The sequence below is a fragment of the Coregonus lavaretus genome (genome assembly GCF_964263955.1).
Source record: "Coregonus lavaretus genome assembly, contig: HAP1_SCAFFOLD_1064, whole genome shotgun sequence".
Classification (NCBI taxonomy): Eukaryota; Metazoa; Chordata; class Actinopteri; order Salmoniformes; family Salmonidae; genus Coregonus; species Coregonus lavaretus.
This window is the reverse complement of record NW_028159305.1, coordinates 101817-171171: the sequence shown is the minus strand read 5'-3', so window position 1 is coordinate 171171 and position 69355 is coordinate 101817. Positions and strand designations below refer to the sequence as shown.

Here is a 69355-nt window from a genome sequence, read left to right as displayed (position 1 = left end):
TACAACCTGAGAGGGTATGTGGACAATATGTGTTTGTTTTCAGGTTGAAGTTGCCCTCCATCCAGCCGCCCTCAAGAGTAGGAGTGAGGAGAATTCTATCAACTCATGTGTTTACAGACATGTTACTTCAGTATGATCCTATGAACCAATCGGAAGTCAGATGTGTCTTCTACATAAAACATTACATTTCATTGATAGGACCATGGGAAAGGTGTGTCCCCATAAACCATGTTATAAACTGATTGTCCTCATAAACCATATTAACAAGTATCTGTGTGTGTGTGTGTGTGTGTGTGTGTGTGTGTGTGTGTGTGTGTGTGTGAGTGTCAGAACAGTTAATGTACTATATGAAAAAGTACCTGATTAAATAAAAACACATTTTATGAAACCCTTGACTAAGACTGTTGAATCCCTCCCTGATAGTCAAAATATCATGAGAGAAACATATTGTTCCTTCATAGACCGACTGCTTTGTGAGGTTCAACCAACCTTTTGTTGGTGTCTTCATATTCTCAGAAAGGGGGACATTGGTGAATCTGAATAGATAAGGCCTAAAAAAATACTAACTCTATATGCTGTGGTCTACATCCTGGGGTTTACCCAGGACATCCTCCAGTATTACTACCATCACCACAGCAGCTAGATAACTGTGGTCTACATCCTGGGGTTTACCCAGGACATCCTCCAGTATTACTACCATCACCACAGCAGCTAGATAACTGTGGTCTACATCCTGGGGTTTACCCAGGACATCCTCCAGTATTACTGCCATCACCACAGCAGCTAGATAACTGTGGTCTACATCCTGGGGTTAACCCAGGACATCCTCCAGTATTACTGCCATCACCACAGCAGCTAGATAACTGTGGTCTACATCCTGGGGTTAACCCAGGACATCCTCCAGTATTACTGCCATCACCACAGCAGCTAGATAACTGTGGTCTACATCCTGGGGTATACCCAGGACATCCTCCAGTATTACTACCATCACCACAGCAGCTAGATAACTGTGGTCTACATCCTGGGGTTTACCCAGGACATCCTCCAGTATTACTACCATCACCACAGCAGCTAGATAACTGTGGTCTACATCCTGGGGTTTACCCAGGACATCCTCCAGTATTACTACCATCACCACAGCAGCTAGATAACTGTGGTCTACATCCTGGGGTTTACCCAGGACATCCTCCAGTATTACTACCATCACCACAGCAGCTAGATAACTGTGGTCTACATCCTGGGGTTTACCCAGGACATCCTCCAGTATTACTACCATCACCACAGCAGCTAGATAACTGTGGTCTACATCCTGGGGTTTACCCAGGACATCCTCCAGTATTACTGCCATCACCACAGCAGCTAGATAACTGTGGTCTACATCCTGGGGTTAACCCAGGACATCCTCCAGTATTACTGCCATCACCACAGCAGCTAGATAACTGTGGTCTACATCCTGGGGTTAACCCAGGACATCCTCCAGTATTACTGCCATCACCACAGCAGCTAGATAACTGTGGTCTACATCCTGGGGTATACCCAGGACATCCTCCAGTATTACTACCATCACCACAGCAGCTAGATAACTGTGGTCTACATCCTGGGGTTTACCCAGGACATCCTCCAGTATTACTACCATCACCACAGCAGCTAGATAACTGTGGTCTACATCCTGGGGTTTACCCAGGACATCCTCCAGTATTACTACCATCACCACAGCAGCTAGATAACTGTGGTCTACATCCTGGGGTTTACCCAGGACATCCTCCAGTATTACTGCCATCACCACAGCAGCTAGATAACTGTGGTCTACATCCTGGGGTATACCCAGGACATCCTCCAGTATTACTACCATCACCACAGCAGCTAGATAACTGTGGTCTACATCCTGGGGTTTACCCAGGACATCCTCCAGTATTACTACCATCACCACAGCAGCTAGATAACTGTGGTCTACATCCTGGGGTTTACCCAGGACATCCTCCAGTATTACTACCATCACCACAGCAGCTAGATAACTGTGGTCTACATCCTGGGGTTTACCCAGGACATCCTCCAGTATTACTACCATCACCACAGCAGCTAGATAACTGTGGTCTACATCCTGGGGTTTACCCAGGACATCCTCCAGTATTACTACCATCACCACAGCAGCTAGATAACTGTGGTCTACATCCTGGGGTTTACCCAGGACATCCTCCAGTATTACTACCATCACCACAGCAGCTAGATAACTGTGGTCTACATCCTGGGGTTTACCCAGGACATCCTCCAGTATTACTACCATCACCACAGCAGCTAGATAACTGTGGTCTACATCCTGGGGTTTACCCAGGACATCCTCCAGTATTACTACCATCACCACAGCAGCTAGATAACTGTGGTCTACATCCTAGGGTTTACCCAGGACATCCTCCAGTATTACTACCATCACCACAGCAGCTAGATAACTGTGGTCTACATCCTAGGGTTTACCCAGGACATCCTCCAGTATTACTACCATCACCACAGCAGCTAGATAACTGTGGTCTACATCCTAGGGTTTACCCAGGACATCCTCCAGTATTACTACCATCACCACAGCAGCTAGATAACTGTGGTCTACATCCTGGGGTTTACCCAGGACATCCTCCAGTATTACTACCATCACCACAGCAGCTAGATAACTGTGGTCTACATCCTGGGGTTTACCCAGGACATCCTCCAGTATTACTACCATCACCACAGCAGCTAGATAACTGTGGTCTACATCCTGGGGTTTACCCAGGACATCCTCCAGTATTACTACCATCACCACAGCAGCTAGATAACTGTGGTCTACATCCTGGGGTTTACCCAGGACATCCTCCAGTATTACTACCATCACCACAGCAGCCAGATAACTGTGGTCTACATCCTGGGGTTTACCCAGGACATCCTCCAGTATTACTACCATCACCACAGCAGCCAGATAACTGCCTATGCAAGACTCTAAGCCAAACATACTGCAAGCCAAACATGTTGAATAGCAGGTTTATTCATAGGGTCACAGTCATCATGTGACTCCCTAATGGATTACAATGAAAACCTTGTAGTCTGATGTAGGACACTTTTATCCAAAGGTGAATGTCTTTAAACTGCATTTTTCTCATGATGTATAGCATGTGTCAAAGAAGTCAAGTTGGGAACCACTATGTCAAATTCTCCAAACATGTTTAATCCATCATGTGACACCTGCAGTGGCGATTTTAGCATGTAAGTCTTGGTGGGGCAAATAAATAAAAAAGTGGGATGCATGCCAGCAAAGCCACTACACAACACAACACTAAACAATACCTAACCTGGCTATCAGTGGAGCCTTGTCTGGCAGCGAAACAGTTCCTTCAGCCTAATTTGCTGCCTTTTAAAAAATATATAGCTGATATGGCTGACTTGCTTAAACAAATGTGGTTTCTACTGACAATTGAGATGTACAAACTACGGCATAAGGGGATGACGAGCGGATAAGAGGCAATCCGTAATTTCGATTAAGACATTAATGAGCGATCTAGGACGAAGGTAGTCAATATAACTATTTGTTCAGCACTTTTGAAATGTACAGCGACAGAATTCAGAACATGGGCCGTTCTTACAGTGTTCTCCCTGTACACCAAGTCAGAACCGTAGGATAAATAAAGGGGGCATATAAGCAGACAATGAAAGCTCTTACAATATTCGATGATTACATTTCTCTAAAACAGGTTATAGGCTACATGTGCACCACCAAGTCAGAACAGTAGGCGAAATTAAGAGGTGAAAATATACCAAATGATTAGGGTGAGGCACATGTAGCATGGGGGCGTGCGGGACGCACTCGCTAAGCGGACCGGCACATTGAACGCGGGTCGGCGACTCCCCGCTTGCCAGGAGCCCTCCGAAAATGTGGAGCCCTCCGAAAACGTGGACGGATCCTGCCGAGTAAGAAATGAGGCGGTGGTAAGAAATGATACTCGGGAGGTGTTTACCCAGCTGCCGAGTATACCAGGTGATGTAGGACAGGTTCACTCACACACACACTCACACAGACACACCTATTCACTTGGGCCTTCTCCCTCATGCCCTGCTGACATCCATGCAGGCCCACATTGACCTTGTGACCTCTGGAGCTCCATGCATCTTGTTCTACACTCCCTGCCTAGTAAAACCCTTTCTCCCATGGGCCTGAGAGTACAGCTCATTTGAGACCATTTTGGAAAAGATTTTCTGTCATTTTTAAATGCCCACAAAAAATTTCACATTATACTGCTGTTTTGAATGTATAGCAAAACCAGGTAGTTTTGAGGTTGAATAGCTACTTGAGTTGCTTGGTTCTACTGAAATTACCAACAGGCATTGGTCCAGGGTGATCAGGCCTATAATTTGAGACCATTTGGGTAAAGATTAGAGCTTTCTTTCCTTTTTAAATCACTCCAGGCAATATGTAATACAAATCTGATTTGGTTGCAATGCTGGGAAGAACTACACGTTGCCTTTCAACTTTTTTCAAATAGGTTAAAGCCTTCCAAAATGTCATATGAGGTGCAGCAGGCTAGGAGAAAGGGGGGAGAGAGTGGCCAGCCTCCACAGGGGATATAGAAATACATTGCCTGCTGCCCTAACTTCAACTTGATGCCTATGTGGGTTTATATTGCCATATCAAACTGTCTTCTTTGTCAACCCATCAGGCCACTATAAGGATTACCTGTGTTGAGTTTAAGCTTCCTGGAGCAACCGGAAGTGGGAAGATTGACCCTAAACATGGTTTAGATGTATCCACCAGCAGATAGTGAAAACGCTACATTCAACCCTCTGTAAAAAGTTTAGTTTTTCACGGATTGACCTGAAACTCAGGATTCTGTAAGAGCTTGTCCCAATGAGGATATGTGTTTAATTACAGCTTCCTGTGACAACCGGAAGTGCCTTACATTGTGGTCATAGGTGCTGTTTTGAAGGGTTAAAAAGGTCACATCCTTCCAAAATGTCACATGTGTGATTAGGCAACCCTCATGAACCCGTACATATTAGAAAACCAGGTTTTTATCCGTTTGTTTTTTTATAAAGCTAGAAAAAAATATATAAAAAATATAAAAAATATGAAGAAAATATGCATCACTAACTGGCATTGGTCCAGGGTGATCAGGCCTATAATTTGAGACCATTTGGGTAAAGATTAGAGCTTTCTTTCCTTTTTAAATCACTCCAGGCAATATGTAATACAAATCTGATTTGGTTGCAATGCTGGGAAGAACTACACCACAGTAGATCCACGTTGCCTTTCAACTTTTTTCAAATAGGAAAACCAGGTTTTTATCCGTTTGTTTTTTTATAAAGCTAGAAAAAAATATATTAAAAAAATAAAAAATATGAAGAAAATATGCATCACTAACTGTAAGTCGCTCTGGATAAGAGTGTCTGCTAAATGACTACCAAAAAAATATATATATATATTTTTTCATAAATATGAAAATGAAAAAAAAGATGACTACCAGGTGAACGCATAACTTACCACGTGCCCGTAGCCAAACACGTCTTTAAATGACCAGTGGGGTCGAATCCGGGTGGGGGTGTGTGATAACTGCCTGAATGGAGGTGAAGCTTCACTTAATCTACTTTGAAGCAGAGAAAAAACCGGAATGTTGGAGAAGCTGACTTAATCTACTTTGAAGCAGAAAAAAAAAAATGAAAAATTATTTTTTCAAAAATATGAAAATGAAAAAAAAGAAGACATGGGGGCGTGCGGGACGCACTCGCTAAGCGGACCGGCACATTGAACGCGGGTCGGCGACTCCCCGCTTGCCAGGAGCCCTCCGAAAACGTTTACCCAGGACATCCTCCAGTATTACTACCATCACCACAGCAGCTAGATAACTGTGGTCTACATCCTGGGGTTTACCCAGGACATCCTCCAGTATTACTACCATCACCACAGCAGCTAGATAACTGTGGTCTACATCCTGGGGTTTACCCAGGACATCCTCCAGTATTACTACCATCACCACAGCAGCCAGATAACTGTGGTCTACATCCTGGGGTTTACCCAGGACATCCTCCAGTATTACTACCATCACCACAGCAGCTAGATAACTGTGGTCTACATCCTGGGGTTTACCCAGGACATCCTCCAGTATTACTACCATCACCACAGCAGCTAGATAACTGTGGTCTACATCCTGGGGTTTACCCAGGACATCCTCCAGTATTGAGGTGCTTTTGGGTGAGAGCATTAGATCCGGTAAGGATAGAAAAACATTTCAACCACAGGAACGCTCCTAAGGTTCTCCCGATCTGTGCAAGCCTACCCATGACCATGTGGAATTAATCCTTAACAGTGAAAACAGGGTGCATTTATTCAAACAGTTGACCGTGAACTCTTTTCCATAGAAATACATTGCCTGCTGCCCTAACTTCAACTTGATGCCTATGTGGGTTTATATTGCCATATCAAACTGTCTTCTTTGTCAACCCATCAGGCCACTATAAGGATTACCTGTGTTGAGTTTAAGCTTCCTGGAGCAACTGGAAGTGGGAAGATTGACCCTAAACATGGTTTAGATGTATCCACCAGCAGATAGTGAAAACGCTACATTCAACCCTCTGTAAAAGGTTTAGTTTTTCACGGATTGACCTGAAACTCAGGATTCTGTAAGAGCTTGTCCCAATGAGGATATGTGTTTAATTACAGCTTCCTGTGACAACCGGAAGTGCCTTACATTGTGGTCATAGGTGCTGTTTCGAAGGCTTAAAAAGGTCACATCCTTCCAAAATGTCACATGTGTGATTAGGCAACCCTCATGAACCCGTACATATTAGAAAACCAGGTTTTTATCCGTTTGTTTTTTTATAAAGCTAGAAAAATATATATAAAAAATATAAAAAATATGAAGAAAATATGCATCACTAACTGTAAGTCGCTCTGGATAAGAGTGTCTGCTAAATGACTACCAAAACATTTTATATATATATTTTTTCATAAATATGAAAATGAAAAAAAAGACGACTACCAGGTGAACGCATAACTTACCACGTGACCGTAGCCAAACACGTCTTTAAATGACCAGTGGGGTCGAATCCAGGTGGGGGGGTGTGATAACTGCCTGAATGGAGGTGAAGCTTCACTTAATCTACTTTGAAGCAGAAAAAAAAAATGAAAATGAAAAAAAAGAAGACATGGGGGCGTGCGGGACGCACTCGCTAAGCGGACCGGCACATTGAACGCGGGTCGGCGACTCCCCGCTTGCCAGGAGCCCTCCGAAAACATGGACGGATCCTGCCGAGTAAGAAATGATACTCGGGAGGTGTTTACCCAGCTGCCGAGTATATTCCTTTTCTGTCCTTAGATTACTCTATTTTCACTGCATCAGGGCTAAAGAGCAAGGACCCGCATGATCAACAGTCAGCAAAATGCAAAGGTAAAACATGAAGGGGGATAGAGAGGGACAGACTTTTCACAAAGTATTTGATGACACAGTGCAAAGCTAAAAAGGACGAGAGATATAGAGAGAGGGAGACAAAAAAGGACGAGAGAGAGAAAGAGAGAGAGACAGAGAGAAAGAGAGAGAGAGAGAGAGAGAGAGACAGAGAGAGACAGAGACAGAGAGAAACAGAGATAGAGAGAGAGAGAGAAACAGAGAGAGAGACAGAGAAAGAGAGAGAGAGAGAAACAGAGAGAGACACAGAGAGACATAGAGAGAGAGAGAGAGAGAGAGAGAGAGAGAGAGAGACAGATAGAGAAAGAGCGAGACAGAGAGAGAGAGACAGAGAGAAATTCATTATTAGAGAGCGGACCCCATACTTCGCTGCCATATAGAGCACTTGGTTCTATAACTGATTGAGCCAGATTCTAATTGGAATTTCGATTTTAATATTCCTTTTAATGGCTCTTCTTGCTTTGTCTCTCAGCTCATTCACAGCCATGTGAAAGCTACCTGTGTTGCTGATATTTAGTCCTAGATACGTGTAATTTTGTAATTTACGTAGAATTTATATTTGTCATCCTGATTTCCTGACCTTTTTTGGAATATCATTATATTCGTTTTTTTTAGATTAACGGTCAGAGCCCAGGTCTGACAGAACCTGTGCAGATGATCTAGATGCTGCTGTAACCCCTCCTAAGTGGGAGACAGTTGCACCAGGTCATCTGCGTACAGCAGACACTTGATTTCAGTGTTGTGTAGGGTGAGACCAGGTGCTGCCGATTCTTCTAATGTTTTTGCCAATTCATAGAGGTTAAATAATGTTGCACTTATTGGGCAGCCCTGTTTCACTCCACGTCCCTGAGAGAAGAAGTCTCGGCTTGTTGCCGATTTTAAGTTGTTTTTAGTGTACATTGATTTAATAACATCATATGTTTTCCCTCCAATACCACCTACTATTCGTTTGTAATAAAATACCTTAGTGCAAAATTGAATCAAATGCTTTCTTGAAGTCTACAAAACACGAGTAGATTTTGCCTTTGTTTTGGTTGACTTGTTTGTCAATTAGAGTGTGGAGGGTGTAAATGTGGTCTCTCTCTCTCTCTCTCTCTCAATTCAATTTCAATTTAAGGGCTTTATTGGCGTGGGAAACGTATGTTAACATTGTCAAAGCAAGTGAAGTAGGTAGTAAACAAAAGAGAAATAAACAATAAATATTAACAGTAAACATTACACTCAGAAGTTCCAAAAGAATAAAGACATTTCAAATGTCATATTACGTCTATATACAGTTTTGTAACGATGGGCAAATAGTTCAAAATTCTTTGTGGGTCTGTGTAATCTGAGGGATTCCACCTCATTTTGTGGGCAGTGCCTACGGCGGCCTCTATCAATAGCAAGGCTATGCTCACTGAGTCTGTATATAGTCAAAGCTTCTCTCTCTCTCTCTCTCTCTCTCTCTCTCTCTCTCTCTCTCTCTCTCTCTCTCTCTCTCTCTCTCTCTCTCTCTCTCTCTCTCTCTCTCTCAGATTTCTCTGTGTTTTCCACGAGCAGTCAAGGCGTGGCCAAGGTCCCCCAAGTCAAAGTGAGTAATAAAAGTGAGAGTGTCCAAAAGAAAGATGGGAATGACAAAGTAACAGCGCCAAAGACAGAGGCAGAGCTCCTTATGGACAAATTTGAGAGGATGGCAGAAGAGGGGAGAAGGGGGCCTTGTCAGAAGGATAGGAGAGATAAAGACCAGGCCAAAGAGATAGAGGGAAAGAGAAAGGAGGAGGAGGTGCTGTCTAAAGAAGAGCAGCGCAGGCTGAGGAATGAGAAGGCCTTACAGGAACACCTGGACAGGGTAAAGAATCCGGAATTGACAGGCAAACAGACCAGACAACCACAATGTAAAGGTAGGACCAGGCAAAGTGACAAGGGACTCAAACACAAAACATTTCATTCTCTGTGGTTTAAAAGCAAAGAGCACCATCGCGCTCTCCCTAAAGTTAGGTTGGTGCGTAAAACCCTTAAATTCAAATAAGCAATAAAGTGTGATGGTCCGCACTCAAAAAGATGTCGCATAAAGCTGACGTCATTTTTTTTGTTTTTGTTTTTGTCTTTTTCACTGCATGAGGGATAGCATACACAGATGTTTCTGCTTTGCATCCTTCAGGGTGGTTTAGCATCACGTTGTACTCAGACGATGCCATCTTAATCCCCATGGGGAGGCTAATAAAACTGTATTACATTTAAGTAACAGCAGTGTATCTCACTAAGGTACTGAGTTATGTGTGACTACTCCTCTGGTGCATTGAAACAGCCTATAGGACTTAACTCTACTTTTACTGCTGTGTGTTATTGTCCTATCAAATCTCCATTCATATATATTCCTTTTCTGTCCTTAGATTACTCTATTTTCACTGCATCAGGGCTAAAGAGCAAGGACCCGCATGATCAACAGTCAGCAAAATGCAAAGGTAAAACATGAAGGGGGATAGAGAGGGACAGACTTTTCACAAAGTATTTGATGACACAGTGCAAAGCTAAAAAGGACGAGCGATATAGAGAGAGGGAGACAAAAAATGATGAGAGAGAGAAAGAGAGAGAGACAGAGAGAAAGAGAGAGAGAGAGAGAGAGAGACAGAGAGAGACAGAGAGACAGAGAGAGAGACACAGAGAGAGAGAGACAGAGACAGAGAGAAACAGAGAGAGACAGAGAGAGAAACAGAGAGAGAGACATAGAAAGAGAGAGACAGAGAGAGAGAGAAACAGAGAGAGACACAGAGAGACATAGAAAGAGAGACAGAGACAGAGAGAAACAGAGAGAGACAGAGAGAGAAACAGAGAGAGAGACAGAGAAAGAGAGAGAGAGAGAGAAACAGAGAGACACAGAGAGACAGAGAGAGAGAGACAGAGACAGAGACAGAGAGAGAAAGAGAGACACAGAGAGAGAAAGAGCGAGACAGAGAGAGAGAGACAGAGAGAAATTCATTATTAGAGAGTGGACCCCATACTTCGCTGCCATATAGAGCACTTGGTTCTATAACTGATTGAGCCAGATTCTAATTGGAATTTCGATTTTAATATTCCTTTTAATGGCTCTTCTTGCTTTGTCTCTCAGCTCATTCACAGCCATGTGAAAGCTACCTGTGTTGCTGATATTTAGTCCTAGATACGTGTAATTTTTGGTGTGTTCTAATAGAACTGTGTCCAAATAGAATTTATATTGTTCTGCCTGCGGTTATGGAACCCCTACCTGTCCCAGACCTGCTGTTTTCAACTCTTAATGATCGGCTATGAAAAGCCAACTGAGATTTATTCCTGATTATTATTTGACCATGCTTGTCACTTATGAACATTTTTGAACATCTTGGCATGGTTCTGTTATAATCTCCACCCGGCACAGCCAGAAGAGGACTGGCCACCCCTCATAGCCTGGTTCCTCTCTAGGTTTCTTCCTAGGTTTTGGCCTTTCTAGGGAGTTTTTCCTAGCCACCGTGCTTCTACACCTGCATTACTAGCTGTTTGGGGTTTTAGGCTGGGTTTCTGTACAGCACTTCGAGATATTAGCTGATGTACGAAGGGCTATATAAAATAAAATTGATTGATTGATTGATATTTGTCATCCTGATTTCCTGACCTTTTTTTGGAATATCATTATATTCGTTTTTTTTTAGATTTACGGTCAGAGCCCAGGTCTGACAGAACCTGTGCAGATGATCTAGATGCTGCTGTAACCCCTCCTAAGTGGGAGACAGTAGCACCAGGTCATCTGCGTACAGCAGACACTTGATTTCAGTGTTGTGTAGGGTGAGACCAGGTGCTGCCGATTCTTCTAATGTTTTTGCCAATTCATAGAGGTTAAATAGTGTTGCACTTATTGGGCAGCCCTGTTTCACTCCACGTCCCTGAGAGAAGAAGTCTCGGCTTGTTGCCGATTTTAAGTTGTTTTTAGTGTACATTGATTTAATAACATCATATGTTTTCCCTCCAATACCACTTACTATTCGTTTGTAATAAAATACCTTAGTGCAAAATTGAATCAAATGCTTTCTTGAAGTCTACAAAGCACGAGTAGATTTTGCCTTTGTTTTGGTTGACTTGTTTGTCAATTAGAGTGTGGAGGGTGTAAATGTGGTCTCTCTCTCTCTCTCTCTCTCTCTCTCTCTCAATTCAATTTCAATTTAAGGGCTTTATTGGCGTGGGAAACGTATGTTAACATTGTCAAAGCAAGTGAAGTAGGTAGTAAACAAAAGAGAAATAAACAATAAATATTAACAGTAAACATTACACTCAGAAGTTCCAAAAGAATAAAGACATTTTAAATGTCATATTACGTCTATATACAGTGTTGTAACGATGGGCAAATAGTTCAAAATTCTTTGTGGGTCTGTGTAATCTGAGGGATTCCACCTCATTTTGTGGGCAGTGCCTACGGCGGCCTCTCTCAATAGCAAGGCTATGCTCACTGAGTCTGTATATAGTCAAAGCTTCTCTCTCTCTCTCTCTCTCTTTCTCTCTCTCTCTCTCTCTCTCTCTCTCTCTCTCTCTCTCTCTCTCTCTCTCTCTCTCTCTCTCTCTCTCTCTCTCTCTCTCTCTCAGATTTCTCTGTGTTTTCCACGAGCAGTCAAGGCGTGGCCAAGGTCCCCCAGGTCAAAGTGAGTAATAAAAGTGAGAGTGTCCAAAAGAAAGATGGGAATGACAAAGTAACAGCGCCAAAGACAGAGGCAGAGCTCCTTATGGACAAATTTGAGAGGATGGCAGAAGAGGGGAGAAGGGGGCCTTGTCAGAAGGATAGGAGAGATAAAGACCAGGCCAAAGAGATAGAGGGAAAGAGAAAGGAGGAGGAGGTGCTGTCTAAAGAAGAGCAGCGCAGGCTGAGGAATGAGAAGGCCTTACAGGAACACCTGGACAGGGTAAAGAATCCGGAATTGACAGGCAAACAGACCAGACAACCACAATGTAAAGGTAGGACCAGGCAAAGTGATAAGGGACTCAAACACAAAACATTTCATTCTCTGTGGTTTAAAAGCAAAGAGCACCCTCGCGCTCTCCCTAAAGTTAGGTTGGTGCGTAAAACCCTTAAATTCAAATAAGCAATAAAGTGTGATGGTCCGCAGTCAAAAAGATGTCGCATAAAGATGACGTCATTTTTTTGTTTTTTGTTTTTGTCTTTTTCACTGCATGAGGGATAGCGTACACAGATGTTTCTGCTTTGCATCCTTCAGGGTGGTTTAGCATCACGTTGTACTCAGACGATGCCATCTTAATCCCCATGGGGAGGCTAATAAAACTCTATTACATTTAAGTAACAGCAGTGTATCTCACTAAGGTACTGAGTTATGTGTGACTACTCCTCTGGTGCATTGAAACAGCCTATAGGACTTAACTCTACTTTTACTGCTGTGTGTTATTGTCCTATCAAATCTCCATTCATATATATTCCTTTTCTGTCCTTAGATTACTCTATTTTCACTGCATCAGGGCTAAAGAGCAAGGACCCGCATGATCAACAGTCAGCAAAATGCAAAGGTAAAACATGAAGGGGGATAGAGAGGGACAGACTTTTCACAAAGTGTATTATAAGGCATTATGAAGCTTATTATAATAATTATAATATGTACTTCATAGGATCTGTTACCCTTTATATATTCTAACAACTCATATTTGTTAGATTTATTCCAAATGAAGGGCCCTAACCTAGAAACTAAAATATTTGTCTCCCTCTCCACGTTGAACGCAGTTACATTTACATTTTTACATTTTAGTCATTTAGCAGACGCTCTTATCCAGAGCGACTTACAGGAGCAATTAGGGTTAAGTGCCTTGCTCAAGGGCACATTAACGTCATTTAGCAGACGCTCTTAGCCAGAGCGACTCACAAATTGGTGCGTTCACCCTATAGCCAGTGGGATAACCACTTTACAATTGGGGGGGGGGGGGGGGGGGGGGTAGAAGGATTCCTTTATCCTATCCCAGGTATTCCTTAAAGAGGTGGGGTTTCAAATGTCTCCGGAAGGTGGTGAGTGACTCCGCTGTCCTGGCGTCGTGAGGGAGCTTGTTCCACCATTGGGGTGCCAGAGCAGCGAACAGTTTTGACTGGGCTGAGCGGGAACTATGCTTCCGCAGAGGAAGGGGAGCCAGCAGGCCAGAGGTGGATGAGCGCAATGCCCTCGTTTGGGTGTAGGGACTGATCAGAGCCTGAAGGTACAGAGGTGCCGTTCCCCTCACTGCTCCATAGGCAAGCACCATGGTCTTGTAGCGGATGCGAGCTTCAACTGGAAGCCATCTATCCCTCCCTCCCTCCCTCCCTCTAACCTCACCTATCTGGCAGATCCAGAAAGTCCACGCCCTCCCAAAAACTAACTTCTGTGGAAACGAAACTGATCTGAGTCTCTGTGTCGTCTGTCTGTGTGAGAGTGAACAACCATCCAAATGGCTCAGCAGGGAGTTCTGCTGGACCAGGACCAGTTCTGTTGTTCTGTCTGTCTGGATCTACTGAAGGAGCCGGTCACCATCCCCTGTGGACACAGTTACTGTAGGCGCTGTATTGAGGACTGCTGGGATCAGGATGTTCTGAAAGGGGTCTATAGCTGTCCTCAGTGCAGAGAGACCTTCACTCCAAGGCCTAATCTGAGGAAAAATAACATGTTGGCTGAGTTGGTGGAGAAACTGAAGAAGACAGGACTCCAGGCTGCTCCCCCTCCTGCTCTGTGCTATGCTGGACCTGGAGATGTGGCGTGTGATTTCTGCACTGGGACCAGAAAGCAGATAGCCCTCATGTCCTGTCTGGTGTGTCTGGCCTCTTACTGTGAGACTCACCTCCAACCTCACTATACATTTCCTGGTTTCAAGAAGCACAAGCTGGTCAAAGCCACCGCACAACTACAGGAGAAGATCTGCTCTCATCATGACAAACTGCTGGAGGTTTTCTGTCGTACCGATCAGCAGTGTATCTGTTATCAGTGTGTGATGGATGAACATAAAGGCCATGATACAGTGTCAGCTGCAGCAGAGAGGACCTGAGAAACAGGTAAGACCAGAACTACTTGTTGGTGACTGTCTGATAAACAAAGAATTAAAGATACAGTAGGAGCTAAGGCTGTTTGAATATGAGATCATTCAAATGATATCGATCCACGGCAGAACAAATATGAACACAAACCTTGATTATATAGATATGCTAACCCAGATTCTCCAAATGTATCACCATTTTCTAAAGTCAAACACCATTATCATTCGTTATCAAACACCCAATCAGCTCCCCTGTTTTGTGCACTGTTAAAACTATAATAATTCACATAACAACTTAATAATATAATTTCACACAGACACTTCCACAACATATTAATCCCTATCTTCTATGGGCCCTATGTCCCATTACTATACTATTGATCTACTGGACAAATAAAGCTTGATAGCTCATTGAAGAGTGATTCTCCACAGAGGAAGCTGGGGATGAGTCAGCAGAACGTCCAGCAGAGATTCCAGGAGAGAGAGAAGGACCTGAAGGAGCTCCAACAGGCTGTGGAGTGTCTCAAGGTGAGTATTGTTGACCAGAGGAGACACACCATTTCACTTCTCTCCTCCAGTCAGAGAGAGAGAGATGCCCCTATCCAATCCCACTGGCTCCACTGTTGGGAACAGGCTGTCTGGACCCCTGTCAGAGAATAGACTGCTTATTGTAACCGGCGGGATATGAACCCGGGTCTACTGAGGGAGAAACCAACATCTTGACCGTTACACCAAGAGGACATTCCCTATTGGGCTGAGGGCCGACACTGATTTTGAAGTCGAAGGCGGGGCTACCTCATCACATAACCATGAGTAACCATGACCGACTCATGTCCCCTATACATTAACATGGAGCTCTTTCTCTCTCTCTCTCTCTCTCTCTCTCTCTCTCTCTCTCTCTCTCTCTCTCTCTCTCTCTCTCTCTCTCTCTCTCTCTCTCTCTCTCAATTCAAATCAATTCAAATGGCTTTATTGGCATGGGAAACATATGTTTACATTGCCAAAGCAAGTGAAATAGATAATAAACAAAAGTGAAATAAACATTCAGAAATGAACAGTAAACATTACACTCACATAAGTTCCAAAGGAATAGAGACATTTCAAATGTCATAATTCAAGTGCAAACAGAGTGAGCCATTCGCCAGACTGAGTTCTGGAGGTGAAATGGAAATGAATGAGGGAGAGTTAAGTGAGGTAGAAGGTGTGGTGAAGAGCTCAGAACCAGAGCCTGGCATCAATGGACATGATAAAGAAGAATCTGGTGCAGTAGGAGTTACATTGTAGGAGAAAGTGGATCCATACCTTTTGGCAGATCCATTTGTGGTTTCAGGGTGGGTGGGAAAGGAGTTGGGTGCAGTTGAATCAGTGAAGGTAACCTGTAGTGGACTTGTGATATTTGTTTGTGTTTCTTCTGACCAGAGGGAGTGGGCGCTCCGTGTCACGCAACTTGGGTCAAGATCTGTTTCTTGCTTTGCTCTTAGGAACAGGGCACCATTGAAAGGAGTGATTTCTGGGGTAGCGTTAAGTGTGGAGGTGGAGCAATTCAAGTTTAAGCTTCCTGGTGTTTGTGATGCCCGCCGTTTGGTGCAACACAGACCCGGTGGTGAGCGTGGTGAAACAGAGGAGTCACTGTCAGTCCTTTTGAGTTTTGAGTCTTTACCCGACAAAGTCATGGTAGGATATATCAGTTATCATGTTAGAACTTTGTGCCGAATCCACTGTGCTGATTCAGGTGCAACGTTTATGGTCATGTTGCAGCAGTTTGTAGGAGGGAGATCCAAGATGTGGGAAGTGTGCAGGAGGGCATGGGATAGAGGATTGTGTAGTTTCGGTGGATAAAGTTGTGTGTGTCAACTGTAGGGATGCCCATGTTGCTGGGGATTGGAAGTGTCCGGTGCGAGAGAGGCAGGTTGAGGTGGCTAGAGTCAGAGTAGTGCAGAAGGTGTCGTATGCTGAGGCAGTGAAGAAAGTAGAGGAGGATGGGTCAAGGGTGAGAGATCCTGAGAGGATCCCTGTGAGTAGTAGATCTGTGCCAGCACAGAGGGATAGGCCAACGAGTGATATATGCTTCAGTAAAGTTAGCTTCTTAGCGTTCATAGCAATGGTTATCAACTGTACCGCAGAAATGGAACGTAAATCACAGAAAATAGATATTGTGGTGGCAGCTGCAGAGAAATATTTGGGCATACAGGATTAGACTTCAGAAGAGTTACAGGGTGTGTTGAGTGGTGGTGTCCCGTCCTCCCAGGCCGTTGGCATGGTGCAGGAGCCGATAGGGTCAAAGTAGTGGAATGGGGTAGTGGGTATTTAATGAGTGTAGGGTTAGTTGGAAGGGTGTTTTTTTTTATTATTATAATTTCCCCTTTTCCCATTTTGTGTCACAAAGTATAATGGATTTATATTATAGTCCAGTTGGGGGCGGTAATGCAACATATTGGATGCCAACCGCCGTTAAACTCCAAAGAAGAAGAACCGTTATATTATGTCTATGTACAGTATTGTAACGATGTTCATGTCTCTCTCATTCATTAACTTTTGCGGTAGTTGGTTGTGTGGGTCTCTGGTTATGAATAGGGTGCTGACAGACAATTGTTGATGGATATTTATAGAGCTCTGATCAGGACGACAATTGATTACTGGTGTACAGTTTATGGAACAGAGGTAAAGACTTGTCTTCAGAAGCTGGACAGAATCCAGTATATAGCTTTAAGGATATGTATTGGTGCATTTAAATCAACATCTGTATGTGCCTTACTGGTGGAGGCAGGAGAGATGCCTTTGTATGTACGGCGTAAAAAATGGTCATTATCTTATTGGGTTGAAAGGCTGTGAGGTTGAGCATCCCACTGCTACTGTTCTAGATGACTGTTGGGAATATACTAGTAGACAAGGCAGTGGTTTTGGTTGGACAGTTGGAAAGCTTGCTGATGAGAGTGGTTTGAGGGAGTTGGAGGATGGCCCTTCTGTGGTGATAGGGGATGTTCCTCCATGGTTACTCCCAGACCCTGTTGTTGATCTAACCTTGGTAGAGAAAAGGAAAGATTGGTCAGAAGTCAGTGATATAGTGAAACTGGTTGACAATTACATTGGTAGAAGTTTTTATGCTTTTCTACCGCTTTTCACAGATGGATCCAAGGAACAGATAGTGGGCTCACAGGAGCAGGCGTTTACGTTCCTGAATTTGATGTGCAGATATGTAGAAGACTAACAGATGAACTGTCAGTATACTCAGTTGAACTGTTGGTGATAATAGTTGCCCTCCAGTGGGTGGAGGACGTACAACCTGTTAGAATTATAGTATGGTCAGATTCTCTGTCTGTATTGAATAGTTTATCATCTGGTAAATCTAATAGGAGTGACCTTCTATTGGAGGTATTAATGTTATTTTGGAGAATTGAGAGAATGGGTTTAGTAGTGAGATTCTGCTGGGTCCCAGCACATTCGGGTGTGGAAGGGAATGAAATTGTAGACCAGTTAGCTAAAAGATCTTTGAAACGAGATATAATTGATATTAATGTTCCACTGGGTAGAGGTGAGGCCAAATGTAAGATCAGAGCCATTTTGATAGATGTGTGGCAGAAGAGATGGTACTCTGAGCACAAGGGCCGGCATTTATATGAATAGTTTACAGTTTTACAGAAAGGTCGATGGACCAAGATTCAAAGGTCAGATTAGGAAGGAAGAGGTGGTGTTTACTCAATTGCGCTTAGGACATTGTACATTGAACTCGTCATTACATCTGGTTGCAAGCAGGGGAATGGTTTGTGTCTGGAAGGTACGGTCGATGAAACGGTGGAGCATGTGTTGTTATATTGTTGTAAGTATGTTGAAGAGAGGGAAAGATTGAAGTGTAGGGTCATTGAGGTTGGACGGGGTTGGGGGGGTTTGGAAGGGATTTTGGGGATGTGGGAGGGTCTATTAGAAGTTAGTAGGGCTCTTCTTTATTTTCTCAGAAGTACTGAGTTAGGTAGGAGGATGTAGAAATGTTGGAAACCGTGATTGACCACACACTCCAGCACAGTAGGTGGCGGCATGCACCTTTAACGTTGGTTTGTGGACCGCCATTATATCATAGAAGAAGAAGTTGGTTGTGTGAGAGATTTGTGGTTCGTGAGGAGGGCTACTATTCTTTTTTCTTTTGGTTCTTGCGTATTTTCTGGATTTATTTTCTCATGGTGGAGGGTTTGTTTATTGGTTTCCACTGTTTATCGTTTAGAGTTGAGGGGGGAGTAGGGGTAGTTTGTTAGGGCGGCGTGATGGCCTCAACCGAGTGGAGAAGAAACGCTGTCGCTTCGGGTGTGTTCCGGAGAAAGGTGTGGAGGAAGTTTTGCTCATGGTCGGCGAACAGGTTGGAGCGGAACATCTGCACTCTGCATCCAGAATGAACAAGGCGGTGGTTGTGTTAATGAAAAAGGTTTGTCTTGTTGCGAGTGGGATTTTTGTGAGGGGTGTGTTGGTGCAGATGTCGCCTCTTTCGATAAGAGTTGTGGTGGCTAATCTGCCTCCGTTTATTACGTACGAACAGACCGCAAGTAGTTGGTTAGTTTTGGTAAATTTGCAAGTGGTTTTCGTGTGCTCTCGGCTGGGTGCCAAGCGGAATCCGTTAAACATGTCTCTTTTCGTTGACAAGTGTTTGTTTCTCAACAAACTTCAAGGTTACACAGGGGAGGGGTGGAACACAGGGTTTGCTAGCACAGATAGTTTTCGGTGTTTCTAGTGTGGGGATCATCAGTTATAGGCTACAAGCAGCAATATGATTGATAGGTAGGACAGGTATTGAACCCAAATAATCCCTACTCAGATGCGCTAACCTCAACCCTAGTAAACATGCATTATAAATACCTTCTATATAAAATTATCTCATATTGGGAGTAAATAGCCTCTGAATAGAAAAGAAAAAACACTGCATCTTCCAGCCCACCAATAAATTACATAATGCAACCGTCGCGGTTAGCATATTTACCTCAACATGCCCCTCGCTTCCGTGAGAAGGCAGAGTGCTCGATGCTGGTTGATGAATTTGACAATTAATGTACTAGGAAAATACGTTTTTGTCGACCAGAGGTGACTGAATTAATGTTCAGGCGTATTGATAATCATTATAGTAATGAAGTATAATTTCAAAACATGACCATAAAAACAGGTAATAATAAACATGACTCATCATTATATTACTTCACAGTAATGTGTTTTCAGTCCTTCCTCTTGCGTTAGCAGTGTGGAAAGGGACAGTAAAAAGCTCAGGCAGGAGGAGTTTTCCTGTGAGGTGGAGTGGTGGTTTATCCAGGGAGAGAACTAAACTAATCTTCTGAAATGTCATTCATGGTCTTATGCTGCCATCTATTGGAATTATTAAGCAACTGCAGTAGTACTGAATAAAGTGTTTTTCCTTACTAATCCTTACTAAAGTAGTGATTACTCAGAATTGCAAAATAAATGGCAGGGGTACCAGGAGGGAGGAGAGTACATTTTTTACATTTTAGTCATTTAGCAGATGCTCTTATCCAGAGCGACTTACAGTTAGTGAGTGCATACATTTTCATACTTTCCCCCAATGGGAAACGAACCCACAACCCTGGTGTTGCAAGCGCCATGCTCTACCAACTGAGCTACACGGTAGTAGTGCATGGCCAAGTGGTGGTGCGCAGGCCGTGGAGAAAGCGGTGGTGGGGAGGGTTGCAGCTGGGCTACATGAGCTGAGGCAGGTTTCTGTAGCAACAGAGACTCCGGTGGGCGAAGGCTTGGTGGGCTCATCCCAGGAAATATTGCCTGTCATTGGGGAAGAGGCACTGATCAGGGGGGAAGTGCAGGGGGGCAGAGACTGGGGAGGAGGAGGACGGTACCGTGCCAATGGAGGAAGAGGAAGAGGGGGGAGGTGAGTCTGCGGGAGCGGAGGACAAGGCGTCTCGTTTTCAGACGGCTCATTGGATCCAGAGCTGACAGACAGTCAGGCTGAGGGCCCAGTATATACGCTGAGAGAACTTTCTAGGTTACTGATGGAGACTAAAGGGGAAAAAGAAGGTTCTGCTGGAATCTTATTTGATTGATCCTGGAAGGTTTGTAAGGTCAGTACAACACGTGATGAAGAATGAGGGGTTTAGTGTCCTCTCACCCAGGAAGCGGTATAGGCTGAGAAAATGGGTCATGGGTTCTTAAGGCCATGTCTTCAGAATCTGCTTAAATTTATGTTTTTTTCTGGCATGGCGGCTTTATGGGCTTCTCTACTGGATTTTGATTGTGGTGATTTCCCTCCCACCTCTTATGGAGATTTCACGGTTAGACTTCCTTAACATTAGACTTCCTTAACATGAACGGCAGCAGAGACTGGGGGAATATGTCAAACCAAAACATTTAAACGTGATTTTTTTAGCAAGAGACACACAGTGATGTGATTAATTAAGCGTATTGGGGGTCTGGTGTAAGGGGGCTCAGGTGCTGAGCCATGGCACAAATCTTAGTGCAGGGGTAGCAAAAGAGGTGTGTAAGGGTAGGTTGTTAGTGGTTAGAGCCTAAATCAGTGACCTTGTCTTTGCTTTCCAAAATGTGTCTGCACCTAGTACAGGGCTCAGTTCTCTGTTTCACCAGGGCCCAGGCAGGTGTCCTATTGGAAATTCCCTGTAAAGCTCTTACAAGATGTCACTTTTTGCTCAAGCTTCCAAGGCTTTTGGGAGAGGTGGGGACAGCAGAAGGGGGAGTAACTTCTGTTGTGGGGGAGAGGAGGGAGCCTGATGGGTGGGTAACTTCTGTTGTGGGGAGATGAGGCTGCGGCTGTGGAGTTGTACTCTGATTTATAGAGGGCAGAACTCTGTGATCCTGGGTGTTCTCAGGTTCTGCTCACAGACCTTTCCAAACTCTCTCTGTCACAGAGAAATCAAATTGACATTTCCCTGGCCTTTCACAAACTCTCAGCTGCCGTCTCTCAGACGGTCTGCCTCTGATTTTTTTTTAAAAGGTCTGGGAAATTATTGGACAGGACGTGTGTTGCTACTGTACCCTACGGAGGTGGGCCGGAGGGAACCAGCATGTGCTCTGTTGAGGAGGGCTGGTGGTTTGGGTCTGGATCAGCAGCTCTTCATGAACATTTAACATTTAAGTCATTTAGCAGACGCTCTTATCCAGAGCGACTTACAAATTGGTGCATTCAACTTAGGATAGCCAGTGGGACAACTACATCTCGATCACAATAAGTACATTTCTTTAAACAAGTCAGTGCTAGCAGGTGAAATAAGTCAGGTGTTAGTTTAGACAAAAGACAGTGGTAGTAAAGGGGGGGTAGAAGGATAACTATTATACTATTGCAGGTATTCCTTAAAGAGGTGGGGTTTCAAGTGTCTCCGGAAGGTGGTCAGTGACTCCGCTGTCCTGGCGTCGTGGGGGAGCTTGTTCCACCATTGGGGTGCCAGAGCAGCGAATAGCTTTGACTGGGCTGAGCGGGAACTGTGCTTCCGTAGAGGTAGGGGGGCTAGCAGGCCAGAGGTGGATGAACATAGTGCCCTCGTTTGGGTGTAGGGTCTGATCAGAGCCTGAAGGTAAGGAGGTGCCGTTCCCCTCACAGCTCCGTAGGCAAGCACCATGGTTTTGTAGTAGATGCGAGCTTCAACTGGAAGCCTGTGGAGTGTGCGGAGGAGCGGGGTGACATGAGAGAACTTGGGAAGGTTGAACACCAGACGGGCTGCAGCGTTCTGGATAAGTTGCAGGGGTTTAATGGCACAGGCAGGGAGACCAGCCAACAGTGAGTTGCAGTAATCCATACGGGAGATGACAAGTGCCTGGATTAGGACCTGTGCCGCTTTCTGTGTAAGGTAGGGTCGTACTCTGACTAGCAGACCTGCGGCTGCCGGGGGGTGGAAAAACCCCCAAGAGTCGGCACAGCAGGCGGGACAAACGTCTCTTAGGCTGCTGGAGAGAGTCATGCGGGAGGTCCAGGAGGCTCTGCCTGACCCAGTGAGGAGGGGGCTGGAGCAGCCTGAGGAGGGGCCACCACCGTTTCCACCACTGCAAGTGACAGCAGAGACTGGGGACTGGCAGGAGAGTCCGGAGGACTTACTGACTTTTAACACTCTGAGCTTAGTGGGAGTGAAGGGGCATCAGTGGCAGGGGGTTGTGGGGGCTGAGAGCATGGCAGGGTATAGGTGGAGGGTGCTCTATAAGCTCCCAGTGCTGGAAAGGTCAGGGGTCCTCCAGTGGAGGGTATTACATGGAGCCCTGGACACCAATAGCTGGTTGGCTCGGGTTGACCTTGGAGTTGGGGAGGGGTGTCCGTTTTCTGCAATGACAGACTGTTCATCATGTTTTTTCTGTGTTGCCAGGGTAATGCCATTACTGTTGACGCCTTAGGGTTGAGTTTGAGTTGTACAAAATGATCAACAGTGTGGAGATGTTTCAGGAGGTATGGGGGCTCAGGGGGGCTGTCTGTACGTCTGGAGAGGAGGGGTTGGATGGACGGTTGGAATGTGGTGCTGGATGGTGTATTGTACTGTGGTGTTGGGTACTGGATAATGTGATTGTGTGGAGGTTGTGGTGGCACGCAATGTGTTTTTAGGAGGGGGGGGTGTTAGTGTAATGAGGATGGCTCATTAAAGTAAGACAAGTCTCTCTCTCTCTCTCTCTTAACAGCGCTCTGCACAGGCAGCAGTGGAGGACAGTGATAAGATCTTTACTGAGCTGATCCGCTCCATTGAGAGAAGGCGCTCTGAGGTGAAGGAGCTGATCAGAGCCCAAGAGAAGGCTCAAGTGAGTCAAGCTGAAGGACTCCTGGAGCAACTGGAGCAGGAGATAGCTGAGCTGAGGAAGAGAAGCACTGAGCTGGAGCAGCTCTCACACACAGAGGATCACATCCATTTCCTCCAGGTAACTAAACTGCCTTGATACATGTGATATGAAATTAAAACTCAATGTGAAACTCTCAATCATTTGGTTCTGTTCTCTCTCTCTCGCCAGAGTTATCAGTTGTCCGTCCTCTTCAGTCCTTTGGAGATGTGAGTAAGACTGTGTCTGAACTGAGAGAGAAACTAGAAGACGTCCTTAAAGGAGAATGGACCAAGATCTCCACTACAGGTGTGTTGGAAATAATAAGAACATCAACTTTAGACCATTGAAAGTTCCCTACTAGTCATATACATGTGGAATATGGTATGATGATAACATTCCCTCTCTCTGTGAATGTGTTTGTGTGTCTGTAGTGAATATAGTGGATGTTGTACTGCCTCCAGAGCCCAAGACCAGAGAACAGTTCTTACAATGTGAGTCTCTTTATTCTGAAGTAACTAACAGTCTCTTTTTACTGACACTCCTAACAATCCCTCTAGAAATATATAGCAATAGTAGATCTAATCAAAGACTGGGTATCTGTCTGACTCCTCATATTTCTCTGATTTGATCTCTGCTGTGCTCTAATCAAAGACAGGGTAGATACAGTATCTGACTTCACTTATTGTTCTAACTCCCCTCATTGGTCTCTGCTCTGCTCTTCTCCCAGATTCCTGTCAGCTCACACTGGACCCAAACACAGCATGCACACTCCTCTCTCTGTCTGAAGGGAACAGAAAGGTGACCTATACAGGCCAAGTCCAACCATATCCTGATCATCCAGACAGATTCACAAACAACTTGATGGTTCTGTGTAGAGAGGGTCTGTCTGGACGCTGTTACTGGGAGGTGGAGTGGAGTGGGGGGCGTGTTGATACATCAGTCTCATATAAAGACATCAGCAGAACAGGGACAGATGGTGGATTTGGACACAATAACAAGTCCTGGAGTTTACAGTGTCGTAGAGGAAGTTATTGGTTCAGACACAATAATGTTGAGACTAAAGTATCAGGCCCTCAGTCCTCCAGAGTAGGAGTGGACCTGGATCACAAGGCAGGTACTCTGTCCTTCTACAGTGTCTCTGACACAATGACCCTCCTCCACAGAGTCCAGACCACATTCACTCAGCCCCTCTATCCTGGGATTAATCTCTATGGTACTGCTGAGCTGGTTAAACTGTAGTAGGGTCCACATAGATACTAGTCATGCTGGTGTAGTCTATAGCTGAGCTGGTTAAACTGTAGTAGGGTCTACATAGATACTAGTCATGCTGGTGTAGTCTATAGCTGAGCTGGTTAAACTGTAGTAGGGTCCACATAGATACTAGTCATGCTGGTGTAGTCTATAGCTGAGCTGGTTAAACTGTAGTAGGATCCACATAGATACTAGTCATGCTGGTGTAGTCTATAGCTGAGCTGGTTAAACTGTAGTAGGGTCCACATAGATACTAGTCATGCTGGTGTAGTCTATAGCTGGGCTGGTTAAACTGTAGTAGGGTCCACATAGATACTAGTCATGCTGGTGTAGTCTATAGCTGAGCTGGTTAAACTGTAGTAGGGTCCACATAGATACTAGTCATGCTGGTGGTGATGGTCCCCAGATATAATGCTCTGTTTTCCTGTACAATTATTTTTGTCTGACTGATTTAATCTTCAGAGTTTAATTAAAACTTAACATATTTTTTTATCAAATGCAATGTATTTTAATTGTCTACATTTACATTAATCATGATGTTTGCTGTTAATGTATGTTGGTTGTCATTCAGATCCATTGAAATGTTTTCTCAATTGGTTCTCTGTCTCAATGTAATTTTCCTCAGTATCATGGAACAGGTAGTGTTACTTACTTGCTAATTGAACTATATGGGCCGGTTTCCCGGACACAGATGAAGCCTAGTCCTAGACTAAAAAGCATGTTCAATGGAGATGTCCGGGAAACCGGCCCTAAGTTTGGCATCTTTTATTCTCCCATACTGCTCAGTCAAGCAACATTAAAGCTGTCCAGCAGGTGGTGGTATTAACCAAACAATAAAAACCCAGCAGATATCTTGACTTGTCACTCAGTATATCAGTAATGTTCAGAATTGTACTTTAATATCATTGGAGATTGATGGTCTTTTTAATCCACTATCCAGAGTCAGGAACAGATGAAGTTAGGTCTGCTACTGTTCAGTTATTAAATATGATTCATGGTGATGGGAAATAAAAAATCCATCTAGTAGTAGTTTTCCTTTGCTATTTATTCCAAGGTGTGTCTTTAACTTGTAAATGGATTGTGTTGAAGCTGGCATTTGGTGTGGATGATAGAATAGAGTGAATAGAGGAGAGAAGAGAGGAGGAGAGGAGAACATCATATAGAAGACAGATAAGATAGAGAGACAATTCATACCCAGGGGAGTTACTGACTCTGGCCCAAATGACACCCTGTTCCCTACGTAGTGCACTAGGCTACTTCTGACCAGATCAAAAGTAGTGCACTACATAGGGAATAGGGTGGAGATTTGCTCACTGTCATTAGAATGAAGATTTCCATACAGGAGTTACTGTCTCTGTCCCAAATCTCTCCCTGTTCCCTACGTAGTGCACTAGGCTTCTTCTGACCAGATCTAAAGTAGTCTTCTAGATTTTACATGTTTTCTCCCTGTCGTTAGAAAATGACAATATGGTAATGACTTTAGTGGTTTCCTCCCCCTTTGTTTTTATTGGTTGTGTGTTATGTGTGTTGTTGTGTTAGGTTTTCCCCCTGTGTTCCTAATGGAAAATCCATTAACAATGAATCACAAACAAATTATATTCCAGTTGTGTTTAGACAACTTCATGGCTGACATCCCCCAGTTCTGTTAAGACCCATTGAACTGGGTCACATTCTAAATGGTCACTTGTATTGATAGTCCATACTGGGCCTAACTGGGGTTAACCATACTGGAGGGTTTCTTTCTGCACACATATTCCCTCATCTCCAGAACTTTACCTGATGTCCTCTCTCTCTCTCTCTCTCTCTCTCTCTCTCTCTCTCTCTCTCTCTCTCTCTCTCTCTCTCTCTCTCTCTCTCTGTCTCTGTCTCTCTGTCTCTGTCTCTGTCTCTGTCTCTCTCGCTCTCTCTCTCTCTCTCTCTCTCTCTCTCTCTCTCTCTCTCTCTCTCTCTCTCTCTCTCTCTCTCTCTCTCTCTCTCTCTCTCTCTCTCTCTCTCTCTCTCTCTCTCTCTCTCTCTCTCTCTCTGCCTCTCTCTCTCTCGCTCTCTCTCTCTCTCTCTCTCTCTCTGTCTCTGTCTCTGTCTCTGTCTCTCTCTCTCTCTCCCATCAAACCGTATAGAAAGCAGCCAACCTCAATATGGTTCCATTCCTGTAGTTATCAGGACACATGAGGTGTGGAACTATTATCTCCTTTCTAAGTGTGAACTTGTCCACTTCCCTTCATGGATTTAAAAGGAAATGACTGGTATATGTAAACTCCCTCTACCCCATGCCAACACCAATCCAATGCTGTACAATTAATTCCATAGCTTAACAACATACATCACTCACACACACACTCACACAGACACACCTATTCACTTGGGCCTTCTCCCTCATGCCCTGCTGACATCCATGCAGGCCCACATTGACCTTGTGACCTCTGGAGCTCCATGCATCTTGTTCTACACTCCCTGCCTAGTAAAACCCTTTCTCCCATGGGCCTGAGAGTACAGCTCATTTGAGACCATTTTGGAAAAGATTTTCTGTCATTTTTAAATGCCCACAAAAAATTTCACATTATACTGCTGTTTTGAATGTATAGCAAAACCAGGTAGTTTTGAGGTTGAATAGCTACTTGAGTTGCTTGGTTCTACTGAAATTACCAACAGGCATTGGTCCAGGGTGATCAGGCCTATAATTTGAGACCATTTGGGCAAAGATTAGAGCTTTCTTTCCTTTTTAAATCACTCCAGGCAATATGTAATACAAATCTGATTTGGTTGCAATGCTGGGAAGAACTACACCACAGTAGATCCACGTTGCCTTGTAACTTTTTTCAAATAGGTTAAATCCTTCCAAAATGTCATATGAGGTGCAGCAGGCTAGGAGAAAGGGGGGACAGAGTGGCCAGCCTCCACAGGGGATGCCTGCTCTGCCCCCATGTAGGACAGGTTCACTCACACACACACTCACACAGACACACCTATTCACTTGGGCCTTCTCCCTCATGCCCTGCTGACATCCATGCAGGCCCACATTGACCTTGTGACCTCTGGAGCTCCATGCATCTTGTTCTACACTCCCTGCCTAGTAAAACCCTTTCTCCCATGGGCCTGAGAGTACAGCTCATTTAAGACCATTTGGGAAAATATGTTTTTTTTCCCTCGGGCCTTCGCGATGCTTTGTTTTAATTAAACAGTCGGATTCCCCTGGTCCACACCAGTTCTAAGTCAGCTGCTAGGCGCCGGCCGAGGCGACCCGCCGGAGACCCTGCGCGAACGGGGCCGACGAGCGCCGTAGCTGGGGAGATCCGCGAGAAGGGCCCGGCGCGCGTCCAGAGTCGCCGCCGCCAACCGCCAACCGCCGTACCCAACCTCCCACCGGTCCGTCTTAGGAACGCCGAAGGACACCGCCCCAACGAACCCCAGCACGCAGCCCCTTGCGAGACCACGCACGAGAGCCCGCGAGACCAGTCACGCGGCGAACATCCAACGGTGGCGTGAGGAGGGCGGCGGAGCGACTGCTCCCCCAGCCACGGCTCGAGCCCAGCCCCGCTTCGCAACCCAGCCCGACCGACCCAGCCCTTAGAGCCAATCCTTATCCCGAAGTTACGGATCTGACTTGCCGACTTCCCTTACCTACATTGTTCTAACATGCCAGAGGCTGTTCACCTTGGAGACCTGCTGCGGATATGGGTACGGCCCGGCGCGAGATTTACACCGGAACCGCGACGCTTTCCAGGGCTTGGGCCCCTCTCTCGGGGCGAACCCATTCCAGGGCGCCCTGCCCTTCACAAAGAAAAGAGAACTCTCCCTGGGGCTCCCGCCAGCTTCTCCGGGATCGGTCGCGTTACCGCACTGGACGCCTCGCGGCGCCCGTCTCCGCCACTCCGGATTCGGGGATCTGAACCCGACACAGATATGGACCTTAATGTGGTTCTTCTTGAGCCACTCCTTTGTTTCCTTGGCCGTGTGTTTTGGGTCATTGTCATGCTGGAATACCCATCTACGACCCATTTTCAATGCCCTGGTTGAGGGAAGGAGGTTCTCACCCAAGATTTGACGGTACATGGCCCCGTCCATCGTCCCTTTGATGCGTTGAAGTTGTCCTGTCCCCTTAGCAGAAAAACACCCCCAAAGCATAATGTTTCCACCTCCATGTTTGACGGTGGGGATGGTGTTCTTGGGGTCATAGGCAGCATTCCTCCTCCAAACACGGCGAGTTGAGTTGATGCCAAAGAGCTCCATTTTGGTCTCATATGACCACAACACTTTCACCCAGTTCTCCTCTGAATCATTCAGATGTTCATTGGCAAACTTCAGACGGGCATGTATATGTGCTTTCTTGAGCAGGGGGACCTTGCAGGCGCTGCAGGATTTCAATCCTTCACGGCGTAGTGTGTTACCAATAGTTTTCTTGGTGACTATGGTCCCAGCTGCCTTGAGATCATTGACAAGATCCTCCCGTGTAGTTCTGGGCTGATTCCTCACCGTTCTCATGATCATTGCAACTCCAAGAGGTGAGATCTTGCATGGAGCCCCAGGCCGAGGGAGATTGACAGTTCTTTTGTGTTTCTTCCATTTGCGAATATTCGCACCAACTGTTGTCACCTTCTCACCAAGCTGCTTGTCGATGGTCTTGTAGCCCAATCCAGCCTTGTGTAGGTCTACAATCTTGTCCCTGACATCCTTGGAGAGCTCTTTGGTCTTGGCCATGGTGGAGAGTTTGGAATCTGATTGATTGTTTGCTTCTGTGGACAGGTGTCTTTTATACAGGTAACAAACTGAGATTAGGAGCACTCCCTTTAAGGGTGTGCTCCTAATCTCAGCTCGTTACCTGTATAAAAGACACCTGGGAGCCAGAAATCCTTCTGATTTGAGAGGGGATCAAATACTTTTTTCCCTCACTGTAGTGGTTGCGTCCCCCCTTTTTCTTCTGTTGTGTTTTCCCTCAGTGTTCCTTATTGAAAATCAATTAACAATTCATCCCCGCCCAAAAAATCCTATTACGGTTTTGTTTTAATCACTTTGGTACTATTTTCACAAGCAGGTGGTACATTTTCACAACTCTTAGTATAAAACTCCAAGCTGGTCACGCTTGTAACGCAGCCAGTCTTTCATTCAAAACCTGTCATTGTGCATTCATTTGGATTGGAAACATCTCTCACCACACAACCATTGATTCAAAATATAAATGTAATGAGAGCATTGGTTTAATCACCAAAACAACTTAAAACTAATCAATTGAAAATATATCATTAACTACCAGTTAATCCAGTAGCAATCACTGCAAGATAATTGTTTCAAATAACCCTTAGAAGTGCCGAAATTAATATGCTACAGTACTGTAGATTACAGTTTACATTAGGCAATACACTTACATTACCCAACAACATTGACAATCTATCATTTCCATGATATCTATCCAATGTGTAATCAAAGGTGTGATCAATGATGACATCCTCTACAATCATTCATGGGGAAACATTTTTATTTTTCTGATGTAATTGCAACATACAGTACTGTCTGTAATTAGATGTAAGACATTTAAATGAAACATTACATGAATGAAAATAAAATAATGTTTAGCATGCATTAATTAGCATCAAGCCTATCTAGAGCATTTGGCCATAAATTCTCATCCACATCAGAAAATGTCCTCATTGTTCAGGCACCGCTGGAGAAACCTTTCGGCATGTTGAATCAAAGCTTGACATTGGTCTGCATTGATGTCGTCGCATGCCTCATCCATGGCCAGAAGGAGGGTGGCACGCTCATGGGGATGGCGATCGTACACCTTCCACCTCCCATGATGAAAAAAATAATTTAATAAGGTTGAGGAAGGAGAGTACCGGGGGGGCTGGTATAGGGTCACGAATCAGGGAGGGACCTGAAACCATGCCTGAACCACCTCTGAATGGTGGAACCTGACATTGTCCCACACAATGACATAGGTGACCCCTTCACCTTGACAGGCCTGCTCCATTTCATTGAGAAACCCAATGAGGTGTGCAGCGTGGTAGGATCCAAGTAATGGTCTACGTCCTACCACACCATCTTCAGAGATAGCTGCTGCACTTGGAAATGTTTCCCCCGCGTTGTCCAGGCACTTGGACGGACGCCCGTCGGCAAATAGGGTTCCGCCCACGGCACCCAAGTTTTGGCCCAGGTTGAAGCCCGCCTCATCAACAAAGATATACTAGTGATGGTTCACAGCAGCATCAAGCACCATCACCCTCTAAAAATATATTTTGGTTAGTTCTTTTTACAGTATAGTTCCATTATGATATTGTGAAGTAGCATGTGCATTAATAGCAACAGTAATACAGTGTATTTATATAGTGCTGTACCTGAACATACTCGGCCCCCAGTTGTTTCTCTCAGAAGGCTCCAGGTCAATGTGTTCCATAGATACCTGGTGCCTCTTCAAAAGGCGGGTGATTGTTGGTAGGCTGATGGATGCCACATTGGCAAAGGTGTCATCATTCTCCTCAATGGCCTGCTTTATTTCAGACAGACGTATGTCATTCCTGGCCCTCACCATTTCCACCACTGCCCACTCCTGCTGGTCGGTCAGCACACGACCACCACCACCACGGGGTCTTCTGTCAATTCTGAGGGTAGAACAAGAGTATACTGTCAGTAGATCATACTGGAAGAATACTGGAACAAGTTATGTGAATTTACATGCATTACAACATGTAATTTATTGTAAATGTAATGGTAAAGCATAGCGCATATCCAGCAGACTTACCGGTTTTCTTGGAGAAAATGTTCTTATGATCTTATTGACAGTTCATCTTTTCAGATTGGGGCGAACTAATCTGGCAGCCTCTGCCATGGTAAGGCCTCTGTTTACCACATGGTCAACGACGATGGCCCTGACTTCATTAGACACAACAGTTCCCTGCAGTCTACCTCCCTTTCTCTGATGTCCAGCTCTTTGACGGGACCCATGTCCACCTCTTTGACCTCTGACCTCTGACGGGACCCATGTCCACCTCTTTGGCCTCTCTGACCTCTTTAATGGGGCCCATGCCCTCCTCTCTGATTGGCCCCTTGTCCACAAGCTCTTTGATTTCTTCCTCTCCCTTGCTGTCTATCCTGCTCCATGTTGAAAGAAATGTTCATAAACATCCTTTTATATGGTGACCAATTGTGGTTCCCACTATGTGGAATCAATTAGCAATAATGAGCAGTCATTATGTATGGTTATCATGTATCATATAGGTTATCTAGATGTTTATACTTTACAAACACATTTTATTTCTGTAGTTCTCAAAATCCTTATATAGTAGACAAACCAGTTTAAAATCTATAGTTTTACGAAACGGTTAAGTGATTAACCATTAAGCGCAGTTAGACTAAGTGATGGTCAAATGTATTTAAACAAATGAGAAGAGAATCATATGAAAAGTATTGTGAGCATTGCATTGTGAAAGGCATTTACTTTATATGAAAGGTATTTCTCTAGATGAAACACTGATTAGGTTTGGTGAAAATGTTACTGTGTGGTTTTGTGTTTTGTACTTAGTCAATTGAAAATGTGCTTCAAGTTTTGAAGAAAAAAGTTACAGCCTTTTTGACGATCTGTGATGAGTTTTGTTCTAAGAGTTGTGAAATTTTACCACACACTTGTGAAAATAGTACCAAGACAACACTGGGGAACAGGTTGTCTGGAATCCAGTAAGAGTGGAAATTGACCCCTTCCTCTCTCTCTGTGAGTTATCAGTGCTCTGTACAGGCAGAAGTTAGTAAGTATGAGACAATCTTTACTGAACTGATCGGGTCCATTGAGAGAATACTCACTGAGGTGAAAAGGTTGATTAGAGGCCAGGAGAAGACTGCAGTGAGACGGGTTAAAGGACTCCTGGAGCAACTGGAGCAGGAGATAGCTGAGCTGAGGAAGAGAAGCACTGAGCTGGAGCAGCTCTCACACACAGAGGATCACATCCATTTCCTCCAGGTAACTCAACTGCCTTGTTACATGTGATATGAAGTTGAATTTTTTAAATAGTGACAGAATTCGAAATGTCTCCTTAGCTGAAGACCAAAGAAGAGTTGTCCCTCTGTAAGTGATATTCAAACACCCTCTCAAAGACAACATACATGTTCTTTCTTTTCCTTATTGGGTTTTGTTGTTCATCAGTCAGACGTCCTCCAGCTGACATTGGATCTGAATACAGCTCATCCAGAACTCAGCCTGTCTGAGGGAAACAGGAAGGTGACAGCCACTGATAAAGCTCAGCCCTATCCTGACTACTGGAGACAGGTGCTGTGTAGAGAGGGCCTGTCTGGAGTCTGCTACTGGGAGGTAGAGTGGAGTGTTGGATGGGTTGAAATAGCAGTGTCATATAAAGGGATCATCAGGAAAGGAAAGGTCCCAGAGTCTACATTTCTGGGTAACAGTCAGTCCTGGACTTTGGAGTGCTATCCCCCCCATTGTAGGGTTTGGCCCAATGCTAATAAAACAGAAATATCTGTCCCCTGTTCCTCCAGAGTAGGAGTGGACCTGGACCACAGGGCAGGAACTCTGTCCTTCTACAGCGTCTCTGACACAATGACCCTCCTCCACAGAGTCCAGATCACATTCACTCAGCCCCTTTATCCTGGGTTTGGGATTGGTACAAAATCATATCTCAATAATTACCAGTAGGTACAGATGATTTCAACCATTTCAGACATATTGATGGAGAGCTTCTGGGTTATTAACAGTCTTCCAGTAGGCCTATGATCTGGTTCAATTCCCCTTTTTTAAAGTTATTGTAAAAATAAAAATAAAAGCCTGGTCCCAGATCTGTTAGTGGTCTTGCTTAACAGATGGAATGATGGCACATACAGACTGACACTCAGGCTTCAGACTTTTACTGTCTACCTGATCACCTCTTGGCTGTTGCAATCCTCTGGAAATGGGTCTCTTTTTCTCTTGATGTAAACTGTAGTACTGGCAAACCAGTCAAATCAGAAACTGGGATCATTGTTGATCCATTTATGATCAGATGAGAATAGTTAAATCACCCATGTACATGTATGAATCCAAACAATTCAGTTGTCTGAATCACTTACTGAATCAATGTGGTCTTTCAAAATAAAAGTCATCATCATGACATTGGAATTGCTCTACTATTGAATTGATTGACACAATGAATCAGCTATTTCCAGTAATCTATGTACCAATATATATTTAGACAAATAGATGATACATAAAACACTCCCACATCACATCCATTTAGACCAATAGACGACACATAATACACCCACACATTTTATTGGAGCAGGAAGGAACACAAAGGTTGAAGTCTATGACCGTCTAAACCAGTGGTATTCAAAGTCGGGGTCGCGACTCCTAGTGGGGTCACGGGGGAAACAAAAAATGAAGAGTACAGATTATTGTATGGGACAATATACAAAAGTTTTGGAGAAAGATCATTATTGAGTAAATGTATTTATTCTGATGAATACCGCTGATCTAAACTGACTGTCTAAAACTGACTGTTGAATACCGCTGATCTAAACTGACTGTCTAAAACTGACTGTTGAATACCGCTGATCTAAACTGACTGTCTAAAACTGACTGTTGAATACCGCTGATCTAAACTGACCGTCTAAATCTGACTGTTGAATACCGCTGATCTAAACTGACTGTTTAAAACTGACTGTCAATTAAATGAATACACAGTACATACAATATATATATACAAAAGTATGTGGACACCCCTTCAAATTAGTGGATTTGGCTATTTCAGCCACACCCGTTGCTGACAGGTGTATAAAATCGAGCACACAGCCATGCAATCCCCATAGACTTGATTTGATTTATTAGGATCCCCATTAGCCGACGCCAATGGCAACAGCTAGTCTTACTGGGGTCCGACATTTGACAAAAAATACATTACAGACAAAATACTTTACAATTTACATACATTTAAAAACATTAACATGTAGTGTGTGTGTGTGTGCATCTATCAGTTACACATACATGTCAGTACATACACACAACAAGTAGGTCACATGGGGGAGAGGCGTTGTGCCGTGAGGTGTTGCTTTATTTGTTTTTTTATATAATATAATATGCCATTTAGCAGACGCTTTTATCCAAAGCGACTTACAGTCATGTATGCATAAATTTTTACGTATGGGTGGTCCCGGGGATCGAACCCACTACCCTGGCGTTACAAGCGCCGTGCTCTACCAGCTGAGCTACAGAGGACCACAGTTTGCTGTTCACTTGCGCTATATAAGATGGAAGGGAGTTCCATGCTATCATGGGTGGCTCTGTATCCTGTAATACTGCACGTTTCCTTGAATTTGTCATGGACCTGGGGACTGTGAAAAGACCCCTGGTGGCATGTCTGGTGGGATAAGTGTGTGTGTCAGTGAAGTGTGTGTGTGTGTCACTGAATTTCCAACACATTAATGTTTCTTATAAAAACAAGGTGACATAGTCAGTCTTTACTCAACTCTTAGCCAAGAGAGACTGGGATGGATAGTATTAATATCAGCTCTCTGATTACAATGAAGAGCTAGACGTGCTGCTCTGTTCTGGGCCAGCTGCAGCTTAACTAGGTCTTTCTTTGCAGCACTTGACCATTATGACTGGACAATAATCAAGATAAGACAAAACTAGAGCCTGCAGGACTTGCTTTGTGGAGTGTGGTGTTCAAAAAAGCAGAGCATCTCTTTATTACGGACAGACCTCTCCCCATCTTTACAACCATTGAATCTATATGCTTTGAACATGACAGTTTACAAGCTAAGGTAACGCCAAGTAATTTAGTCTCCTCAACCTGTTGAACAGCCACACCATTCATCACCAGATTCAGCTGAGGTCTAGAATTTAGGGAATGATTTGTACCAAATACAATGTTCTTAGTTTTAGAGATGTTCAGGACCAGTTTATTACTGGCCACCCATTCCAAAACAGACTGCAACTCTTTGTTAAGGGTTTCAGTGACTTCATTAGCTGTGGTTTCTGATGTGCATATGGTTGAATCATCAGCATACATGGACACACATGCTTTGTGTAATGCCAGTGGAAGGTCACTGGTAAAAATTGAAAAGAGTACAGGGCCATGAGACAAACATTGGCAGTAGAATGGCCTTACTAAAATGCTCAATGACTTTCAACGTGGCGCCGTCATAGGATGCCACCTTTCTAACAAGTCAGTTTGTCAAATTTCTGCCCTGCTTGAGCTGCCCTGGTCAACTGCAAGTGCTATTATTCTGAAGTGGAAACGTCTAGGAGCAACAACGGCTCAGCCGCAAAGTGGTAGGCCACAGAAGCTCACACAACGGGACCACTGAGTGCTGAAGCGCGTAGCACTTAAAAATCGTCTGTCCTCGGTTGCAACACTCACTACTGAGTTCCAAACTCCCTCTGGAAGCAACGTCAGCACAAGAACTGTTCGTCAGGAGCTTCATGAAATGGGATCCGTGGACGAGCAGCCGCACACAAGCCTAAGATCACCATGCGCAATGCCAAGCTTCGGCTGGTAGTGTAAAGCTCGCCGCTATTGGTCTCTGGAGCAGTGGAAACGTGTGATGAATCACACTTCACCATCTGGCAGGCCGACTGACGAATCTGGATTTGGGGGATGCAAGGAAAACCTACTTGCCCCAATGCATAGTGCTAACTATTACGTTTAGTGGAGGAGGAATAATGGTCTGGGGCTGTTTTTCATGGTTTGGGCTAGACTCCTTAGTTCCAGTGAAGGGAAATATTAACGCTACAGCATACAATGACATTCTAGATGATTCTGTGCTTCCAACTTTGTGGCAACAGTTTGGGGAAGGCCTTATTTGTTTCAACATGACGATGCCCCCATGCACAAAGCGAGGTCCATAGAGAAATGGTTTGCCGAGATCGGTGTGGAAGAACTTGACTGGCCTGCACAGAGCCCTGACCTCAACCCCATCGAACACCTTTGTGATGAATAAGAACGCCAACTGCGAGCCAGGCCTAATCGCCCAACATCAGTGCCCGACCTCACTAATGCTCTTGTGGCTGAATGGAAGCAAGTCCCCGCAGCAATGTTCCAACATCTAGTGGAAAGCCTTCCTAGAAGAGTGGAGGCTGTTATAGCAGCAAAGGGGGGACAAACTCCATATTAATGCCCATGATTTTGGAATGAGATGTTCGATGATTAGGTGTCCACATGCATTTGTCCAGCGCTACAGGGGACTAAGGTAGTGTAGAGGTCACAACACTGTTTCTATGGAGACTGTTGTGGAGGAGCGTTCCATGGTGTCGTAGAATCACAGGCAGGTCTTGTACTGCAGGAGTTTCTCTGCCAGAAGGCTGCTTCCTACTCCTCTACTCTGCACCACACTCAGGTCTAGGTTCCTGGGACACAGGGGAGGAGAGACTGCTAGGGTGGATCTGTCTCAATGCTGTCACCTGCCTCAATACTGTCACCTGTCTCAATACTGTCACCTGTCTCAAAATTGTCACCTGTCTCAATACTGTCAGCTGTCTCAGTACTGTCAACTGTCTCAATACTGTCACCTGTCTCAATACTGTCACCTGTCTCAATACTGTCACCTGTCTCAAAACTGTCACCTGTCTCAATACTGTCACCTGTCTCAATACTGTCACCTGTCTCAAAACTGTCACCTGTCTCAATACTGTCACCTGTCTCAATACTGTCACCTGTCTCAATACTGTCACCTGTCTCATCTGCACAGACTATATTAATACTTTGTTCAGGTCACCTCAAGGGGTCAAGGAAATTCTCAAATTTGTATCACTGAAAATCCTCATGTCCTCTGTCTCATCTACAGTGACTATATTGATACATGAGAGGTTCTCATGCTGGACCTGGAAGATATCCACCAGAACACCCGAGTGTTTATGGTCATCAACATGGCTAAGAAGAAGAAGAAATGCTCCAGATTCCCTTCATGCAGTGTGTTTGGGTAGAAGTTACCTGTAGTTGGACAGGAGAACAGTACTATCAGTGGCCATAGGACTGAATCACCATAATGCAGACAGAACCCCATCAACCATTCCAACATGAATGTATGTTCCTCTTCAGTTTCTATGGTTACGATGATGCATCTGTTAGTGAAGCCTTTACCTCCAGAGAGTAGGTAGACCAGCTGGATGATGAGGGCTCCCAGGAAACAGCTCCCTCTGTAGGACAGGGGGAGGAAGTGCAGGGAGATGCCTCTGATATGACTGGGTGTCAGGTGGAAGGAGATCACAGAGCCTGGAACAGAGAAGAGAGGAAGGCTGGGAAGAGAAAGAAGCATTCATTTGGTTCAAACGTCTCTTGTCTGTCTCTAATACACCAGTAGGGGGCATCCTAACCCTAGCTTCCAGAGTTCAGAATACTATCCTCCGTGTTGGCAGTTGGTTCCAAAACTCCACATTCTAACTTCATCCTAACTACATATGGTGTCCATCGACATTCGAAATCTCAAACCCAGTTTGTCTCTGTGTACGAACAATGTAGCAGCAATAGGTGTGTCAGAAATACGTGCTCAGCCAGCCCCAGTAGGATGTACTGGGGGAGCCAGCTGGAAGCAGGCCATGGCGGACACCTGGAGCACCTTCCCTGACAGGGCCTGCTCCGTCAGAGGATAGCCCTTCCTGTGGACCTCAGACAGGCCCGCTACCAGGACAGACTGGGCCGCACACGCATGACCCAGCACTGAGAGAGGAGAGGAGGGAGGGGACAGGGAGAGAAACAGAGAGAGAGAGGGAGAGAGAGAGAGAGACATTAACATTGACTGGCTCATTGATGAGGATGGTATTTGTGTGTGTGTGTGTGTCTGTGTGTGTGTGTCTGTGTGTGTGTGTCGTGTATGTGTCTGTGTGTGTCTGTGCGTGTGTGTGTCTCTGTCTGTGTGTGTGTGTGTGTCTGTTTGTCTGTTTGTCTGTCTGTCTGTCTGTCCGTGTGTGTGTCTGTGTGTGTCTGTGTGTGTGTGCCGTGTGTGTGCTTACTGATTACTCTGTCGGGGGAGAAGGGTGTTGTGATCTCCACATGAATCTAGGTAGCCATAACCAAATCAGCTAGTCACTGAGAGACGATATATCAACACAGAGATGGGCAAAATATACTGTACATCAAAAATGGATCTTGTTAAAAATACCAGATACTCTAAAGACTAATGTATCAAACTTAAATACAAAATACTTTTGTAGTTGTATGTAGATAAAATACAAATACATACAGGTAAATACATTTGCTAGTATACACCTTCACTACAACAACATTCTCAGTGACGGAAGAAAACAGCTTTTAACTTTCTATGACTGTGATATGAGATTGTTCATCTACCTTAGTTGAATGTACTGATGGTAAGTCTCTCTGGATATGAGTCTCTGCTAAATGACTAAAATGACAATGTAAAAATGAACAATTGCAAAGCACACTGGGTATTATTATTGGCCTTCTTTTGGGTGCAGAGCTCATTATTTTAATACCCAGCATATTTTTCAAGTGTTCTTTTTTACATGTATATTTAGTTAATTTAGCAGACACTCTTATCACACCATAGTGCTATCAGACTTCTGATACCAATGCAGGGTGAAAGCGGGGCCACAAGATGTCAACCGCTATAAAAAAATGGTATAGAAAAGTATTTTGTATTTTCAAAATACATTGGAGTGTAGTTCATCCCAGCATAATTCAAATGACTAAATACTCAGAAGTAATTAATATATGTATTTCAAATGCATGTAACATAAATACAAACTATCTCTGCCGACTACCAAAAAATCTGTACACTTCCTTATCAAAGAAACCACACCCCCTCTACATACAGAGTACACATTTTTGTCATTTACTAGTCACTTTATCAAACCATAGTGCCATCAGACTTCTGATACCAATGCAGGATGAAAGGGGAACACAAAATGTCCAACCCCTATAAAGAATGGTATAGAAAAATATGTTGTATTTTACAACAACAAAATGTTTTTACAAATTACAGGTCTCAAAAGTATCTTGTTCCAAATACATAGGATTGTAGTTCAGGCCAGTGCAATACAAAATGACAAAATAGTCAAAAGTCATTGAAATATGTATTTCAAATACGTATTAACAGAGATACTGCCCCCATCTCTGTCTCCACATTATCTTCTGTAACATGTTGAAGGGAATGCCTGCTGTTGGAAGCGTACTCCACCCTAAAGCCACTCTCCAATTAGGGCCACATCCTAGTTAAGCAGTACACCTTGCTGCAGTCAACTCTCTATGCCCGTTTGGTGAGCCACCATGCGGCTGGTGGGTCTCCAACCCAGCCACTATCTCAAAGACTGTGGACCTCTTGATGAACTCTTTTGATGTAGTTTTGATTGGTATGGTGGCCAAAGACATTTCAGTTATAGTTTTGTTCTTAAAGGGATACTTCAGGATGTTGTCAATGAAGCCCTATATTTACTTCCCCAGTCAGAGGAACTTGTGGATAACATTTGTGGTGACAGAAATTGACTTAGGTACAAGGTAATTAAGTAAGATGACATACAGTTAGTCTTAAAGGTACTAAACGTAAGTTATTGTGTGAAGAAGATATAATGAAGAAAACATTCTGCCAGTAAAACTTCATTAGAACAGTGTGTCGCACAAGTTCCTCTTTCTGGTCCTCTGTCTAAACCAACTGTTCTAGGCAGAGTGCCAAAAGAGCTTCTGGGTGAGGGGCAGCATCCTGTTGTTGAGATAGAATTCACAACAGCTCAGCATTAGGGTTGAAAACTGAGATGTGTCAGTTCTCAGAACCCTGTTCCGAGAACTGAAACAACACCCTGATCTCTTGAGTTTGTAAGTGATTGCCCAGTAATTATGCTCTGAGGAGAGATAGGTATTTTATTTTTGCCTTTTCAATGCCTTTTCAAAGTGATTTGTGAAACATTTATTTTTAATAAAACTCCAGGACATTTTCCTGTTTAAACCGGTCCTTTGCCTCCAGTGTCCTGGTCCTGAAAACACCCTGCAGACAGAGTATTCTACTACCAGGGATGGGATAAAACTACAAAATACAGATACAAAATACAGATACAAAATACCATCAAGATCAATGTATCAAAATAAACTACTAAATACTTGTATTTTGTAATGTATTTAATTCAATGTAATGTATTCATTTTAAATACAAAAATACATTTGCAAGTAACCGATCCGAACACCAACAACATTCTCAGAAACAGTGACAAAACCTTTTTTCTTGCTATGACAGTGATACTGTATTTTGCCTTAGTTGAGCAAGTCACTCTGGATAAGCTAAATGACTAAAATGTAAATGTATATGTGAAAATGAACATAATAAATTAACTGCAAAGCACACTGGGTATTATTTTTGGCCTTGTTTCGGGGCGGAGCTCTTTAGAATAATACTCAGCATGCTTTGCAATTATTCATTTTTACATTTACATTTGAGTCATTTAGCAGGGCGAATTTCAATTAGTGCCTTCATCTTAAGACAGCTAGGTGAGACAACAATATATTACAATTGTATCAAGTACATTTTCCCTCAAAAAAGTATATATCAACATTTTCCCATATACATTTATATGTAATTCATTTAGCAGATGTTCTTATCACACCATAGTGCTATCAGACTTCTGATACCATTGCAGGGTGAAAGGGGGGGCCACAACATAAAAATGGCATAGAAAACGATTTAGTATTCTGAAAGTACAAAATACAAAATGCATTGGAGTGTAGTTCAGCCCAGTGTAATTCAAATGACAAAATATTCAGAAGTATTAAAATATGTATTTCAAACATAAATACTAACCATCTCTGGCTACTACCCAACACTCTGTCACACTTCCTTATCAAAGAAACCACACCCCCTCTACATACAGAGTACACAGTCAAGTAGGAAGCCACTTCCTGTCCTCTGGTGTAGAGTTCCATGAAACAGAAAGTAATCTTTGACACTGCCATTGCTTAACCTACGGGAGAGAGCACCAAAATGGCAGAGAATCAGGAACTGTTCTGTTGCTCCATCTGTCTGGATCTACTGAAGGATCCGGTGACTACTGCCTGTGGACACAGCTACTGTATGGGCTGTATTAAAGAAAGCTGGGATCAGGATGATCTGAAAGGTGTCTACAGCTGTCCACAGTGCAGACAGACCTTTACCCCAAGGCCTGTTCTGAACAGAAGCACTGTGTTGGCTGAAGTGGTGGGGAAACTGAAGAAGACAGGACTCCAGGCTGCTCCCCCTCCTGCTCTGTGCTATGCTGGACCTGGAGATGTGGCGTGTGATTTCTGCACTGGGACCAGAAAGCAGAAAGCCCTTATGTCCTGTCTGGTGTGTCTGGCCTCTTACTGTGAGACTCACCTCCAACCTCACTATGAATTTCCTGCTTTCAAGAAGCACAAGCTGGTCAAAGCCACCGCACAACTACAGGAGAAGATCTGCTCTGATCATGACAAACTGCTGGAGGTTTACTGTCGTACCGATCAGCAGTGTATCTGTTATCAGTGTGTGATGGATGAACATAAAGGCCATGATACAGTGTCAGCTGCAGCAGAGAGGACTGAGAAACAGGTAAGACCAGAACTACTTGGTGGTGACTGTCTGATAAACAAAGAATTAAAGATACAGTAGGAACTAAGGCTGTTTGAATATGAGATCATTCAAATGATATCGATCCACGGCAGAACAAATATGAACACAAACCTGGAGTATATAGATATGCTAACCCAGATTCTCCAAATGTATCACCATTTTCTAAAGTCAAACACCATTATCATTCGTTATCAAACACCCAATCAGCTCCCCTGTTTTGTGCACTGTTAAAACTATAATCATTCACATAACAACGTAATAATATAATTTCACACAGACACTTCCTCAACATTTTAATCCCTATCTTCAATGTGCCCTATGTCCCATTACTATACTATTGATCTACTGGACAAATAAAGCTTGATAGCTCATTAAAGAGTGATTCTCCACCGAGGCAGCTGGGGATGAGTCAGCAGAAAGTCCAGCAGAGATTCCAGGAGAGAGAGAAGGACCTGAAGGAGCTGCAACAGGCTGTGGAGTCTCTCAAGGTGAGTATTGTTGACCAGAGGAGACACACCATTTCACATCTCTCCTCCAGTCAGAGAGAGAGGGAGAGATGCCCCTATCCAATCCCACTGACCCCACTGTTGGGAACAGGCTGTCTGGACCCCTTTCAGAGAATAGACTGCTTAATGTAACCGGCGGGATATGAACCCAGGTCTACTGAGGAGAGAAACCAACATCTTGACCGTTTCACCAAGAGGACATTCCCTATTGGGCTGAGGGCCGACACTGAATTTGAAGTCGAAGGCGGGGCTACTTCATCACATAACCATGAGTAACCATGACCGACTCATGTCCCCTATACATTAACATGAAGCCCTCTCTCTCTCTCTCTCTCTCTCTCTCTCTCTCTCTCTCTCTCTCTCTCTCTCGCTCTCTCTCTCTCTCTCTCTCTCTCTCTCTCTCTCTCTCTCTCTCTCTCTCTCTCTCTCTCTCTCTCTCTCTCTCTCTCTCTCTCTCTCTCTCAATTCAATTGAATTCAAAGGGCTTTATTGGCATGGGAAACATATGTTTACATTGCCACAGCAAGTAAAATAGATACTAAACAAAAGTGAAATAAACAATCAGAAATGAACAGTAAACATTACACTCACAAAAGTTTCAAAGGAATAGAGACATTTCAAATGTTATAACTCAAGTGCAAACAGAGTGAGCCATTCGCCAGACCGAGTTCTGGAGGTGAAATGGAAATGAATGAGGGAGAGTTAAGTGAGGTAGAAGGTGTGGTGAAGAGCTCAGAACCAGAGCCTGGCATCAATGGACATGATAAAGAAGAATCTGGTGCAGTAGGAGTTACATTGTTGGAGAAAGTGGATCCATACCTTTTGGCAGATCCATTTGTGGTTTCAGGGTGGGTGGGAAAGGAGTTGGGTGCAGTTGAATCAGTGAAGGTAACCTGTAGTGGACTTGGGATATTTGTTTGTGTTTCTTCTGACCAGAGGGAGTGGGCGCTCCGTGTCACGCAACTTGGGTAAAGATCTGTTTCTTGCTTTGCTCTTAGGAACAGGGCACCATTGAAAGGAGTGATTTCTGGGGTAGCGTTAAGTGTAGAAGTGGAGCAATTAAGGTTGAAGACTGCTGGTGTTTGTGATTCCCGCCGTTTGGTGCAACACAGACCCGGTGGTGAGCGTGGTGAAACAGAGGAGTCACTGTCAGTCCTTTTGAGTTTTGAGTCTTTACCCAACAAAGTCATGGTAGGATATATCAGTTATCCTTAGAACTTTGCTGATTCAAGTGCAACGTTTATGGTCATGTTGCAGCAGTTTGTAGGAGGGAGATTCCAAGATGTGGGAATTGTGCAGGAGGGGATAGAGGATTGTGTAGTTTCGGTGAATAAAGTGTGTGTCAACTGTTGGGATGCCCATGTTGCTGGGGATCGGAAGTGTCCGGTGCGAGAGAGGCAGGTTGAGGTGGCTAGAGTCAGAGTAGTGCAGAAGGTGTCGTATGCTGAGACAGTGAAGGAAGTAGAGGAGGATGGGTCAAGGGTGAGAGATCCTGAGAGGATCCCTGTGAGTAGTAGATCTGTGCCAGCACAGAGGGATAGGCCAACGAGTGATATATGCTTTAGGAAAGTTAGCTTCTTAGAGTTCATAGCAATGGTTATCAACTGTACAGCAGAAATTGAATGAAATTGAATGTAAATCCCAGAAAATAGATGTTGTGGTGGCAGCTGCAGAGAAGTATTTGGGCATACAGGATTAGACTTCAGAAGAGTTACAGGGTGTGTTGAGTGGTGGTGTCCCGTCCTCCCAGGCCGTTGGCATGGTGCAGGAGCAGATAGGGTTAAAGTAGTGGAATGGGGTAGTGGGTATTTGATGAGTGTAGGGTTAGTTGGAAGGGTGTTTTTTGTATCATTATAATTTCCCCTTTTCCCATTTTGTATCACAAAGTAAAATGGATTGATATTGTAGTCCAGTTTGGGGCGGTAATGCAACATCTTGGATGCCAACCGCCGTTAAACACCAAAGAAGAAAAACCGTTGCATTATGTCTATGCACAGTATTGTAACGATGTTCATGTCTCTCTCATTCATTAACTTTTGCGGTAGTTGGTTGTGTGGGTCTCTGGTTATGAATAGGGTGCTGACAGACAATTGTTGATGGATATTTATAGAGCTCTGATTAGGACGACAATTGATTACTGGTGTACAGTTTATGGAAGAGAGGCAAAGACTTGGCTTCAGAAGCTGGACAGAATCCAGTATATAGCTTTAAGGATATGTACTGGTGCATTTAAATCAACATCTGTATGTGCCTTTCTGGTGGAGGCAGGAGAGATGCCTTTGTATGTACGGCGTAAAAAATGGTCATTATCTTATTGGGTTGAAAGGCTGTGAGGTTGAGCATCCCACTGCTACTGTTCTAGATGACTGTTGGGAATATACTAGTAGACAAGGCAGTGGTTTTGGTTGGACAGTTGGAAAGCTTGCTGATGAGAGTGGTTTGAGGGAGTTGGAGGTTGGCCCTTCTGTGGTGATCGGGGATGTTCCTCCATGGTTACTCCCAGACCCTGTTGTTGATCTAACCTTGGTAGAGAAAAGGAAAGATTGGTCAGAAGTCAGTGATATAGAGAAACTGGTTGACAATTACATTGGTAGAAGTTTTTATACTTTTTTACCGCTTTTCACAGATGGATCCAAGGACCCAGATAGTGGGCTCACAGGAGCAGGCGTTTACGTTCCTGAATTTGATGTGCAGATATGTAGAAGACTAACTGATGAACTGTCAGTATACTCAGTTGAACTGTTGGTGATAATAGTTGCCCTCCAGTGGGTGGAGGACGTACAACCTGTTAGAATTATAGTATGGTCGGATTCTCTGTCTGTATTGAATAGTTTATCATCTGGTAAATCTAATAGGAGTGACCTGCTATTGGAGGTATTAATGTTATTATGGAGAATTGAGAGAATGGGTTTAGTAGTGAGATTCTGCTGGGTCCCAGCACATTCGGGTGTGGAAGGGAATGAAATTGTAGACCAGTTAGCTAAAAGAGCTTTGAATCAAGATATAATTGATATTAATGTTCCACTGGGTAGAGGTGAGGCCAAATGTAAGAACAGAGCCATTTTGATAGATATGTGGCAGAAGAGATGGTACTCTGAGCACAAGGGCCAGCATTTATATGAATAGTTGACAGTTTTACAGAAAGGTCGATGGACCAAGATTCAAAAGTCAGATTAGGAAGGAAGATGTGGTGTTTACTTGATTGCGCTTAGGACATTGTACATTGAACTCGTCATTACATCTGGTTGGCAAGCATGGGAATGGTTTGTGTGTGGAGGGTACGGTCGATGAAACGGTGGAGCATGTGTTGTTATATTGTTGTTAGTATGTTGAAGAGAGGGAAAGATTGAAGTGTAGGGTCATTGAGGTTGGGGGGGTTTGGAGGGATTTTGGGGATGGGGGAGGGTCTATTAGAAGTTAGTAGGGCTCTTCTTTATTTTCTCAGAAGTACTGAGTTAGGTAGGAGGATTTAGAAATGTTGGAAACCGTGATTGACCACACACTCCAGCACAGTAGGTGGCGGCATGCACCTTTAACGTTGGTTTGTGGACCGCCATTATATCATAGAAGAAGAAGTTGGTTGTGTGAGAGATTGGTGGTTCGTGAGGAGGGCTACTATTCTTTTTTCTTTTGGTTCTTGCGTATTTTCTGAATGTATTTTCTCATGGTGGAGGGTTTGTTTATTGGTTTCCACTGTTTATCGTTTAGAGTTGAGGGGGGAGTAGGGGTAGTTTGTTAGGGCGGCGTGATGGTCTCAACCGAGGGGAGAAGAAACGCTGTCGCTTCGGGTCCGTTCCGGAGAAAGGTGTGGAGGAAGTTTTGCTCATGGTCGGCGAACAGGTTGGAGCGGAACATCTGCACTCTGCATCCAGAATGAACAAGGCGGTGGTTGTGTTAATGAAAAAGGTTTGTCTTGTTGTGAGGGGTGTGTTGGTGCAGATGTCGCCTCTTTCGATAAGAGTTGTGGTGGCTAATCTGCCTCCGTTTATTGCTTCCGAACAGACCGCAAGTAGTTGGTTAGTTTTGGTAAATTTGCAAGTGGTTTCCGTGTGCTCTCGGCTGGGTGCCAAGCGGAATCCGTTAAACATGTCTCTTTTCGTAGACAAGTGTTTGTTTCTTAACAAACTTCAAGGTTACACAGGGGAGGGGTGGAACACAGGGTTTGCTAGCACAGATAGTTTTGGGTGTTTCTAGTGTGGGGATCATCAGTTATAGGCTACAAGCAGCAATATGATTGATAGGTATGACAGGTATTGAACCCAAATAATCCCTACTCAGATGCGCTAACCTCAACCCTAGTAAACATGCATTATAAAAACCTTCTATAGAAAATTATCTCATATTGGGAGTAAATAGCCTCTGAATAGAAAAGAAAAAACACTGCATCTTCCAGCCCACCAATAAATGACATAATGCAACCTTGGCGGTTAGCATATTTACCTCAACATGCCCCTCGCTTGCCTGAGAAGGCAGAGTGCTCGATGCTGGTTGATGAATTTGACAATTATAGTACTAGGAAAATACGTTTTTGTCGACCAGAGGTGACTGAATTAATGTTTAGGCTTATTGATAATCATTATAGTAATAAAGTATAATTTCAAAACATGAAAGTTGTCAAGTGGTGGTGGTACCAGGAGGGAGGAGAGTAGAGCAGGGTCAAGTGGTGGTGGTACCAGGAGGGAGGAGAGTAGAGCAGGGTCAAGTGGTGGTGGTGGTACCAGGAGGGAGGAGAGTAGAGAAGGGTCAAGTGGTGGTGGTACCAGGAGGGAGGAGAGTAGAGCAGGGTCAAGTGGTGGTGGTACCAGGAGGGAGGAGAGTAGAGCAGGGTCAAGTGGTGGTGGTACCAGGAGGGAGGAGAGTAGAGCAGGGTCAAGTGGTGGTGGTACCAGGAAGGAGGAGAGTAGTGCAGGGTCAAGTGGTGGTGGTACCAGGAGGGAGGAGAGTAGAGCAGGGTCAAGTGGTGGTGGTACCAGGAAGGAGGAGAGTAGAGCAGGGTCAAGTGGTGGTGGTACCAGGAAGGAGGAGAGTAGAACAGGGTCAAGTGGTGGTGCGCAGGCCGTGGAGAAAGCGGTGGTGGGGAGGGTTGCAGCTGGGCTACATGAGCTGAGGCAGGTTTCTGTAGTAACAGAGACTCCGGTGGCGAAGGCAAATATTGCCTGTCATTGGGGAAGAGGCTCTGATCAGGGGGGAAGTGCAGGGGGGCAGAGACTGGGGAGGAGGAGGACGGTACCGTGCCAATGGAGGAGGAGGAAGAGGGGGGTGGTGAGTCTGCGGGAGCGGAGGACAAGGCGGTCTCGTTTTCAGACGGCTCATTGGATCCAGAGCTGACAGACAGTCAGGCTGAGGGCCCAGTATATACGCTGAGAGAACTTTCTAGGTTCCTGATGGAGACTAAAGGGGAAAAAGAAGGTTCTGCTGGAGTCTTATTTGATTGATCCTGGAAGGTTTGTAAGGTCAGTACAACACGTGATGAAGAATGAGGGGTTTAGTGTCCTCTCACCCAGGAGGCGGTATAGGCTGAGAAAATGGGTCATGGGTTCTTAAGGGCATGTCTTCAGAATCTGCTTAAATGGATGGTTTTTTCTGGCATGGCGGCTTTATGGGCTTCTCTACTGGTTTCTGATTGTGGTGATTTTCGGCCAAAAACATTTAAACATGATTTTTTTGCAAGAGACACACAGTGATGTGATTAATGAAGTGTATTGGGGGTCTGGTGGAAAGGGGGCGCAGGTGCTGAGCCATGGCACAAATCTTAGTGCAGGGGTAGCAAAAGAGGTGTGTAAGGGTAGGTTGTTAGTGGTTAGAGCCAAAATCAGTGACCTTGTCTTTGCTTTCATAAATGTGTCTGCACCTAGTACAGGGCTCAGTTCTGTTTCACCAGGGCCCAGGCAGGTGTCCTATTGGAAATTCCATGTCAAGCTCTTCCAAGATGTCACTTTTTGCTCAAGCTTCCAAGGCTTTTGGGAGAGGTGGGGACAGCAGAAGGGGGAGTAACTTCTGTTGTGGGGGAGAGGAGGGAGCCTGATGGGTGGGTAACTTCTGTTGTGGGGAGATGAGGGAGCCTGATGGGTGGGTAACTTCTGTTGTGAGGAGATGAGGCTGTGGAGTTGTACTCTGATTTATAGAGGGCAGAACTCTGTGGTCCTCTGTAGCTCAATTGGTAGAGCATGGCGCTTGTAATGCCAGGGTAGTGGGTTCGATCCCCGGGACCATATGTAAAAATGTATGCACATGACTGTAAGTCGCTTTGGATAAAAGCGTCTGCTAAATGGCATATTATTATTATTATTATTATCCTGGGTTTTCTCAGGTTCTGCTCACAGACCTTTCCAAACTCTCTCTGTCACAGATAAATCAAATAGACATTTCCCTGGCCTTTCACAAACTCTCAGCTGCTGTCTCTCAGACGGTCTGCCTGTGGATTTTTATAAAAAGTTCTGGGGAATTATTGGACAGAACGTGTGTTGCGTGAGTGCGTCGGGGTGGGGGGAGCTGTCGCTAAGCTGTAGACGGGAGGCTTTGACTCTCCTGCCCAAAATAAGGATTTGAGCGACATAAAGAACTGGAGGCCTGTGGCATTGCTCTGTTTGGAATATAAGGTCTTTACCAAGGTCCTCGTTAACAGACTGAAGTCCCACCTGGACTCTATTGTACACAAGGACCAAACGTACTGTGTACCAGGACGCTCAAACACAGACAATCTGTTCATAATCAGGAGAAAGCCTTTGATCCACCACTGCAAGTGACAGCAGAGACTGGGGACTGGCAGGAGAGTCCGGAGGACTTACTGACTTTTAACACTCTGAGCTTAGTGGGAGTGAAGGGGCATCAGTGGCAGGGGGTTGTGGGGGCTGAGAGCATGGCAGGGTATAGGTGGAGGGGCTCTATAAGCTCCCAGTGCTGGAAAGGTCAGGGGTCGTCCAGTGGAGGGTATTACATGGAGCCCTGGACACCAATAGCTGGTTGGCTCGGGTTGACCTGGGAGTTGGGGAGGGGTGTCCGTTTTCTGCAATGACAGACTGTTCATCGTGTTTTTTCTGTGTTGCCAGGGTAATGCCATTACTGTTGACGCCTTAGGGTTGAATTTGAGTTGTACAAAATGATCAACAGTGTGGAGATGTTTCAGGAGGTATGGGGGCTCAGGGGGGCTGTCTGTACGGCTGGAGAGGAGGGGTTGGATGGACGGTTGGAATGTGGTGCTGGTTGGTGTATTGTACTGTGGTGTTGGGTACTGGATAATGTGATTGTGTGGAGGTTGTGGTGTCACGCAATGTGCTTTTAGGAGTGGGGGTGTTAGTGTAATGAGGATGGCTCATTAAAGTAAGACAAGTCAGTCTCTCTCTCTCTCTCTCTTAACAGCTATCTGCACAGGCAGCAGTGGAGGACAGTGATAAGATCTTTACTGAGCTGATCCGCTCCATTGAGAGAAGGCGCTCTGAGGTGAAGGAGCTGATCAGAGCCCAAGAGAAGGCTCAAGTGAGTCAAGCTGAAGGACTCCTGGAGCAACTGGAGCAGGAGATAGCTGAGCTGAGGAAGAGAAGCACTGAGCTGGAGCAGCTCTCACACACAGAGGATCACATCCATTTCCTCCAGGTAACTAAACTGCCTTGATACATGTGATATGAAATTAAAACTCTCAATCATTTGGTTCTGCTCTCTCTCTCTCTCTCTCTCTCTCTCTCTCTCTCTCTCTCTCTCTCTCTCTCTCTCTCTCTCTCTCTCTCTCTCTCTCTCTCTCTCTCTCACCCTCTCTCTCTCACTCTCTCTCACTCTCTCTCTCTCTCTCTCTCACCCTCTCTCTCCAGAGTTATCAGTCTCTCTCCAGTACCAGTGTATCTTCAGACTTACCCAGCATCGTTGTCCGTCCTCTTCAGTACTTTGGAGATGTGAGTAAGACTGTGTCTGAACTGAGAGAGAAACTAGAAGACGTCCTTAAAGGAGAATGGACCAAGATCTCCACTACAGGTGTGTTGAAAATAATAAGAACATCAACTTTAGACCATTGAAAGTTCCCTACTAGTCATATACATGTGGAATATGGTATGATGATAACATTCCCTCTCTCTGTGAATGTGTTTGTGTGTCTGTAGTGAATATAGTGGATGTTGTACTGCCTCCAGAGCCCAAGACCAGAGAACAGTTCTTACAATGTGAGTCTCTTTATTCTGAAGTAACTAACAGTCTCATTTTACTGACACTCCTAACAATCCCTCTAGAAATATATAGCAATAGTAGATCTAATCAAAGACTGGGTATCTATCTGACTCCTCATATTTCTCTGATTTGATCTCTGCTGTGCTCTAATCAAAGACAGGGTAGATACAGTATCTGACTTCACTTATTGTTCTAACTCCCCTCATTGGTCTCTGCTCTGCTCTTCTCCCAGATTCCTGTCAGCTCACACTGGACCCAAACACAGCATACACACACCTCTCTCTGTCTGAAGGGAACAGAAAGGTGACCTATACAGACCAAGACCAACCATATCCTGATCATCCAGACAGATTCACAAACACCTACCAGGTTCTGTGTAGAGAGGGTCTGTCTGGACGCTGTTACTGGGAGGTGGAGTGGAGTGGGGTGTGTGTTGATACAGCAGTCTCATATAAAGACATCAGCAGAACAGGGACAGATGGTGCATTTGGACACAATAACAAGTCCTGGAGTTTAGAGTGCTCTAGTTTTGGTTATTGTTTCAGACACAATAATGTTGGGACTAAAGTATCAGGCCCTCAGTCCTCCAGAGTAGGAGTGGACCTGGATCACAAGGCAGGTACTCTGTCCTTCTACAGTGTCTCTGACACAATGACCCTCCTCCACAGAGTCCAGACCACATTCACTCAGCCCCTCTATCCTGGGTTTTATCTCAATAATGGTACTGCTGAGCTGGTTAAACTGTAGTAGGGTCCACATAGATACTAGTCATGCTGGTGTAGTCTATAGCTGGGCTGGTTAAACTGTAGTAGGGTCCACATAGATACTAGTCATGCTGGTGTAGTCTATAGCTGAGCTGGTTAAACTGTAGTAGGGTCCACATAGATACTAGTCATGCTGGTGTAGTCTATAGCTGAGCTGGTTAAACTGTAGTAGGGTCCACATAGATACTAGTCATGCTGGTGTAGTCTATAGCTGAGCTCGTTAAACTGTAGTAGGGTCCACATAGATACTAGTCATGCTGGTGTAGTCTATAGCTGAGCTGGTTAAACTGTAGTAGGGTCCAAATAGATACTAGTCATGCTGGTGTAGTCTATAGCTGAGCTGGTTAAACTGTAGTAGGGTCCACATAGATGCTAGTCATGCTGGTGTAGTCTATAGCTGAGCTGGTTAAACTGTAGTAGGGTCCACATAGATACTAGTCATGCTGGTGTAGTCTATAGCTGAGCTGGTTAAACTGTAGTAGGGTCCACATAGATACTAGTCATGCTGGTGAAGTCTATAGCTGAGCTGGTTAAACTGTAGTAGGGTCCACATAGATACTAGTCATGCTGGTGTAGTCTATAGCTGAGCTGGTTAAACTGTAGTAGGGTCCACATAGATACTAGTCATGCTGGTGTAGTCTATAGCTGAGCTGGTTAAACTGTAGTAGGGTCCACATAGATACTAGTCATGCTGGTGTAGTCTATAGCTGAGCTGGTTAAACTGTAGTAGGGTCCACATAGATACTAGTCATGCTGGTGTAGTCTATAGCTGAGCTGGTTAAACTGTAGTAGGGTCCACATAGATACTAGTCATGCTGGTGTAGTCTATAGCTGAGCTGGTTAAACTGTAGTAGGGTCCACATAGATACTAGTCATGCTGGTGTAGTCTATAGCTGAGCTGGTTAAACTGTAGTAGGGTCCACATAGATACTAGTCATGCTGGTGGTGATGGTCCCCAGATGTGATGATTAATTCTGCTCTGTTTTTATGTACAATGATTTGATTGATTTGATTGATTTGATCTTCAGAAGATGTTATGAATTACAATTCAATGCATTCATATTATTTGTAAGTGCAACGTTTTAATCTTATACATTTACATTAATCATGATGTATGCTGTTAATGTATGTTGGTTGTCATTCAGAACCATTGAAATGTTTTCTCAATTGGTTCTCTGTCTCAGTGTCATTTTCCTCAGTATCATGGAACAGGTAGTGTTACTTACTTGCTAATTGAACTATATGGGCCGGTTTCCCGGACACAGATGAAGCCTAGTCCTAGACTAAAAAGCATGTTCAATGGAGATGTCCGGGAAACCGGCCCTAAGTTTGGCATCTTTTATTCTCCCATCCTGCTCAGTCAAGCAACATTAAACCTGTCCAGCAGGTGGTGCTGTTAACCCAACAATAAAACCAGCAGATATCTTGACTTGTCACTCAGTATATCAGTAATGTTCAGAATTGTACTTTAATATCATTGGAGATTGATGGTCTTTTAAATCCACTATCCAGAGTCAGGAACAGATGAAGTTAGGTCTGCTACTGTTCAGTTATTAAATATGATTCATGGTGATGGGAAATAAAAAATCCATCTAGTAGTAGTTTTCCTTTGCTATTTATTCCAAGGTGTGTCTTTAACTTGTAAATGGATTGTGTTGAAGCTGGCATGTGGTGTGGATGATAGAATAGAGTGAATAGAGGAGAGAAGAGAGGAGGAGAGGAAAACATCATATAGAAGACAGATAAGATAGAGAGACAATTCATACCCAGGGGAGTTACTGACTCTGGCCCAAATGACACCCTGTTCCCTACGTAGTGCACTAGGCTACTTCTGACCAGATCTAAAGTAGTGCACTACATGGGGAATAGGGTGGAGATTGGAGATTTGCTCACTGGCATTAGAATGAAGATTTCCATCCAGGAGTTACTGTCTCTGTCCCAAATCTCTCCCTGTTCCCTACGTAGTGCACTAGGCTTCTTCTGACCTGATCTAAAGTAGTCTTCTAGATTTTACATGTTTTCTCCCTGTCGTTAGAAAATGACAATATGGTAATGACTTTAGTGGTTTCCTCCCCATTTGTTTTTATTGGTTGTGTGTTATGTGTGTTGTTGTGTTAGGTTTTCCCCCTGTGTTCCTAATGGAAAATCCATTAACAATGAATCACAAACAAATTATATTCCAGTTGTGTTTAGACAACTTCATGGCTGACATCCCCCAGTTCTGTTAAGACCCATTGAACTGGGTCACATTCTAAATGGTCACTTGTATTGATAGTCCATACTGGGCCTAACTGGGGTTAACCATACTGGAGGGTTTCTTTCTGCACACATATTCCCTCATCTCCAGAACTTTACCTGATGTCCTCTCTCTCTCTCTCTCTCTCTCTCTCTCTCTCTCTCTCTCTCTCTCTCTCTCTCTCTCTCTCTGCCTCTCTCTCTCTCTCTCTCTCTCTCTCTCTCTCTCTCTCTCTCTCTCTCTCTCTCTCTCTCTCTCTCTCTCTCTCTCTCTCTGCCTCTCTCTCTCTCTCTCTCTCTCTCTCTCTCTCTCTCTGCCTCTCTCTCTCTCTCTCTCTCTCGCTCTCTCTCTCTCTCTCTCTCTCTCTCTCTCTCTCTCTCTGCCTCTCTCTCTCTCTCTCTCTCTCTCTCTCTCTCTCTCTGCCTCTCTCTCTCTCCCCTCAAACCGTATAGAAAGCAGCCAACCTCAATATGGTTTCATTCCTGTAGTTATCAGGACACATGAGGTGTGGAACTATTATCTCCTTTCTAAGTGTGAACTTGTCCACTTCCCTTCATGGATTTAAAAGGAAATGACTGGTATATGTAAACTCCCTCTACCCCATGCCAACACCAATCCAATGCTTTTACATTTGAGAGGAGTAGTGAAGGAATGCTACACTTCAGGAGGAAGGAGAGATTATTGGGACACACCCATGGAGTGATGATAGAGGGATGTGAAAGAGGAGAGAGGTAATGGTTGGACTTGACTTATTTATTCTCTCATTAGACTTATTCTGTTTCAATAACATAACTGCATAACACAAAATAAGTACATTTAAGGAAGTATCCATGTATTATAGATTTTATAATCACTTTTGTACTATTTTCACAAGTATGTGGTAAAATTTCACAACTCTTAATACAAAACTCAAAACAGATCATCAAAAAGGCTGTTTTTTTTTTTACTTTAAGCACATTTTCAATTCACTAAGTACAACACACAAAGGAAGTATCCTTGTATTATATTTTAATATGTGAAATGCTCACTTCCTCCCATAAGTCATTAGTAGTTGATGTAGGGTTTCATCTGTCAAAAGGTAAATCACACCTGGTGACTTATGAGTTATAAATGTTATTACTATGGAGTCACCATGATCTGATTACTGTGGTGTGTGTGTGTGTGTGTGTGTGTGTTAGTCTTTGATTAGTTTAGTCATCAAGGCTGAGAGGATGTATCTATTTGAAAGGGTGTCCTGGTCTTTGATCAGACCAAATGGTTGTAAAGTCCTCAAGACAATAGAATGGTTGTCAGGCAGTGGAGTCTGGTGGGAGGAGCTATAGCAGGACAGGCTCATTGTGACGTCTGGAATGGAATAAATGGAACTCAGTCAAACATGTGGTTTCATGTGTTTTGTGTTTGATACGTTCCATTGATTCCATTCCAGCCATTACAATGAGCCCGTCCTCCTATAGCTCCTCCCACCAGCCTCCTCTGGTGTCAGACCTGCATGGTGCCTCAGGGTCTGTGTAGGAACTGTGAGGTGGGTGTGTTGGGAACATTATTCCCTATTTTTCATAGTTCCACAATCTATTAATAGCCAGAGATGTGAATTAAACATTCTGCCAATCATGGTTATTTTATTTATAACCAGAGAATTGGGCTGATTCAAACAAGACCAAACATGCTTATTTTTAAAGTAAGGACATGTCAAAGAAATGTTACTTGGAAAACTAAAATAACCAACACCCTTTCTTGTGATTGTAATATATAAAAATATAATAATATATTTCCATTCACATTGTGTGTGTGTGGTCCAATGTGTGAGGGGCTTGTTGTGATCCTGGGGGTAGTGCATTGGTCTGTACACTGACTGTATGCCTTCTTAATATTGAGTTGCATCGGGTGGGGGGCTGTTAAAACTGTTTTGAATGGGGTGTGTTTTGGGGTCTGGGGGTGAAATCAAACAGTGTATTCAAACTGGTTAGGGGTAGACTTAGACCCCCCAGAACATTCACACCTGGTCCTTTGTTAAAGGATTTGTTTTAGACATGTTTGTACATTAATTTCTTACATTTTCATTCCCAGGTTGAATGTCAATAAGAAGTAATATAATTGTATGTATGACTTTACAATGTCCAGCTACATTATACTCCACATAGCTTTATAGGAAGCAGACTTTACAATGTCCAGCTACATTATACTACACATAGCTTTATAGGAAGCATACTTTACAATGTCCAGCTACATTATACACCACATAGCTTTATAGGAAGCAGACTTTACAATGTCCAGCTACATTATACACCACATAGCTTTATAGGAAGCAGACTTTACAATGTCCAGCTACATTATACTCCACATAGCTTTATAGGAAGCATACTTTACAATGTCCAGCCACATTATACTACACATAGCTTCATAGGAAGCAGACTTTACAATGTCCAGCTACATTATACTCCACATAGCTTTATAGGAAGCAGACTTGACAATGTCCAGCTACATTATACACCACATAGCTTTATAGGAAGCAGACTTGACAATGTCCAGCTACATTATACTCCACATAGCTTTATAGGAAGCAGACTTTACAATGTCCAGCTACATTATACTCCACATAGCTTTATAGGAAGCAGACTTTACAATGTCCAGCCACATTATACTACACATAGCTTTATAGGAAGCAGACTTTACAATGTCCAGCTACATTATACTCCACATAGCTTTATAGGAAGCAGACTTTACAATGTCCAGCTACATTATACTCCACATAGCTTTATAGGAAGCATACTTTACAATGTCCAGCCACATTATACTACACATAGCTTTATAGGAAGCAGACTTTACAATGTCCAGCTACATTATACTCCACATAGCTTTATAGGAAGCAGACTTTACAATGTCCAGCTACATTATACACCACATAGCTTTATAGGAAGCAGACTTTACAATGTCCAGCTACATTATACTCCACATAGCTTTATAGGAAGCAGACTTTACAATGTCCAGCTACATTATACTCCACATAGCTTTATAGGAAGCAGACTTTCCAATGTCCAGCTACATTATACTACACATAACTTTATAGGAAGCAGACTTTACAATGTCCAGCTACATTATACTCCACATAGCTTTATAGGAAGCAGACTTTACAATGTCCAGCTACATTATACACCACATAGCTTTATAGGAAGCAGACTTGACAATGTCCACCTACATTATACTCCACATAGCTTTATAGGAAGCAGACTTTACAATGTCCAGCTACATTATACTCCACATAGCTTTATAGGAAGCAGTCTTTACAATGTCCAGCTACATTATACACCACATAGCTTTATAGGAAGCAGACTTTACAATGTCCAGCTACATTACACACCACATAGCTTTTATAGGAAGCAGTTCCTAATCTACTGAAACTTCTTCATGGCCAAGTTGTTTTATTGAATAATTTTGACCCACCCTTGGTTTTTGAATTTATTCAACTATGAATTTGGCTCTATACTCCAGCATTTTAGATTTGATATTAAATGTTTTATATGAGGCGACAGTACAGAATGTCACCTTTTATTTGAGGGTATTTTCATTAATGTCTGTTTTACTGTTTAGAAATGAATATACTGTATTTATCTAGGCCCTCCATATGTAAGTTTCATAAGTATTTGGACAAATTCACTTATAGTGTATTACACTTTGTCAAAAGTTTAGTATTTGGTCCCATATTCCTAGCAGGCTATGACTACATCAAGCTTGGGACTCTTGTTGGATGCATTTGCAGTGTGTTTCGGTTGTGTTTCAGATGATGTTGTGCCCAATAGAATTGAATGGTAAATAATGTATTGTGTCATTTTGGAGTCACTTAAACATATTATGTTCTTATTTACAATACAAGTGACTCCAAAATGACTCGATATGTAATTTACCATTCAATTCTATTGGGATTTTGTTTTTATGCAGATTTTTGAATATTCGCATGAAAATCTGTTTCCATTCGACTGGCGACAGATTTTCATGTGAACATTGTAAAATCTTCATAAAAACATGCTCATTTTACCAGCAGAGATGTTTCCATCAAATTGACGTGTTGAAGATAAATGGCTGTGCGTGATGACGTAATGCACATACAAATATATATTTTATAAAATACTAATATATTTTTGCAGTTAAATTCCCATGTACCGGTTAAAAACGTTCTGTTAAATGGGTTTCCATCACATTTTCAACTCTACCGATGGTTTGGTCAGATGTTTTGGGGGCATTATATAGTGAACGTGCCCACTCTGGACAGGCTGCCTACATGATGACATTATTATGGACAAAAAGACCCTCGATATTTATTGGAAAGGAGCATCAAGCTCATCACCGTGCACTTTCACCACCCTGTGAAGTTCAGCATAACTTATTTCATCTGTAGCTTAATAAACTGCATGGTTTCCCGAGTCGTAGTGGGAGGACCACACCACATATCATCGTGTGACTCCAAGTTTACTTCAATATGATGGTTATTATATCAATATTTGTGCATAAAGCCGTTTCCACCGCCATTTCTCGCTTGATTAATTCTACAGAGGTATTTGCACCCCACTGCATCCACATGTTTCTTTACAATTTATGATCATTTTACATGACTGAAAATGAAAGAAAACTTTTGATTTGACATATTCATCATTCACCACTGTGGCTTCTAAATAGGTCACTGTACATTTATGGAACCTTTAAAACGTTGTAATGTTTTACCACAACCTTATATTTGGTTACACGTCACTATGGCTTCCATCCCTATATACCTCAGTGCATCCATCCAGGACTAACGTCTCCAAACAGATCTAAAAGGCCTCCCCCCACCACTCAGACTTTCAAAGGAATTAAAGTTATCTCTGATACTCTGCTGTGCAGTTTGTTGTATGGACATTGCAGAGGCCCTTTTAAAATATCCACTCTGCTGTCTGGATCTACCAAAGGATCCAGTTACTATTCCCTGTGGACACAGCTGTATGCAACGTCATCTTCTTAGCTTGACTTCCATCCCCCAAAAACCTGTAGATAGAGAGTACACAGTCAAGAGGAAGCCACTCCCTGTCCTCTGGTGTAGAGTTCCATGAAACAGAAAGTCATTTTTGACACCCTGTTGCTCAACCTTCAGGTGAAAGCACTAAAATGGCTGACAATCTAGAACTGTTCTGTTGCTCCGTCTGTCTGGATCCACTGAAGGATCCGGTGACTACTGCCTGTGGACACAGCTACTGTATGGGCTGTATTAAAGAAAGCTGGGATCAGGATGATCTGAAAGGGGTCTACACCTGTCCCCACACTCTAAACAATACTGGGTTGTTTGGTTGACCCAAATGTTGGGTTGCAGGCGTTGGGTCACTTAGTTGGGTTGTTTTCTTTAAAAACTGCTGGGTTATGGATGCTGGGTGTTGGGTTATTGTTGCTTGGTTATTGAGATATGACCCAGCAGGTCAGATCAGAAGACTGTAGGCATAGTTTAGTAGGGGTGTGGCTTTCAGATAGTTATTTTTAGCCACCCATGAGAGTAAATATAATTCCTGTTCATCTGGTCTGTTGCGTAGTTAGCACATGTTAAGGTTGAACATTGACATTTTTGTAGCTTCAATAATGCTTATAGAGTTTCCTAAAAGTCCACGTATGTCTCATTGTTGGGCTATGATACAGTGGTATACCTTATTATAATATGTAATAAATACTCTACATATTATAGAATAATTTAATAAGGAAATATTGAGTGTCGTATCGAGTACATGCTGGCAATTATTGCTGATAAACAAAGGAGTCCGCTTATACTTAACCTTTGATCATAAGTTTATTCGTATCACAAGCTTTCAGCATGAGTTACAGGCGTCATGAGACCCGGAGAGCAGTGTCCTCGAATTGTAATGGCTGCTCTGCTTTCCTGTGCCCCCAGCATATACTTATAAACAATGTGAAAATATGGGTTGCTCCCTCTGCGGTCCAATCACCGGTCTCCCCTGGGGCGTCACCCTACAAACGGCTACTTTTGAACTAAGATAAACATCCTCTGGTTCCATTAAGAAAGTCATAATCATTAATACACTACATTTCCCCCCTTCGAGACTAACTAAAAGTCTCGAAAACAAACAGAATAGGATTATGACTAGTAAGAATTTATCTTATTGAGTATCTTTAACATTAAACCAAAAAAACATTTTTCTCTAGAGTGTAAATACCTTTCTATGAAATATGAACAAATGTTTATGAAGTGTGAATACATTACTATGAAATATGAACAAATCTTTATGGAGTGTGAGAGCGAAAAACTGTCTGGCAACCTTCGTTCCAAATCCATCCACCAATCAAGACAGTAAAATTATCTTACGGTCCCTCTGCCCCAGGCAACCACCTATGTACTCCCGATGAACTCATAAATCCCTATCAATGCATTTGAAACTATGATGCAATTAAATATACATGTAAGCCCCTGCAAACAAAATACTATCCAAAAAATGTCCACACCAAGAGGCTGGTCAACCCATCGGACCCTATAGTGGACCTCTCCCTGCCTAGACTCCCTGTCCCTAAGCATTCACGAAATAAACAAAAACATCTAAGATCCCCACATGTATCCAATAACATCAAATATCATTCTACAAAAATTAATACCTAAGAATATGACACAAATTATGTATTACACATGCAAATATGTCTATATTTCATTGCAGACACTGGAATGTAGTCCACTACACTTCATCTCCTCCGTAGTCTCCTCTTCCAATTTATTGTTGATGATGGAATAGGAATATTTCCACACCTTCTTTGTTCCATCTCCTCCAGTCATTGTCCTTTCATATTGTCCCTTCATATTGTCCTTGTTTGAGTATTTCAATCTCCACATATTCCCCCAAATGCTTCTGGAAGAAAAGAAAAGACCAAACAGTATCTTTTGCAAAACAACACTTTCAAATTAAACATCAATATCAACTAAGAATATAAAAAGTATATATAAATGATGTATTAATCAATATAAATGATAGAATAATGAAATAGGATAATACGATTCATTCATACACTTCCCCCCTTTGATTCATACAATCATACTAAAATTACCCTAATATTGAAAAAAAAAATTAATAATAATAATTTTAAAATGCTCAAATATTCAAAAAGGATATTTATCATCGAGTTCCACTTGTCCATCTTCATCCAGATCAGGAACAGTCAACAACGGCATCTGAGTGTTGTCTCCAGGCATCACTACTCCAACCTATCTCAATATCATAGCTTTCTCAAAGGTCAGTAACACATTACAAACATCACACACAGTGTTATCAAAGCTGCCATTAAAATCTAATCCATCACTGCTCCTACTGGGCCTAACTGATCTTGCAACCAAGTCTTCGCTGACCATCCAGCTCCTTCAGATCTACCAAACGCATCCCTTATATTCTTCAACGCATAGTGATACTATCTGAACTATCTGGAATCAAAGTATAGCTAATATTATCAATATGATCTGCCAAAAATGTTACACCATACCATGGAAAAAGTCCCCCCTTCTCCCTTAGATTTATCCTTCAATGATAGGCTTGAAGACTATGACATGTCGCCATGTCTCTTTTCACCCTATTTTCAACCCTAGATTCAGATTGATCTGTGTTCGGTGCTACCCCTCTTTTAATGGTAGAAACCTCATATGGAAGCTTCAACGTTGACATGTAACAACATCCTATCCATCCATAGGGTAAGAATATATATGCTTCATCACCACAAACCCTCCAAATATCTCTAAAATTCCCAATAGTCACATTGTCAGGCAAAAGCTAATCTTTTAACCCTCAAAGTCCTGCTCTTCTTACTAACTGGAACATAAAAAGTAACATATTTCTCATTACTACCCTTAAGGTCATGCTTACCCAAAGTTATCATATAATCATCACAATCTGATATTCCCATAAACATACCCCTTACATCATATGTTTTATTAGAACAAAACAACGTTTAGCCCTCAATGGTTTCACCTCCAATGCTTCAGGGTTCGCTGTTACCTGATTTTTCTTCCCATTTAACAAATTCCCAGAGGGTAATTCATTTAACCAAGAACACTTAAACCTAGGCTTAAACAAATGTTTTGACAACGACATTATTTTATCTGTTACTGATTGTTGTTGCTGATACAACAGTCATGACAAAGCATAAGATTGACACATACTTGATAGAGGTCGAGCGACCGTCTCTAAAATGTTTGGCTGGAATTCTCAACAGACATGGACCCTCAAGATTCCTCACTGATCTTACAGAATGAGCTGCTGGAACCAAAGATTCCTACCTGCCCATCCATTTTAAATTTTCACAACAGAAGAATCAAACCCAATACATTTAGTTTCTCTCTTCCCTAACGAGCGGTACTGATCAGATACCTCTCCTTGTCTGTCATTAAAATCAAAGACCCCATCCTGTACCTCCATGATAGTATCCTTCACTATTTCAGATGAATCTATATTGACTCTCTATCCGTATCATAAACCCCTGAGTCTCTCTTGCTACCTCCTTTAATTTCAGAAAAGTTGTTGTCGGTGTCGGTGTCATACTTCCTACATTTGCTATTGCCATCGTATCATTAATCCCTTCCAAAGTTACCATGAAAGTAGTTGATTTAGTTGATGTATTAACACTCTTAACTACTTCTAGTGGGAAAGTTACCGATATCCTCGGTGTATTATCTACTGTTGGAGTGACTACGGTAATCTACTCCTCCTGAACTCCCTCGGTGACTGTGGAAGCGGAACAAATTTTAATGCTTGCACTAGATAAGTACACATATATTCTCCCTGATCTTTCTCTGTAACATTCTGGTCCTGATAACAATACTTTTTCTCCATAATTATCTCTCCATGTGGGAGGAACGTCCCCTCTCCACTCCATCTCTCACATCTACAATGAAGATGAGCTGGATCACTCATCCTAACCCTAATAACAGTCTTTTCCTCTAAAATTGGTGCTGGAGCTATCTGCTCCCTTGTAATCAAATGTGATATATTTATGGCTTTAATAACTATCAATGTTGAAAGAGTTAAATTGCTTCTCACTGTTGTTATAATAGACTGAAGTGTTGATGTCATTGTTGTTACTTCATCCATTTTCCCCAAAGCTTTGAACTCTTTGCTTGTACTTCCATCTATCACCACTAGGGTCACTTTTTCAACTCTCAATCCTACCTCTAATCCCTGACTTTCAAACTTTTGATTATAAAAAATACACCCACAATTACCTTGATCTTCCTGCTGGGAACTGTAATATAGATACTCAATCACCCTCAATCTTCTCTTATCATTTAGCAACGCATCTGCTCCTAACAGATCTAAACTCCTACCATATTTATCTTCCCACTAAACTCTAAAAATGTCCTTCACCATTGTTCTCTCTCTCTTACTATTAACTAACATTGAAACTTAGCTTACTGTCTTAGAGTTCCTTCAACCCTAGTTCTCCTAACTTTTTTTAATCTAATCTTTTCTCCTAACCTTTAAAAACCTTTTCCACTGATTTATTCACAAAATCCTTTACCACCAATTTTTAGAATATGTGATGACTTCTTTACACACAGACTTGGCAAACGACTAAACACCTTTTAGCCTAGCCTGAAATCTCTTGGTGTAAGAATGTAACCCAGAATAACAGTCACCCCTTTTAACTTTATTTTCCAGACAGATTGTCTAATAGGCAGTCTAATAGATTATCATCATTCCTATGATATTATCTTTTTAAGCCAATATAATTCCCAAAAACCCTACTCCTTTATAATCCTCTACCAGACAGCCGTCTAGTGTACATCTTATTGTACAGTTCAATTTACACAATGCATCTCTTTCCAACAATGCAATAGGTATATGTTCTAATATTAGTATGTCTATTTTAATTTCTCTTTGATTTTTATAGCAGAGCTCAATTGGTTCCTTAAGAGTAATTAGCTGTTTTACTACCTCAAATCCCTATCCTAATTAGTTAATTTTACATAGTGAGATGTTTAACCTCTTTAGGCTGAACACAGATAAGTTTTTCCACTATTCACCATCACTTCTCATAGTCCTTTGTTTTTACTTCAATTGTTAGATTTTTTCTCTTCTTCTCTAATCGGTGCTATCAGCTGACACCCCCCTTCGTATCTTCTAGGCTCTAGACTCTTTGCTCCGGACCCCTGTAGGGGTTCACCGGTCCTCCAGATGATCTTGACTGGCTTCTGTATCTTCCTCTGAAATTCCCTCTGATGTTTCCTCCTGACTTATTGCACTCACAGGTAAAGTGACCAATCTGTCCACAATTATAACACTCTTCTGAAAGTTGCTGGAAGTGTAGCTGAAATCTTCCTCCTCCTTCTAAGCCTTCTCGTCCTCTTCCTCTCCAATTCTGTGTCTGTCCAGAAACTGGCTGTGGATATGGAACACCTGGTACCCCCCTTGGCTGGTACAATTGCATTTGATCTTGTTCAGTTGAAGCTGTAACAGTGATTGTTGATTTGGTTCACTCTGATTCTTCATAATCAAAGCTTCTCTTCTCCACCAGTTGTATGATTGAGTTTTCTGAGAGTTTCTTGGTCCTGTTCTTTCTTGGTGTTGACATATCAGGATTCTTCAACAGCTTATATTCTAAGTTCTATCCTAGAAATATCATCTTCCATCATCTTCTTACTTTACTTCAGCTTCTTGGCCTCAATGTATTCTTCTCCTCCAATTCTGGGGATCCTTTTCTCAGCAGTTTTTCTTCTCTTCTGTATCTTCATCCTCATCTTTCCGAACCTCATTCTTCTCTTAGTTTCCAGACATCTCGGTTTTTCTTACTTCTGGAGTTTTGGATTCATCTTCATTGTCGTTTCTGCTTGTCCTCTATCTATTATTCGTTCATCTTCATCTCTGATGCAATAATCACCCTCCTGGATGATCCCTGGAAGCTGAGGATAAACATCCCTAAGCTCTACTTCCTTCTCATAAGGTTTTTTGCTGAATCCGTATGTGAGAAAGGTGTACTAACTTCTGCCATTAGTTTTTCTGTCACCTTCTCTATACCTTTGTTTATCTTTTCGCTGGAATCTTTTATCAGTTTTTGTTTGAGAATGAAGGGCAACTTTTGTTTCATTTGCCGGATAACCTAACAATACTTTAGTTAAAGGATTACTATTTTGTACTATACCAACCGGTGTAATCACTTTCATAGCCTTGCTGTCCTTTCTCCCCATTGTAACTACTCTTTTATATTCCTTTATTGTGAATTATTTTATTTTAGACTATATAGCCTATGGCTTCCCCCCTTTAATTATTAATATAAACTAAACAACCCCCACCAAATTATTTATTTTTTATTTTTTATTTTTTAAATCAATCAACAAAAATATGAATATCAAAAAATTCTATTAAAAATTTTATTCAACAAATATTTTTAATTAAAATAAAAAATAAATTAAAGAATCAATTAAAACGTATGAATAATTAAAACCAATTTTTTATTTCTATATCCTATCTTACCAATTTATCAATTAGTGGCTATCTTAGCACAACCCATAAGGAAAGAAAATGCAAGTAGTCCACTTCAGACTACAATCCTAAAAACAAAGCCTCTAACCCTACCATCACTACAATTCCCATAAACCCCCTTGCTCTATAAGCACCTAATTATCTTAATTTTACAGAATAATGTCAGTCCTTGATTCCCAACACAACTCCAATCAACCCCCAAGTGATGCACCGAGCCTCCCAAATGCAATTTTTAATGAATCAGTATTTGCCAAGCCTATGTGAAATTGTCATAACATCAAACATCCTGTAGGGGAAGATTTTGCAAACAGACCAGTACCAAAACCTTTTGACTGATCCTCTGTCGCGTCACGTGATGTCACGTCAGCACCCCCTCTCTTTCTCTCTCCATTGTTCCTCTCATATGACAAAAGAACAGAGACACAAAAAGATTTTAGTAGTTACTGCAATCACTGAGTTATTTCAACCATATTTAATATTCCTTCGTTCACATTCGCTCTAAGAATCAACTCAGGACTAAATAGATCAATAACATTTTTATTTAATTTTTATTTATTTTAATCGTCATTTAATTTAATTTATTATAATCTGTCAACATATATCTAATTTATCCATTCAATAGGTCACAAAACAAGTTTCATCTTTAACCAACAGCCGATGTAACAACTAGAAGATTCATTTTCAAATCTTTCCTCTTTGTTCCCTCTTCTGTGTTTCTCTGTCTCCCCCTGCAGCCCAACAGAAATATGACACTTTACCCACAATCCCATTTGTTGTAGTTTTAGTACCGTAACCCAACGTCTCATAATCTCGTGCCATAAACTCCAACTCTCACGTTTTGTAGCGTAGTATCGTAAAATTAAACGCATGCGCAAATACGTTTAACTATACGATTCCCAGACAACAGAACGCTAGCATTCCGCTACAGCTTCACTATTTTATACCTTATAATCAAACAATTACACATAACAGAGCTCACATTTGCGTAGAACTCTGAATTCTACACACACAAACACATTTAAGAGGGTTATTCCATCACAATGGGACCCCTAAGGACACCCGTTAGCATGTAGCATGCAACACAATTAGCATTTAGCCTTAGCATTTAGCATTAGCCTTTATGTACAATGTGGCATAAAACATGTAAAAAGAAACCCTGCATTGTGCATAAATTATTTTCCGTTTATCCCCTTCTAACTTTATGCTGCCGTGAGATATGGATATTATATGAGCGGTTACCCCAAGCAGATACCCCGTCGGCTACAAGATGAGAATAACAATATAACCGTCCACCTCATAGTTCCCAGAACTAACCTGAAACACCGAATGCATAATCAGGATTTATGGCCCATCCTATGATGGCCCCCATGGGGTCTTATCAGATTCACAATGCCCTAATTGCATATGTATCTCTGCCTTTAATCATCTGCCTTTATTATATCTGCCTTCAATTGTTGTACAATTTTAGAATAATTATGACGGACCCTTAGTCGACCGCAATAACGCCACACGAGGCACATTTCGGTCCTAATGGTACATCGCTCCAGTGTACACAACCAGCATCCAAACTAACAACCTCCCAAAGCTTGTGAGAAAAAACTCACCCTTTTCTGGCCATGACTTCAGAACGAGTTAGCTTGGCGGCTGAATGGAGCAAAGGAGAGATGCAGACCAGCCCCACGTTGGGCGCCATTTGTCGTATCGAGTACATGCTGGCAATTATTGCTGATAAACAAAGGAGTCTGCTCATACTGAACCTTTGATCATAAGTTTATTCGTATCACAAGCTTTCAGCATGATTTACAGGCGTCATGAGACCCGGAGAGCAGTGTCCTCGAATTGTAATGGCTGCTCTGCTTTCCTGTGCCCCCAGCATATACTTATAAACAATGTGAAAATATGGGTTGCTCCCTCTGCAGTCCAATCACCGGTCTCCCCTGGGGCGTCACCCTACAAACGGCTACTTTTGAACTAAGATAAACATCCTCTGGTTCCATTAAGAAAGTCATAATCTTTAATACACTACATGAGTTTACAGTATGTAAACGCCTTAAAATAACCTACAGTAAGGATGACATTAAAACAGACCCAGTTGCTAAGGCAACCAAGCATGACATTAGAACAGACCCAGTTGCTAGGTCAACCAAGCATGACATTAGAACAGACCCAGTTGCTAGGTCAACCAAGCATGACATTAAAACAGACCCAGTTGCTAGGTCAACCAAGCATGACATTAAAACAGACCCAGTTGCTAGGTCAACCAAGCATGACATTAGAACAGACCCAGTTGCTAGGTCAACCAAGCATGACATTAAAACAGACCCAGTTGCTAGGTCAACCAAGCATGACATTAAAACAGACCCAGTTGCTAGGTCAACCAAGCATGACATTAAAACAGACCCAGTTGCTAGGTCAACCAAGCATGACATTAAAACAGACCCAGTTGCTAGGTCAACCAAGCATGACATTAGAACAGACCCAGTTGCTAGGTCAACCAAGCATGACATTAAAACAGACCCAGTTGCTAGGTCAACCAAGCATGACATTAAAACAGACCCAGTTGCTAGGTCAACCAAGCATGACATTAAAACAGACCCAGTTGCTAGGTCAACCAAGCATGACATTAAAACAGACCCAGTTGCTAGGTCAACCAAGCATGAGAGTAAAAAATACCCAACTGATGGTTAAATTAACCCGTGTTCTGTTAATACTAACAACCCAACATATTGGGTTATTCACGCAACCAAACTGTCTGGGTCAAAATAACCCAACATGTTCTTTCCACTACTTAACCTGCGCTGGGGTACTAAATAAACCAGATTGAGTGCAGTGCAGACATACCTTCACCCCAATACCTATTCTGAACAGGAGTGCTGTGCTCGCCTAAGTGGTGGAGAAACTGAAGAAGACAGGACTCCAAGCTGCTTCTCCTGCTCACTGTCATGCTGGACCTTTAGATGTGGGGTGTGACATCCTCAGTGCAGACATACCTTCACTCCAAGGCCTAATCTGAGGAAAAATAACATGTTGGCTGAGATGGTGGAGAAACTGAAGAAGACAGGACTCCAGGCTGCTCCCCCTCCTTCTCTGTGCTATGCTGGACCTGGAGATGTGGCGTGTGATGTCTGCACTGGGACCAGAAAGCAGAAAGCCCTCATGTCCTGTCTGGTGTGTCTGGCCTCTTACTGTGAGACTCACCTCCAACCTCACTATGAATCTCCTGCTTTCAAGAAGCACCAGCTGGTCAAAGCCACCGTACAGCTATAGGACCAGCTTTAACATTGCAGATATATTGGGGCTTCTATCTGTGGAATATTCTGCATCATTTCCAATCCCCCATATATATGTTTTGTAAATATTATTTTAAATATATTTTCCTTCTTTATTATTTTCCCCTAACCCTACCACCCCTCCTAAACTAATGGACAAACAATACTTAGGCTTCCACTTCCAGCTTATAAATGTACATACTACATACATTTCACAGACACTACATTTTACATTAGTTATCTTTTGTTTGTTTTTAGTCCCCGCCTTCAGCTACCCGAAGCCCCTCCCATCTATCTCTGAAGACCATCCAGTTTTGTCACGGTTTCGGCCGAGGCTGCCCCTCCTCCTTGTTCGGGCAGGCTTCGGCGGTCGTCGTCCCCGGAGTACTAGCTGCCACCGTTCGATGTTTCATGTTTGTTTGGTTTTGTCTGTTTGTACACCTGTCCCTTGTTAGTGTTTGATTGTGTTCCCTATTTAAGTTTCGTAATTGGGTCAGGTGTTATGTGTGATTGTTTATTGTCAGCTGTGTTCTTGTTGATGGGGTTTTCGCTCCTAGTGTGTTTTTGCGAGTTCGCACTGCGTGCGCCTTTTCTTATTTTACGCACTGTTGTGTGTGTGCGTTTTGTCGCTCTTGCCTCCCGGTTGGGTTGGCTATTTCTCCTGTTTGGTTGTTTTTGACTACTAAAGACTGTTGACGAACACCTTTGTGCCTGCGCTTGATTCCCTGCACCACATCCACACTCAGCGTTCTGACAAGTTTTGATTTCTAGCTGCCATACAGTGCATTCGGAAAGTATTCAGACCCTTTGACTTTTTCAACATTTTATTACGTTACAGCCTTATTCTAAAATTGATTAAATAAAACATTTTCCTCATCACTCTACCCACAATACCACATAATGACAAAGCGAAAACAGGTTTTTATTTTTACACACTTATTGAAAATACAAGACAGAAATACCTTATTTACATAAGTATTCAGACCCTTTGCTATGAGACTCAAAATTGAGCTCAGGTGCATCCTGTTTCCATTGAT

General features: G+C 43.1%; 4 protein-coding genes across 4 annotated transcripts; all 4 read left to right on the top strand.

Annotated features, from left to right (window-relative positions):
* Nucleotides 1-8997: 8997 nt before the first annotated feature.
* On the top strand, nucleotides 8998-12931 carry LOC311123035 (uncharacterized protein; the record flags this gene model as incomplete). The annotated part of the gene is made up of 4 exons (XM_084197324.1): nucleotides 8998-9301; nucleotides 9794-9865; nucleotides 11991-12356; nucleotides 12849-12931. The coding sequence occupies exons 1-4, from the start codon at nucleotides 9073-9075 to the stop codon at nucleotides 12929-12931; spliced, it is 750 nt and encodes a 249-aa protein (XP_084053450.1). The 5' UTR covers nucleotides 8998-9072.
* Nucleotides 12932-13775: 844 nt separating this feature from the next.
* Nucleotides 13776-52928, top strand: LOC311123037 (tripartite motif-containing protein 16-like). Its single transcript, XM_084197326.1, has 7 exons — nucleotides 13776-14038; nucleotides 41495-41885; nucleotides 42305-42394; nucleotides 49772-50005; nucleotides 50218-50377; nucleotides 50503-50562; nucleotides 50799-52928. Exons 1-7 carry the CDS (start codon nucleotides 13824-13826, stop codon nucleotides 51311-51313), a joined length of 1665 nt encoding a protein of 554 aa, XP_084053452.1. The 5' UTR covers nucleotides 13776-13823; the 3' UTR covers nucleotides 51314-52928.
* Nucleotides 14752-23392, top strand: LOC311123033 (uncharacterized protein; the record flags this gene model as incomplete). Its single annotated transcript, XM_084197322.1, has 4 exons — nucleotides 14752-14762; nucleotides 14837-14930; nucleotides 23019-23252; nucleotides 23343-23392. 4 exons carry the CDS (start codon nucleotides 14752-14754, stop codon nucleotides 23382-23384), a joined length of 381 nt encoding a protein of 126 aa, XP_084053448.1. The 3' UTR covers nucleotides 23385-23392.
* Nucleotides 23387-24888, top strand: LOC311123032 (tripartite motif-containing protein 16-like; the record flags this gene model as incomplete). The annotated part of the gene is made up of 3 exons (XM_084197321.1): nucleotides 23387-23459; nucleotides 23585-23644; nucleotides 23881-24888. Coding segments are annotated over 3 exons (645 nt in total), but the record flags the coding sequence as incomplete, so codon positions are not given.
* Nucleotides 52929-69355: the final 16427 nt, after the last annotated feature.

What these genes read in the sequence shown, in the direction of transcription:
- LOC311123037 (XM_084197326.1), top strand. Translation starts at nt 13,824, where the DNA reads ATGGCTCAGCAGGGAGTTCTGCTGGACCAGGACCAGTTCTGTTGTTCT. An exon ending in AGGCTGTGGAGTCTCTCAAG is followed by an intron (nt 42,395 to 49,771) that starts GTGAGTATTGTT and finishes CTCTCTTAACAG; the next exon opens with CTATCTGCACAGGCAGCAGT. An exon ending in CAGAGAACAGTTCTTACAAT is followed by an intron (nt 50,563 to 50,798) that starts GTGAGTCTCTTT and finishes CTCTTCTCCCAG; the next exon opens with ATTCCTGTCAGCTCACACTG.